Below are 72089 nucleotides of genomic sequence, written 5' to 3'. Positions count from 1 at the left end.
AAACTGGCAACTTTATGGCCTCATAGCCCTCCTGTGAGATACTGGAATTTTTTGGTTATGGTGTCTTTTTTTGCAGATAGCTTTCTCAAGATCATCTTACACATTCATGCTGGAGCAGACAACAAAGGTTTTATTATTCCCACATTCTTCTTTTCACTGTAGGCCCTTGTGCTGGTTTTGGCTGGGATAGAGTTAATTTTCTTCATAGTAGCTAGTATGGGGCTGTGTTTTGGATTTGGGCTGGAAACAGCGTTGATAACACAGGGATGTTTTAGTTACTGCTGAGCAGTGCTTACACAGAATCAAGGCCTTTTCTGCTCCTCACACTGTGCCACCAGTGAGTAGACTGGGGGTGCACAAGAAGTTGGGAGGGGACACAGCCGGGACAGCTGACCCCAACTGACCAAAGGGATATTCCATACCATTTGATGTCATGCTCAGTATATAAAGCTGGGGGAAGAAGAAGGAAGGGGGGGACGTTCGGAGTGATGGCATTTGTCTTCCCAAGTAACCGTTATACATGATGGAGCCCTGCTTTCCTGGAGATGGCTGAACACCTGCCTGCCGACGGGAAGTGGTGAATGAATTCCTTGTTTTGCTTTGATTGCCTGCACGGCTTTTGCTTTACCTATTAAACTGTCTTTATCTCAGCCCACGAGTTTTCTCACTTTTACTCTTCCGAGTCTTTCCCCCATCCCACCCTGAAGGGAGTGAGCGAGCGGCTGTGTGGGGCTTGGTTTTGGCTGGGGTTAAACCACGACAGCCCTGGACACACATTCTTTTGCCTCCCAGTTTAAGGAGGTTAGCTTTATTTCCTAATGTTAATACAATCTTTGCTGTGAGGGAGTGTTGCAACTGGAAATTGATTTCTTTAAAAGAAATAGGACAGGTCATTGCTATTCTTCATGAACCTCAACTTCCCTGTCACTCTGGCAGAGATGGAGGATGGAGGATCTCCTCTTTCTCTGTCTCACCACACTCCATGTTTCTTCTCAGCCTCCTCTTGCGGCAAGTCCTTCGCTTCACTGTGGTCACCTTTATTTTTGTTTTTTGATGGTCTCTTCCCTTTCTGTGGGTGGCAGGTCTATCCCTCTCTGTTCTCTTTTTGTTCCTTTCCTTCCTTCCCTTTTTGAGGCCTTAGAGGATAATTTTGGCTGGAGACTTCTACAAGAAACACAAAGCGATCCTAAAATCACAAGAAAAAAAACCAGGAAGTCTTAAGATTCAAACCTCAAGGTTCAGACTCATTTGAGGCGTGGAAACAGCATGGAAAATTGCAGCCTAATGCCCTGAAATTTAGCAGCATTCCCAGTAATTGGAAAGAAGTGTTTAAAGCCAAAATGCCAGGTCAGTGTGAAAAACCAGAAGTGGTCCCAGCTCAACCCATCACAGCTTCCATGCAGTTTGATGGAAATGCCTGCTCTCCTGGGTGTGATCACCCAGAGCACGAGCTGCCTAGTTTTACTTGGGAAACTGAAGCAGAAGGTGTGATAGTTCATTTCGGCACCTTATCGTTCTCATCCTGTACTTAACATTTGCTTCGATTTTTTTCATATATAACAGTCCTTTCCATCAGACTTTGCTGTTTGTCATGTAGGTACTTATTAACTAGTCAAAGCTAATCATTTGGACATCAATGGCTTGGGTTTTTTATCTTGAACATATAATGTGGTCACATTTCACACGCGTGTACAAATGCATGGACACAGCAGGAAAGCGGATCCTGCTAAGTCTGGAAAAAATGCTTCCATTTACAGGCAACATGCCTGCAGGCCTCCCTACTAATGCACATTTTCACCACAATTTCGCCACAATTTCTCCACAAGAGGAGAAAAAGATCTAAGGCTGCTTCATTTTTAAATGCCCAGATCCTACCAAAGACTCCTCGAGAGCCACAGACCAGTAACTGTCAGTCTAAAAAGCAGCTGTGGTTTGTTAGTAAATGTCTGTGTCCGTGCAAAATACACTGTGTAAAAATAGGACTGTGCACAGGGAGTTTTGTCAGCAGATGCCCTATGCTGTAAAAGCACTTGCATGTTGGTGGTCCTCAAGTCTTTCCCACCCTCTATCAAAATGATCAAATCTCACATCCTGGGCCAAGATTATGGGCTCCTCCCTTACAATGTCCCATATTCCACCATGCATCGCAGCACTGTACCCTGATCCTATCCTTTTATCCCATGTGCCAAGCTAATGGATCCTGTACTCATGTTGTCAGCCACCCCAGGGAGTCATATCCGACTAATCAGGTAGACGGTCACATGCAGGGTGTCTCCTCTTCCAGCTGGGGAGAGACCAGGGCAGTGTGCTGCAGGTGAGACCTACCCCTTCCAGGCAAGCCCATTGCACAAGCCAACCCTTTACACATCTGCCTTCCCACATGGCGCTGTGTCCCCCATGCCACAGTGGGTCCTTTGGCACCCTTCATCAAACCCTTCTGCATGGTAACCGAGGCTGAGAAAAACTGCTGATTACGGGGGACAACTGCAGAAAAAGGGGAAGGGTGTGAGGGCTGATGGATCAGGAGAAAGACGGAGAGGGCACCAGAGAGGGACAGCAAGCAGAGTGCCCCAGACAACATCCACCAATGCTGGAAGGTGTCCGGAGATGCTCTGCTCAAAGACGTGAGTAGAAGCAGACCCGTGGCCACTGCAAACACAGTTCTCCTCCTGATGGCATGGACGGCCACCTCAGCCAGTGCTGGCAGGAGACTGCTGAACAGGTTGTGAGTAAACAGGACAATTCAGACTCTCTAATTCTCTACCAAGCTCCTCTTGCCAAATTGTCGTTAAGAGTGGCAACGCTTTGACTGCCCGTGTGCTGAGGAGAAGGCAGCCAGTGCTCTGAGTGATGGCAAGACCTGTCGGGGCACTGCAAACCTGCCGTCACATGGAAATCTTCCCACTGAGGGAGGGGGGGGTCTGGTTGTGTTCCTGCTCTCTTATTCCATTCTCCCATGAAAAGGGATCACATGTGTTTGGAGGTATTATTATTAGTAAAGCTAACACCATTTTTTCCAATGATAAGGTTCCATAAAACCTCCCTTTTTTCCCCTCCCTCTCCACATGTCCTTGATTTAAAATTTTCAGTGCTTTTGTCTTCTTAAATAGCAAAATGCTTCATTTTCGGTTCTGGTATCCCAAGGAGTAATTTTCATGACATTATTAAAACAAATATAATAGAAAAGACAGATAAATTTGGGGGCCAGATCTGCTTGTCAGGATTATGTTGTATCTGTTGTACAATAGCACATTTAGGATCGGCCTGAGGATATCTCTGAAGATTGAAACTGGCGGTCCACTTAAGCTCTTTCACAGGTGATTACAGCAGTGTTGCTGAAAGCAGGATAGCAAGGTCTAAGCTAACAAAACTCATTTGAGCGAAGAAAAGCATAAAGAGCAATGTGACATGGAGACTGGTGTTTATTACCAGTGCTGTTCAGGCTAGTCAAGAAAACAGGTTGGATTTACGTGATGGATGCAATGAAGACGGTCTGTCCCATCAATCTGTAAACCAGAGCTGCATGGATGGGGCTGGCTGCTGCTGGCAGGTTGAATCTGTACAGTCCTTGGACAATTACCCACCTTCCTACAATGTTCAGAGTGTCAAAGGGGGGCATAAATTAATACAAAATACAGTGTCTACGCAGAACTAATAATAATACAAAGAATACAAATGTTGACCTGAGGTTTCAGGCACCCTGGGGAAAAATACTAGTGTCAATGGGAGATATAATGCCTGATCAATATCGTTTCAATCACTGTACCAGGGGAGTAAAAACAAACCCATAATATTTGCTTACAGCACAGTTAGTCAGGCATCAAATAATAACCACTTTCAACCTAAAAAGGCACATCATCTGTGACTGCAAAGACACATAGCTGCAACTTTAAGGCTCATGCTTTCGAGATACTTGGTAATTTCAAGAGAAAAGCAGGAGGACTAGCTGACGTACATGGACCTGATTCTTTTAGCCAGTGATGACACAGCTCATACTGTCAAAAACACTTGATCAAATCTCCTCCCAGATTGTGTCAGCTATAAAAATGTATATAAATGGGCTCCTATTGCGTGTATATCTTGCCTCTTCATGCAGAGTTTTGCAGTGATGCTGCTATTTTAGTTCTCATTATGATTCTTTCCCACTCTAGAGCAATACAGCGACTTCAGCAAATCTTTGTGTTTTAGATCTGCCCTAACCTGGAAGCTCTGGGGAGCGTGGGGATGTTTCCTGATGTGCTTGGATGCAAGCCACATCTGGTCTGGCCCCAGCTTAGATGTGCTGGCCCTTCACTTCAACCCTTCACTTGCCAAAAGTCAGGGTTTTGGAGGCTGGGCGTAGCTCTCAGCTAACATATTGAAACATTCATGTAGATTTGTGCTGACAGTTTCCGATGGCATTTTGCTGTGCTTCATGGATCCAGGATGCTGCTGGCTGAGGCCTGGCTGGGTGATGCTCAGTGCATCTCAAATGTAGACTTCCTCCTGCACAGAGACTGATGGGCAAGGGGATCCCTGAGCAAGGGATTTCCCTGTTATTTGCTTGTGTTTGGAGGATCAGGTGTTTGTGTATCCATTAAAAATAAACAAGAATAGCCCCAAGAAATATCTGACTCCTGGCAATTTCTCTCCATAACAGAAACAAAAATTGCAAGGCTCCAACAGCCACTAAATAATGTGTGCAACAGAACATGAAGCATTATGAACTCTTTGCTCTTACGTTTTTTAAAGATCTAAATAGTTGAACTTACCTTAATCATCAAAATGTAGCTGGGAGAGGGACAACAGCAGGCCAGACAATGTCCAGCATTGACCAGAAGACCAACTCCTGTGCAGTGATCTCATGACTTGGAAGCTCTCACTCAGATCTATTTGTTACATGAAGCATCAATATGTAATTTTGTTTCTTTTGGATTTTGCTCCTCATACTGTTTATAGTGAAGATTAAGGAAAGAATATTGTTTTAGCCAGGCCACAAGGAATCTGAGATACTTATTTTTATCATAGTCCTCCCTACAGGTTTGCAATTATTTTTGCTGGCAAGATTTGATTTAAATTTTCTTTTTAATGAAAGAAGGAAAAAGCCTATTGCACTTCATATTTTTCTTTGGAAAGTGTCAAAAGCCCATTATTCTGTTCTACCTTCCTGCTACATGCTGAGTGTTCATGACGAAGAAGAGTTGTAGCATATCAGATTTCAGGGAGAAAGTGAACTTCAGGTGCCTTAGACACTTTTTCCTCTTTCAAAGTACAAACCTGTCCTCTGATACATTATTTCTCAAAACAGGATAAAAAAGTTTTGGACATGCTGTTGAAAAACTTCAGCTTTTACCTCATGCTTTTTCATACATCAGTTACTTTGTCGATGGAGAGAAATTCACTTTTTATGCAAAAACTGTGTCTTGCATGGGATGTGGCGGTTTCTCAAACAGGCATGAAAAATCAAGGTCCATTGCTTTGCCTCCTGTCAAGTGACAGGTTCATTTTAAATACAGGAGCAGCACTTGTGGATAGCAACCAAAGAAGTGGCCCTTATCATCTGAGCTGAAATGTGGTGATGATTGTGTCACTGGCCCATATTCAGGTGTGTTTGCTGTGGTTTGCTATGCACTGGCAATGCGAAGCATTGCTTCTTGGGGAGGATGGGTGCTTGCACAGCCTGTGATGTCCCTGATTTTCTCCTTGAGGAACTGATGATGTTGTAACGCTGGCAAACCTTGCCTCTACTCCAGCTGGTCGGCAGCTTAACCACATTGCATATGTCACCTTCTACCGAGATGAGCTCATTTGGCTTCATCAACCACTGAAGACCTTCACAACAGACTTGGTGTGCTGGTAAATGGAGATCTTGGGTGTTAAACTACGTGCTAGTAGCACCAGAATAGAATCCAAGAGTCCTGACACTCTGAACCAGCTTCCCAGAGCGATTTGCTCCATAGACTATAGAAGATAAAATAGCCAAATAGCAGAATAGCAAAATAGCAGAGTACCAAACCAATGAAACACAACGTCAAGCTCTCTCTGTTTTAGTGTTAATTAATTATTGCATGTACATTGTTACTGATTAAACATAATTGGAGCAGTTGTACAAGGGAATATCCTGTAGACTAGTAATTAAAATACTCTCTGGGCTTGGGTGAACTCTTCTGAAGAAAACAGGGACACAAGACACACAGCTTTTTAGGCTGGCATCAAGTCTAAGCAAGCCAAAGGAGAGAGACACTTCAAGGTAATGATCCATGCTTTTTTGAGGAAAGCAAACAGAGCAAAGACATGAAGGGGGAGGGAAGAGCAAAACAGCATAGCAAGAGGTGGCGTGGAGATCAGGAAGGGCGCAGAGACAAACTGCAGGAAGCTGTAATGTTCCAAAAATGTCACAGGGCAAAATAGGAGTATCAACCACAGAAAGGCCAGGGACCCCGCTCAGGCAAGTCCCATTGCAACCTGCCAACGTACGGCGGTCTCCTGCATGGCCAAACCACGCAGCTGAGAACAGCAAAGAGTTGCCCACATTGTGAGTCTTGGTGGGGCTTAGGCTTGAAGTGACACCGAGCCCCTTCTCAGCAGACGCTTAAATGGGACAGCAGGAACACCATGGAAAGCGTCAAGTGCCAGAAGTTCTAGGTGTCTTCAGATGCAGAAAAATTATTTTGAGTGTCTCTTGGCACTTAGACTGTGGTTTCCCCTTGTGTTTATAATCAATAAATTGAAAGGACATCTAAGCTTTAAAAAATATCAGTAACCACCCTAAACTGTAGTTGCACAATCCTGAAGGCAGGCTTTTACTGTAGATGAAATAAACAGCTTTGCTAACTATAAACCCTCCCTTTACAAAACAGTACCAAGAATAAACTGTTTGTGGTAGCCCTCTGGTCAGGCGAATCTATTTAATGAATAACAGCTATAAATATACACTCAGCAAAATTTCACGTAAAGGTAAATGGCTTAGCCCTTCCCTGGGCAGAGGCAGGGGGGAGTAGTAATGTTGACAGCTGACACACAGTCAGATGTTTTTCCCATATATTGCTGAGACAGCTGAGCTGCAGTGCAGAGTTGGGAGAAGCAGGAGTAGCTGGGCATTGTCTTCTTTGAACCTCAACTGTGTGATTTAAAAGTGGAATTCATCTCTGCAAAGAGGCAGGTCAGTCATTTGCAGGCAATGCAGAAGCACCTATGCAAGATAATCCATCCCATCCTTACAAGGAGTGTCTAAGAGGGGTTGAGTTGTCCTCCCATGTGTTTACTTTCTCCACTGATTACAGAGGGAGAGTACAAGATTAGTTTGCATTAGATAGCACACATTTAGGTAGGCAAAATTAGGTGATCCCATCCTTGAGAGTCCTTCTATGAACTACAGGGGGAGATCATCTGAACCCCCTCAGCTCACACCTACATGTGCCTCCAAGTACCACCCTCACGTGCACACCTGAGCTCGTGGCTGCCGCAGGGCCGGGTGTTACATGGGACCTAGGTGTGAAAGGCTGCTAAGAATTTGGTGTGGTGCCTCCTGGGAGGGGTCTGTTAGGGAAATTTCCTGCCAGTCACATTGAGGTAACTGGCTAGAATGAGGCTGCTGAGAGTCCATCCTTCATTTTTGCAGGGAGCACAGAATTCCCTTCCCCTCCTACTCTTTGTCTACGGTATTTGCAAGGATGCTTGAGATGAGGGTTTTGTTAGATGCCACCCCTATAAAAGATCCACCCAACACTATTATAAAGTCAATAAAGTTTAAAAAAGAGAAAAAGTAGTAAGTCTTTACCTGGACAAAATCAGAGTAAGACATTCCTTTATCTTATCTCAGGTTGTAAATAAACAAGGACTTTCTTGACTTAATACTTTTAACAAGGTGAACAAATTTGAGCAAGAAAGAATGGCAGTTCAATAATTTGTGATGTGTAATGGTTTAGGAACAGTGTCCAAATAATTGTTATCAAAAACCAATTGTCTTTTTTTTTAATAATAGATTTAGTCTTTTAAGTACATTTTGTTTTAAGAGCTAATTTGTTTCATTTAAAGTATATTAAAAACAGGATTCTCTAGACCACTAGCAAAAAAAAAAAGTAAAATTAAAGCATGGTAAGAATCAAAATGGCCAAATTAAACTTCAAGATGGACATGAACTGAAATCTTGGATCTGTATGTAATGAACTGTAAGTAATTATTTTGACTCCGTATTTCAATACAGAAATGTCAGAGCAAATATCCTGAAATTTGAATTCCTTGATCTAAATATACTTGAAAAATCCCATACCTCAGACACTTAGACTGAAGAAAATTTGGTTTTGAGCTGGACTTTGAAGCTGGAAAGGTTATTCCCAGAGCAGAACTTCATAAATGAGTACCATTCCTCCCTGTGGTTATTGCTTAAGTGTCAGTCCAGTTTATATAAAAATAAACTGAGAGGTTGCTCTTGATCCAATCCAATCCAATCCAATCCAATCCAATCCAATCCAATCCAATCCAATCCCATCTTATCCAATAAAGGACATGTGGGCTAGAAACAGATAAGGCTCCAAAATCAACCAAAAAGACTTTCTACTTCAGGAGTACTTAAGCTTATTAGACTTTTCAGGCGTGATTTCTTGGTGACTGAAAGCACCCCAGAAAGCATCAGCTGGGGTGGCACGTCTGTTTTGGATCAGGTGTTATGGCTGAAGCCATATCCTTCAGCTTTCCCTTTCTGGCTATGTGTACTCCTGGGTCTTCTTCTGTGACCAAGGTGCCTATCCAGAGGTGTCCAGGCTGAGTCAGTCAGTGCCTACGTCATTTCTAAACCCCTCAGAGTCCAGGAGCTCAGCAGAGGCTTGCTTGCAAGACCCAGTCCTTTAGGCGCTCTCAGAGCACGTAAAATGCAACAAGCCTCCCACCAAATACAATCAGGGATACCCTTCTTGGTGGGGCTGCTCTCTACATTTTGACCAGAACACTGAATAATCCCTTCTGTTGGAGTGCCCTGACCACGCTAGTTAGACGTGCTCCTGGCACCCTGCCCTCTGACACCAAGACTCTGTCTCAAAGTACTATCCCATGTTGTCTTGGCATTTGCTGGTTTGAACCATCCAAGGTCAAGCCTCAGTTGGGACTTGTGAGCTCCTGTTTCTTGGGCAAATGCTTTAACCAATGAGTGTTGTGTAAAAGCTGGACACGAAGAGCATCAGTAATCACTTCTTAAAAGGAGTGGCCATACTTTGGTTTTGAGAGGGGTCTGATTTTTCCAGGATGATGAAGGCCTAGCTTGGCACACAAAATGGAGCAGGACCCTCAGGGAACTGAGCTGGTGCCCAATATAGTTTCAAGATTGAGTGAATATGGGGGAATAGGTACCCGATTGCTTGGGCGGGGCAGCTGAGCACATGTGCAGAAGCTGATCAGTACACTGTTTAACTGGGTGGTGCTCAAGGATTATTGAACATCCACAGTTACTGAAGTCCTGGATTATATGCCTTGATCCTTTTTTGCAAAAGGATCATGCAAAAATTTTAAGTGCAGTGTTTTGAGTTTATCCTTGAAGCAGTCCAAGACTAGAAGGAGAGTATGGCACAACTTAAGGCTAGAACTGACTGACCAGGACATGCAAAAACATTTTATTTGGGTCTCTGAGAGCTGCACAAAAATATAAGGAGTAAACAATTTGCACTGCAAGATTAAGATGACCCAAGGCTCCAATAAATGCCTGACAAGATTAGGTTTGATTTTTCTTGCCTGAGGTCAAGCTGTTCTTTGCTCTGGCAAATTTATTTACCCATATTAACCTCCTCAGTGATATATTTTATGTACAGTTTCCATGCACTACAGCTAAGCCCTGCTCATCCTTTAATATTGCATCGTGGATGGATACCTCCTTGTTTGACCAGTGAATGACCTCCCACTCCACCCCAAATAAGTATGAAGTTTTCATCTCTGTGGCAAGAGCATTTACTATTATTAGTGCCTTAGAAATATTGCTTTTGTTGTATATTTATGTAAGGGTATAGGCAGAAGGGTGTGAGCAGGTATGTGTGTATGCAAGAGAACTGCATGCATCTACAGGCATGTGTGTGCATCCAAGAGAACTCTGTTAAAAGTAATTGCCTTGGCTCACAAAACCTTCTGGATCTGTTTACATTCCTGAGGCAAATTCCTTAATACATCTGTAGTTAAACTGTTCCACAGCCTCTAAATGCACGGCTTTAGTATGCTACCCACCTTCCCTGTGCAGGGAATCGCCGAGAACATTTAGTGCCTGCTGAGAATAAACATGCCCCTGATACAAACACAGCAGCAATGTGTTAATACGCACTGCTAATACTACTTAATCCTGAGGATCATGTATTGGATTTTCTGCATATGATCTCAATATAGCATGGGAAGGGGAAATTATTTGGTTTGGAGAGTGGAGAGTTGTGCAGGAGGAGGAGGTGGTGGAGGAGGGAAGGGAGTGGAAAGTGTTTAAATAGTTTCAGTAATGACCTCGGTGCTGCTGGGGGACTCCCACTCACATGAGGAGTTATGCCGAGTGTTTGAATTGAGCAAGATTTGGCCCAATGTGTCAGATAACGTATAGTGTTATGGGCTGGGCAGTGCTCATTCAAGATAGCAGTAAGAAGCGGTTGTACTCCTACAAAAGAGCAGGTGGGGTGTTCCTTCCCCAGCCCTTGAGGCCAAATCAGTGCCATTCCCGGGGACCTTTCAAGGCCAAAAGTATTAGCTGAAATATAAAGGTTTGGAAAATAACAACCAGCCTTGCTCATGCATTCCCAATTTTCTCCCAGCAACCTGAGAGCTGACCCTTTTCCATATGTGTTTGCAAATCAGGACAGGGCAGTCTCATGAGGGCCATGCTGTTCTATGGCCTTAAGTAACTGAAATGGGGACCTCCATCTGCATGGCTGCTATGTGTGCAGCACACGGCAAAGGTGCTTATGGGTTCTCCTGGCTCCGCTGTATGAGAAAAAAAGAAAGGTCTGGAGAAGACGAAAGAGAAGCAGATCTACAGCTCCAAACACAGTGGCTCAAAGAAAACGTAGGAGACAGGTGCTCTTGGGCAGAGTACTGGGCTGGAAATACAAACACGGGTCTGCACCCCTTCTTTTCTGACTCCTCTTACTTTGATATGTAGGATCACCTCTGAGGACTACCTTGTCCATCATCAATGTGATGGAGCACATCCCCCATTTGGCCAAACCTCTCAGGTAAAGCCAGTAGCAACATGTTACAACCTCTCAACAGAATATATGTATACATCTGTTTTCTTTTCCAAAGTAAAGATCCCATCAAAAGAGTCAGTTACGCAAGAGGTATTTTAAACAGAGTAGCAAGGTACTGCTGCAAATTATCCTATTCAGCCTATCAGGCTTCCTGGTGTTGGAGGCTAGTATTTGGGAATGTGATGTTCATCAAGATGGTGAGTCACTGGAATTTGTGCAACAAGTGCTTTACATAACACCTTGCCTGTTTTTTAATGCAAGGTAAAGTAAAGTAATGAAGAAATCACTTCAGCATTATGGAAGTATGTATTTGTTTTGGGGAGAAAAGGTCACTTATATATGAGGCTCCTTTTATTTTGAGCATTTGTAAGACTAAACACTTTTTTACTTGGTGTTGGTTATTTTTGTACTGGCAGAGCTCAGAAACTCCCATGCTGCTGAGGGCTCCAGGGTGCAGACTGCAGGGAGGGCTCTACAGTATCTCTCCACTCCTTTCTGGTTGCTCCACTCACCATTGCAAATCCACAGTCCCATCTTCACAAGCAGTGGCAGCCACTGGGGCTTTCACATATGGTTACAGCTCCAAGCTGCTTCCAGCAATTCCCCTTGCCTCCTTGATCCCAGCCTGGTGCTCCTTCCACTGCATCATGATGAAAATGGAGACAGATTGAACATTACCTGTTTATGGTGACAGCAGCTTAGAATAACACCATGGGGAGAGTGGTGGGTCATAGAAAAAATACCATAAAAGGAAAAGAAGAAAACAGGCCTTCATTAATGATGAAAGCCCTGACGAGAACTGATGGACCCTAAATGCACCCCATGCACACCTTCTTGTTCACAGGATGTGTGTTTGCAGCCACAACTCAAAGGACCTGTGCAAAAGGAACAGGAGTTGACTGAGATCATGAATAAACCTGTGAAGGAGACAATGCTATTACAGACTTGAGCCTCCTCCTTTTGGGACCAATGTCTGCTGATTTCATCTTGCACATCTCCAAAATTAGAGCTGCCATCCTGATAACAACCAGGAGACAAACTACTGTTCTGCTACTGTTCAGGAGACACTGTTTACTAGCACACTTGGACTCACTTTCTTGCATGTGTTTATTCAGAGCAGTCATGTGCTTGAGCAAAGATCAGTGATGATTTATGATGTCTGCTGAAAGCCCCTTGAAAATCAGTTATTGATTAAATTCTCATTATCGTTTGTAATAGATTACTGTGCTATGGAAGCTCTCGGGCACACTCGATGCTATTTGCCTGGGGATATAGCAAAGCTTGGTCAACACCATCCTGAAGTTAAGTACTGCTTTATTGAACTTTGCTTTCTGCTCAGCAGACGTTTATGAGAGTTCAAAATGTAAACATGAAAATTTGACTTCGGATAAGAAGTTCTATCCAGAAATATGTGGTAACTACTCAGCCGTTTGTGAGCATATGCCATCCAGTTCCTTTGTCGCTTTGAAATATAGGTCTTTATCTCTCCTTTATGTTTTACTAGTGGCCATAATAGTAACCACACAGCTTTCTGCGAAGAGCTATGTGCAGGGAGCACATTGTTCAGTGCTGAAACGCACATGGTTGTGCAACTGCAACACTGAGAGGGATGAACAGGATAGCAGAAAATTTAAAATTGAGGATGGATTTAAAATGCCACAACTCGTTGGGCCAAGACCAATTGTATGCGGTTCAACAAGGCCAACTGCCGAGTCCTTAGGGACATGATTTAGTGTTGGACTTAGCAGGGTTAGGTTTATGGTTGGACTTGATGATCTTAAAGGTCTTTTCCAACCTAAATGATTCTGTGATTCTATTCTATGATTCTAACTCAGCTGCCAGTCCTGCAACTTGTCCCTGTCACCCCAGGACCCGAGCTGGGAAGAGGCAAGGGAGGAAACAAGGTCAGATGGACTCCAATCTCAGCAGAAGCCAGGTTCTCATCGGTCAGTGTCCCTGTCACAATGCAAACAAGTATCAGCCTGTAGTCGAAAGCTCGCACCGCTTACCCAACCAAACTGCTCAACTGCACCGTTTACTGGGACAGTGCTGCTTCCAGGGGCTCCATCGTCCTGTCCAAACTGTCAGGGCCTGACCAAAGATAACCTTTCCCGAAGGACACTAGTATTTTGAAACCTTAGACAGCTGCTCGGTCTGCCCACTGACCTTTGCTGAGAGGCCTGTTGGGAGCAGACACACATTTATTGAGACCTTGCACTGCATTTCTCAGAAGCTGAAATGTCCTGTAACACGATTCACCATTCTTTTAAAAAAGCTGCCTCAGGCTGACTCAGTTAAGGGGAAGTATTACTTCCCCCATGTTATTTTTAACCAAAACAATGAACATTATTGTACCCTTTGTTGGCTCTGGTAAGTGCGAGTGGGAGACAGCAAGTCACAAGTTCTACTTACTAGGCGGATTGTTTGATTGCCTCTTAAAAACACCCCTAAAGCTAGGACAGCAAAGCTGCAGCCACAGCTATCTTTCAGGTTTTGCATTCCTCCAGAAGAGGAATTATCACTTCAACTAATGGACAGATGGATGGGTCATCCCCGGGTCCCAGAGGATTATCCCTTTTGCCTTGTTTCCCACAAAGGCATGAGCCCAGGAGTATGCTTTATGTTTTAAAGTGTGCCTCTGCCATTTGATTTTTCAGGTGTATTTTGGAGTTTAGAAAGACAAAAATAAATAAATAAATAAAGAAAGAAAGAAAGAAAGAAAGAAAGAAAGTCAGACAGACAGACAGACATGCAGAATGTGGGAAGCAAACAAACCAGCTGAAGACTTCATGTGTGGCCATGCCGGAGTGTTCATTGCTAGGTAGGGAATGTGCTCTTAGGAGCTTCTGTGGGTACAAATATTAGAGTGTCATTTCAGAAGTGATGTGACATCCATGCAGGTCTTTGAATATGGGTGAGACAAAGTCTGTATGAAGAGGTAATACTTCCATCTGCTGCACTTGGGTAAACAATGCCAACATGGAGAAGTGCTTGCAATCCAGAAGCACCCTCTGCCTTTTCCAGCTGTGTCAACTAACCTGATAAAGGCCATGTCCCCTTATATTCCTTATCTCATAGTCTAGTTTTGTTGTTCCAGCATCCTTTAAACACAGCTGCAAGGCTGATCTCTGTATACTGATCCCTGTCCTGCCTGCCCACCATCTCTCGTCCCATCTTCACTCTCTGAGGTGTCCTCCTCCACAGGGCAGGGTGGGCTGAGACAGGACCTGGCCATGACACCAGGGCATTCCTGGCTCTGCTCCTCCTCCAGCTCCACAGCAATTGCCTGTTCACTTATGCTTGTTCCACACTAACGGGCTGCAAAACGCTTCCCTTCCTCTCCCTTCTGACACAGTTTCCACCCAGATGTCCCCCAGGTTGGAAAGTCTCTGCTAACGTCTTTGTGCCAAGACATTGGTCAAAATTCAGTAGCGGAAAAGGTCCCTGGATCTCCTGAGACCCGAGTCTCTTGATCTTTGAGGGCTGCTTCCTGCCCAGGTGTTGCACAAAGCAACCCCAGCTCCACCAAACAACTCTGAATTATGAAAGCAAAGGCCATTTGGAACTGGGAATCCTGATTTTTTCATTGGAAAAGTGAACAAAACTTTTCCTTTGAGGTGATGTTTAAGGTTTTTTTTCTTGACACTTCTGTCTGAAATGACAAATCCTTTAATCACCCTTTCCTAGGATACGTTTTGAACTTATTTGCAGCTGCATTTTCCCATGAAAGATGAAGATTTCTCAGAAGATTACCAGCAGGCTGTAATCACAACCACACAGTAACTGAAGCCTGTTGCATGTGCAGGGTATATGCACACTTCCCACAGCGTGGGTACAGACACACACACACTCCCCTCTCCACCACCATCCCCAAAAAAGGATATTTATCCTATAGACTGCAAAGAAAGACATTAATAATATTAATTTATCAATAATTAACAATAATTAATATTTAATGCCATGTTTTTGGTATACTGCTGGTGGCAGGCTGGATTATGAGTCTATGCTAGTGGACACATCCCACCCTAATGGGATTCATGGGGAGCAGACACCGGAGGGAGGCATTACTTGGTAATATGGCACCAACAGCATCTTCCTGGCTGCTCTCAGAGAGTCAGAAATCCCAGATAAGGTATGGGAGGAGAGCATAGGCCAGTATCTTACAGATACCATACCAGATAACACTGGAATCCTTTACATATTCAAGCAGGATGGAACCCAGCATAAGTTTGATCCACCCAACAAGTATTTCAGGAATGCACTTGGGATCCTGCGGGGAATAATCCTTCCCTCAGCAGGTGAGGCCCAACCTGCTTTTAATGGGAAAAATCCTGGGACAGAGTCCCTGGGTGGGAGGCAAAGGCACTGGAGCCTGAAGAAAGCATTGCACTGAATTGCAAAGGATTGCTCTCTGCGAATAAATCCTGTAAGATCTGATGGAAAATTATACACCTGAAAGGAGGTTTTGAAATGTCTTCTAGGAATTTACCTTCTTGCTATATATTTCACAAAAAGCTGGATAAGGTACTGCATTCTTGCCTCACTGCAGAGAACCAAAAGCTCTTGAAGACTCTTGGAGTTTTGTCAGGGAGAGCAAAAAGCCAGGATTTCATATCACAGCATCATTTTTACTGCACTACGCAGTGTCCACAGAAGTGACTTGTTCCATCGCAGCTGGGCTTGGTTGGATGCTCCATGCTAGAAGGGGTGGTAGGACCTGCTTGGCTGTACTCAGCACCCACAGTGCATGGTGCTGAGCTGGATGGGGATGTGCGGGACTCCCAAGAGCCTGGATGGAAGACAAACCTGCAGAGAAGGATAGGGAAGAAGGATTTATTTTTCTCCTGACACAGCTTTTCCATTTCTTTGGGTGGAGCTCTTAGGAGGGATGAAAACAGCATGGCTGCCAGAAAACTTGTGAGAAAGCCTGCTGTAGGCTAGATTTATTTGCTAGATAACATTTAGTGCAGGTAACCTGCAGCCTTCCGTACACTGAAGTTAAACATTTCTCTGTCTGTCACTGAAATTCAATTTACAGAAACGCTAATTAATCCTAGCTGGGACTCTCAATGCAAACTGAGAGACTTGGGGCCGTATTTTATATCTTTTATCCTCCCAGAGATTATTTACATTGCAAAAAGGTCAGGCTTCTAACAACTAACACTGGGGAAGCTTTGCATTTCTGAAGGTTTTGAATAGTGCTATTCTAGCCCATTTGCTGCAGGTTTTGTTTCCACAAAAATGACATAATCATCATAAATAGCATTTTCTGTATGGTATTGTGCATGCCATGGATTCATATGGTAATTCCCTGAAGCATCTGTTCCTCCATATTCATAGGTCCTTTAAAGGATCCCAGTCTGCATGTATAGATCTTTGCATCCTAATGTTTCCTGAATTCTGCTGTACATGAAGAGTATATTTCTCATATGCATGTCAGTGAAATATGGAATATATTAAAGACACCTCAGCTAGACATCCTTTGAAAGATCTTCCTAACTCTGTCCTCTTGAAAGGACTTTTTGGAGGATGAGGTAGAAGGAGTATGTAAAGTACTTTGTTAGGAGCTAGGTGGTATTAAGTCTGCAGCTGTCTTGGGAAAATCTGGCATCCAGAAGCAGGGTTGGCAATGCTGACACAGAGTGATGCTCTCCAAAACCTGGTTAAGTACTTTTCCTCTCCAACAAACCTTTTTCAGGCATAATTTAGACTGAAACTACTTGCATATTTAAAAGACATCAGAATGCTGTGTAACAGTGCCTTGTCTGACACTGGCTTCCAGAGCAACTGCTGATTTACAGCCTTTGGTAGGGTTTGTCCGGTCAGGGAGCCGGTCTGAGCTGGGCCCTGCAGTGCTTTAGCGAAGAAACAAAAGGAAAGAAAACACTTGGCAACTGATAAGCTCCTCAGACATCAGTTGTTAAAACAAAAGTTTTATGCCAATAGCTGAATTAATACAATTCATTGTCCTGGGCTTTACTGAGTTTAGCTCTTCTTCAGTGGAGTTGCTGCTATAGTTATGTGTTTGGGCACTTGTATATCGAAGGGGAAACCTGGGCTTCAGCCTGGGCTCCACTGACTGCTGTTCAGTTTTATATTGTCATTTCTGAATTACAGTAACATCCAGTTACTCAACTAGTCTGATCACAAGGCCAAGACACTGGAACAGGCTGCCCAGGAAGGTGGTGGAGTCACCATCCCTGGAGGTATTTAAAAGACGTGTGGATGAGGCGCTTAGGGACATGGTTTAGTGGTGGACTTAGCAGGGTTAGGTTTACGGTTGGACTTGATGGTCTTAAAGGTCTTTTCCAACCTAAATGAGTCTATGACTCTATGACTTCTCATCCCAACTCACACAGGATTTCTGCTTTTCAGTAAAAAAGATTTTTAGTGCAGGCCAGCAGACAGAGTGGCAATAACATGAGTTTCATCCGGAGAATATCCGTTTTACTTTCAGCATACAAAGATGTAGAGCTGGAGGTGTAAGAACAGACACATTCTCTTGCTCTGTTTCTGGAGCGTCAATCATTTTGTTATGCTCTGTTTGAGGATGGAGCATATTCGAGATTTGGAGAAGCCAAGAAGTTATTTTCTTGGTACAGGAAATCACAGCTGATCCACTCCAAACTGAGAAAGCTCCACTCAATCTAAAATCAAATCTACAATGTGTTACTAATTCCTGAGGCTCTTCAGAAATCCCTTACTCCTCTTCTTTGCCATACTCAGTCTCCCCGCTGCTAAAACAAGTCCCTCCTCCTAGTTATGACCCATCAGGAAGCACTGTGTGAGTGGGGGCTTCATGTCTTCCCTCACCATTATCTTCTTTTTGCTGTTCTGTGAAGAAGGTGCCAAACAGAACATTTCAGCTTATTCCGTTTTGCTCGACTGTTTTTCTACCAAGTGATCAACTGCAATTCTTTCTTTGGTGTGAACCCACAGCAGTGATTTCCCATTCAAATCCTGGGCAGGTCCAAGCTTAGCTTCTAATAGCAAGAAAGTTCAGACGGTTAAAGACAAACTTTTCCTTCATTTTTTGGGTATTACAAATAGTAGCAAAAGATGAGATGGTAGTACTGTGTCTATGTGTGAAGGGTGGTACTCTCTGTTTGCTACTGGAACCTGTACAATCTCCACGTGGCTAAGAGGCCTATATCCTGGTCCACATTCATTTCCTTAAGAAGATCATCACCTCTGTGCCCCTTGGTCATGTGCTCAGACAGATTTTTTTTCTTCTCCTGACCCCAGGCCTGAAGACTTCAAGGAAGGGATTTTCAGAAGTGACTTAAAAGAGTGACTGTCTTGAATAATCCTAACTCTCTTAATCTCTTAGCTCTGATTTGCAGCATGCTGTGCTCTTTTGAGTATCAGTACATGTGCACCACGTAGATTATAGGCATGGTTCTGGTATCAGGAAGCTGATGTGTAAACCAAGATTTTTCTCTGTAGCCACCCTTGATGACAAAAGAGTGTCTCACCTTGGTTAGAGGAGCGAAGTGAGTCATTGAATGTGATGACTTCATTCTACCCACACACGAGGCAGTGTGAATGATCACATGTCTTTTCCTTTCCTTGTGTGCTGGAAGGCAGTTTGGAGGATGAAAGATCTCCCACATGAGTTCAGGAGAGTACAGGGAGTTTTAAAACAGAAGAGAGAAGGAATCTACAGAGATTCATAAGAATCACTTAGCAGGAGGGGGAAGAGATGGACATTGTTTTATCAAGATGAAGAACTAATGTTAAAGAAGGTGAAAGGCACCTGGGAATTCAGAGAACTGTCATGCAGGACATGACCTGAAGACCCCCAATTTTTTATTTCCTTTGGGTCTTAGTTTGTGGTTTTCATCATACTGATACATGAGGAGAAACGACGACTTCAGAAACCTAGTGTGATAGCCCGGTGTGTTGGTGTGCGTGCTTGTGTGTGCGTGTGTGTTGCGTGCTCCCCCTGTGCGCCTGCCGGAATGGCAATGGTGGCAAAAGCTATAGGGATGTACAGGGCAATCTGAGGGCTCCTCACCAGGCACAGGAGGTGGTGTAAATACAAATACCAAGATGATATTAGGCCTTTGCGAGTGTGCCTGGAGTCCAAGGCAAGGCTGATGCTGAATTTCTGCTGAGAATCCACTTTGGCTTAAATCAAACTGAGGCTTGGGGATGCCTTGGATCTTGTGAGTGTCTTATCTGGGGAAGGGGATGAAAACTGGACCTAGAAATGCCCTTCAGGTGGTTATCAGGAGCAGTCATCTCCAGACTCCTGCTCTTGGACTCCTAGTCCTTGTAGGTGTAAATGCACCATTGGGAAGTTCTGTGTCTGGCATTGGCAGGAACTGGAAACTTGTTTCCTGGCTGATCAGTTTTCCCCACTTCTGATTTCAGTGTTCCAGAAATAAAGCAATGATTAGTAGCACAGGAAAGGAAGCAAGGAGAAAAGTGCAGGCAAAGTTGAAGGTTAGCAGATTATAAACCTTGCTAGGCTTGGTGAGGTCCGGGCTGAGCTGTGTAGTGTTAGGAAAGTAAAGTGAAATTTTAACCCAGACAAAAATCCCAGTGGTGAATCAGCAACCGATTCTCTCAAATCACATCCCTGCAAGCACGTCCATCTAAAACGTCCCTGCAAGCACGTCTGTCATGTCTCAGAGGAGTGGGTAATACCCTTTCCTGGGACACACACCTTCCATGTGATGTTCTGAGTTCAGAGCTAAAAGAAGAACAATGCTACCTGGCATGTTTTGACCTGCAGGAGCTCTGAGCACATCATTGCCTCTGATGAACTGTTCTCTTTCATCCTCCCTCTTCCCTTCTTGTTTTTGAGAACTAAGGTCTATGGCCATAAAAGGTCCTTCTGCTCAAATCTGTTGACTACAGGTCGGGGTGTGATCTGTTTCCATGAGAACACATTGATATGTTCCCGGAAGGGAATGCCTTTTCTTGAAATGCACATGAAAAGAGCACCTGTCTTCAGGCAAGGCAAGCTATGAAGCAAAACTTCCCAAACACAGCAGATTAGCTTTCCTGAGTTGCAGGCAATATGTGCCTATAACACCTGGTTCTGCCATGAACACTGTTAATCAGAGGATTTCAGAACATGTTACAGTGTAAGGACATCTGTCTGGGGAAACTTAGTGGGAAATTAATAGGAAACTAAGACACAGGGAACTTACTGTCTTGACCCTTGGCTGTTGCAGCCACCCAGCCATTCTCCTGCCTCCACTGACAGCATACAGTCTGTATGTGCTTATCTCACCTGCAAACACTTGACTGAAGGTACCCACCAGAAATAAGGACATATCAGCGATTGAGGAGACAAGATGAATTGGTTGCACAAGCACTGGCTGAATGTAGATAGAAACATACAAAGTCATTACTAGCCTGTCAACAATCACTAAATAGGGCAACATGTCAGTGGTTTAACCGCTAGCCTTTCCCAGTTGTCAGAAAGGCTGATGCTACATGCTGGGGCTCTGGGCACCTGGATAGTCACCATAGTTACAATCTGGAGTTTCTCTGTGCCTCTGGCCAGGTTCTCCCCTCACTGCTGCTCCTCTCTTTCCTCCTGCAGGTTTTACTATGGGAAAGGAGAATGAGTGATCGGTTCTCCACCATCATTGTACTGAAGTGCAGCCTCCCCCTCTCCGTCCAAGCCCCTGAGGAGCAAGTAAGCTGCAGCACTGTGAGCGTGGCTTGTGCACCATCACCCTCTCTTCAGACGTGCTGTAGATTTCCTTGCAGCGATCTCTAGCTTGGACAAGGAGGACAGACCTGGGAGCCTCCACAGTAAACACACCAGCAGTAGCAGCCGCTTGGGATGTGGGCTGCGAGCAGTTTGCGTTGGGGTGTAGGCAGGCACCAGTGACTTCACGAGAGCCTGTGTTTCTGCTACCAGACAACTTCTGTTGTGGCAGGAATGAAGTGACTGACCCAAACAGGTCAGTGTGCTACCTCCCAGCCTACTGCCAAGAGTGCTTGTTGGCCTTTGGTCCTGTCTTGCAGTCGCCATGCCTCATTTTCCAGGGGCCAGCCCAAAGTTGCAGGCAGTCACTTGCACCACCATGGTAAGGCAAGAGATCTGCCTTTCAGCATGGTTTTGGGCACATGCAAACAATAAGGGAGTTGCCAGTTCAAGCTTGGATGCCTCCGTTCAGTGAGGTGCCACCCAGGTATATAATTAGAAAACACAATGAGCTATATAAGAAACTTTGTGGTACTGTCAATGGCATACAAAATATTGCACTGCAGATAAATGTGCATGCACTCACTGTTGTCTGTTACCACAATAAATTCAAATCTGTTGGTAAATATGTGAAGATAGAGCAAAGTTTTTAAGGTTAACACTTTGGAGAGCCTATGCAGCATTTGACACCTGGGCAATGCCTCAACAGAGAATACAGTATTTTATAGTCAAGCACTTTGCACCTGCAGAAGGCTGGTTCTCTTGGTTGCCGGAAGCCTTATGGAAAATGCTGAAGAAAACTTTGCATCCAGAGATGACTTTGGCTTTCACATGAACCTTGTTTTTTCTAAGACCAAAGCTCTTCAGCCTGACCAATGACTTTGTATGGCATTTGGGTGCTCAACAGGAGACATGCTAAGGAAGACCAGTCAATGCAACACCATTAGCCTCTCACTGCGGTCACAGGTTTTCTTGTCGCGTTCTGTGGAGACTGATTTTTGTTCATGCTGCAGAGCATGGAGCTTTGCTTATTCTTTATTGTTCTGTTGTCTGTGACCAAATTACTACTCTACCTCCAGCAAATGACAAATGGAAAATTACTGACCCCCTTTTTTGGTGGGATCTCTCCCTCTTGATTACTCTTTTCTTTTGCCTCCTTCACCTCACTGCGTATAACTGACAGTTAATAAAAAAATGATAACATGTAAAAATATTGTTCCCTCTTGTCTCACTGAGGAGCTGGGGCTTTTCAAGCAGCTTAATAAATAGTACTATGAACCTAGGGCTGTTTTTGCAATAGGTGGCTTTAATTAGTGTTTCATTTAGGCTGGAAAGAGAGAGGGGAATTTCAGAATCAATGCTAGGAAGCTAATAACATCATTGCCAGGTCAAAAGAGTTTCTTCTCTCAAAAGCAACCACAAAATTTGCCCTGCAGAGTTCCAGATTTGTTGTTTCTGGCTGTCTGTGGTCAGACTTTTTCAGTTTACAGGAAGAATATGTCCTTCGATCCATCCTTCCTTTCCCAATACCACTCCTTTAAACTCTGCCTGGGCTGTTGGCATCCAGCTGTGTGCTTTCAGACTCAGCCAACATCACCAGGAGTAAAGACTGCAGAAGCATTGCTGCCCTCATTTACTTTTATGCCCCTGGCTTTTATTTTGAGTGTGCTCAGGCCCATGTTCGCAGCCTACTTCTCTGCTGGAGGTGATGCGGGTGAGCGGGGGCTTTGGGGCTTTGGGGCAAAGACAGCCCTAACCTGCGAGATCAAAGTTAAGTTAAAGCGAGCAGCTGTAGCACTTCTGCTGGGCAAAAAGGAATTAAACCTGGTAAAGCATCTCATTATCAGTAGTGAGAAAAGTGGATTATGAATACGCACAGAGCTTTGACACCGTGAACTTTTTTAACAGTTGCTTTAAGAGTTGCATTTTGAAAACACACAGAGAAAAGCAGTCAAACACAGTGAGGACTGGGGGAGAAATAAAACACAAGAAAGAGTCAGAGCAATAGGGTGGGAAGGGACATGGAGAGGTCAGCACATCCCTTGTACAGGAAGAATTGCATACAAAGATCGTAATGTTTTATATTGCTTTAATAACACTCTTTTATAGATGTCCAAAACCTTCATACTCAGCTGATTTACCATTGCAATGCTCACAGACCACATTGCTTCAGGTTATGTGAACAGGCAGAATTGTTGACTCACCCACATTCACAGAGGTAGCAATGACAAAACTGGGAACAACAGCCCTGATTCCTCCCCTATACAAAGTACCTAATCCAAAATTCACTCTACAACAAGATTTGTTCACCTCCTTGCTCCTGTCCCAGTAAACGGAAGCACTGGCATAGAGCAGAGGGAAGATATATGAACCAGATAACCTCCAGAGATCCCTCTGCTCCAACTTTTTCTGTGGTTCTATGTGAACAGGGGGGAAGGAAAGGACAACAGGAGCTGTTCAGACTGCATACAAGGGGTAAAGTCATACCAGCGTGTACATGGAGACACACGCTTGCAGAACAGTGCTGAGGCTGGAAACGTGCCGGACCAGGCTGTGGGAGGGACCAGTCTGTACTGAAGGGGCTGAATTCTTTTTCTCTAGAAATACTTGAATAATTTTCATTTCTATGTGTCAATGAATGTGGGATATACAGTTACTTACAGTCAAAATGGCCACCACTGAAAAGTCCCAATATGTTGAGAGACCAGGTGTATTTAATCCCCTTCCCACTAGTTACTCATTAAATGAAGGTAAAAAAAAACCCAAGCACGTATTGCAAGGGAGCAATAAATAGTTAAACATGCAGGGGATAAACATCTGAGTTACTGATTAACTCCTGGCTTTTGTAACCCCAGCAGTTAAGTTGGTTTACTAGGAGACCAAAACACAGAGCTGTGCCCAAAAGGCCTCAACCTTTAATAACAAATATTATGCTTTATCTGTCCTTGCAACACGTGTCCCTAGGCTGTGACAGTGAGGCCAGCACTGCCCTCTATTGATGGGAAGAATTCAGACCTGTTTCAATACCTGCAACATTGAAGTATAGAGTCAAAAAAGCAAGAGAAATCCATGTAGGACAGGACAGATTGAAATATAACCTCTTCCTGTTCCCCACAGTATTCTCCTAGAGAAGCTGGCGGCCTGTGGTTTAGACAGGTACACTCTTCGCTGGGTAAAAAACTGGCTGGATGGCCGAGCCCAGAGGGTTGTGGTGAATGGGGTGAAATCCAGCTGGCGGCCGGTCACAAGCGGAGTCCCCCAGGGCTCAGTTTTGGGACCGGTCTTGTTTAATATCTTCATTGATGATCTGGATGAGGGGATAGAGTGCTCCCTCAGCAAGTTTGCAGATGACACCAAGTTGGGAGGGAGTGTTGATCTGCTTGAGGGTAGGAAGGCTCTGCAGAGGGATCTGGACAGGCTGGATCGATGGGCTGAGGCCAACCGGATGAAGTTCAATAAGGCCAAGTGCCGGGTTCTACACTTCGGCCACAACAACCCCAGGCAACGCTACAGGCTTGGGGATGAGTGGCTGGAAAGTTCCCCTGCAGAAAAGGACCTGGGGGTGTTGATCGACACCCGGCTGAATATGAGCCAGCAGTGTGCCCAGGTGGCCAAGAAGGCCAACGGCATCCTGGCTTGCATCAGAAATGGTGTGGCCAGCAGGAGCAGGGAGGTGATCATGCCTCTGTACTCGGCTCTGGTGAGGCCGCACCTCGAATACTGTGTTCAGTTTTGGGCCCCTCACTACAAGAAGGACATGGAGGTGCTGGAGCGTGTCCAGAGAAGGGCGACGAAGCTGGTGAGGGGTCTGGAACACAAGTCTTATGAGGAGCGGCTGAGGGAGCTGGGGTTGTTTAGCCTGGAGAAGAGGAGGCTGAGGGGAGACCTTATCGCTCTCTACAACTACCTGAAAGGGGGTTGCAGAGAGGTGGGTGTTGGTCTCTTCTCCCAAGTGACTAGTGACAGGACTAGAGGAAATGGCCTCAAGTTGCGACAGGGGAGGTTCAGGCTAGACATTAGGAAAAAGTTCTTCACTGAGAGAGTGGTGAAACACTGGAATAGGCTGCCCAGGGAGGTGGTAGAGTCACCCTCCCTGGAGGTATTCAAGGAGCGTGTGGATGTGGCATTGTGGGATGTAGCTTGATGGACATGGTGCTGTGTGGTGTTGGGTGGGTTGTGGCTTGTTATTGTTGTTGTGTGGCGTGGGTTTTGTGGTTGTGTTGTGTGTTTTGTTTTTTTTTTTTTTTTTTTTTTTTTCTTCCCCCCCCCCCCCCCCCCCCCCCCAGGTTGGACTCGATGATCTTACAGGTCTTTTCCAACCGTACTGATTCTGTGATTCTGTGATTCCTTGGCGTGTCGACTGCCAGAGGTTGAGAGAGAAGAGAAGGAATAACAGACTTGCTGTGTGTGCACATCCTCAAGTATCATCTCCAGGACATTCATTACTGATGGGATGCTGGGGCAGCTGAGCCTTTGGTCCAACACGCTATGGCCAAGCTTATGGTCTCTGGGTAAAATCTAGACTGGAAGGGAAAGGGGAGACTTAGACGTTTCAGGAGCAATCACAGTTAGTGAAAGCAATGCAGCATGCTTGACAGGATGGAAAACAGGCTGATGCTCATCTGTGAGTAAGAAAAGGGTGATTTCAGATGTTGTCTTCTGCTTCTTCCATCTGGAATGGCTTGCTTGCCCTCCTGCACCCAACCAGCTCCATCCAGTCTGGAGTGTCGCCTCAAGCAATATCTCTCCCTCACTGTCTTTCTTGATGTTGTCACTTGTTATTGCAGCCTGTCACTTGGTTTAACTGAGAACATGCTGGTTGCCATCGGCAGGGAAGACTGAGAAGTAAGGTGGCAATAGTCACTGCAATTAGGGGTTCAGCTGAGCCGCCTCAGAAGCTGGTTCTCCCCTATGATAGCTGACTGGAGCATCCTGAGCTCTTGCAGGGATGTGAGGAAACCCTTGAAGATGTGTGTTCCTGAAGAGGGACAGCTCTGCCCTGTGGTGCAAAGGAAATCCTTACAAAGTTTACAAACTGTGTTTTTAACTAATATAGTTTGTGCTTAAGCAAAGTTGCTCTGGCGAGGAACTGATCCTGCAACACCCCAATCTTTGCTTCACTCAGAGGAGGTAAATTTGAAGAAATGAGCAGAAGCACTCAGCACCATCAGCATGGATGGACACAGGCTCACTGGATGAGCAGGATGCCCAGCACTGGTGGGAGCCAGGGGCCCCGCAAACTGGGAGTGGATGATAGACCGTGGTGAGCTGAGCCAAGGAGGGCCTAGCTGTGTCTCTGGGGATGAAGGCTGCCCTGTGAATGGAACCTGAAAGGATGCAAGTCTTGTTTGGGTTTTGTCTTACTTCTGCTCACTCTCTAATAATACCCCTCATTACTAAGCCAAAAACAACAGCAGCCATTAAAAAATACCAACCCTTGTTCATCGCCATCAGCTGTCACAGAAGGCAAAAAATGCCCATTTGCTGGGACCAGCTCATTCTGCTGCTTGACCTGCCTTTGCTATGCTCAGCTTCAATTTTTTTCTTTAACAATTTCACAGTAAGGCTCTATTTTTCAGGTCCCAAACAAACAGCAGGGTGCACGCTGAACAATAGTGAAGAGTTTGGCAGCATGCAGGTTCTTCGCCTGTGCCAGAAAAGCTTCTCTGATGGCCCTGAGTTCCTCTTTACCCCCCTCTGCCAGGGGCTGACATCAGAGAAAGAGAAAATACAATTGAAAGCCATCAAGAGTAATGTCCTGTTTATTTTCCTGCTAACAGAATTATTTTCAGGACATCTCAGAAATCAGAAATGGGAGCAAGGGAAGGGCGCGGGGGGGAAATCAGAACAAGCACACATTGGGATTTCATTAGCTGCTAGCAGAGAAGAGACTAGAATCAGGACCAAAATGCAGGTCAGGAACAGGATAAATGAAGCTGTACGTATGTCATGTGTCCTTGTTTACCCTTCTGGGAGAAGACCATAAAGAGCTGGAGAGGTTTCTGTGCAGGCAGCAGGATGATGTAATCTGTTATTTATGTTTATGACCATACTCCAGTTTAGTTATTGCTGGCCCCTATAGCTGTGTGGGACCCACTCAGAGCAGTGCTAGCACCAGCATAGATTTACTAGGGGAAAAAAAAAGGAGATTTGGGCTCCTTATGAGCTGCTGCTGTTTGCCCTTGTGTCAAATGATGTGGTTGTGCAGCTGCACAGCCTCTTCCTTGCTATTTGGGTGAGGTTACACAAAATGGGAGAGCCAGGCTGGCATCTCTTGGCTGCTGAAAGGGGCAGGTCTCGCTCCCTCTCACCTCTCCTCCTTCCCTGCCCATAGTTACAGCAGTGCAGTCCTGCTCTCTTCCACCAGCTCTGACTCTGCTTGGATGCGAAGGGGAAAAATAATCATCAGTGTGGCCTGGGCTCTACCAGCTTCTGTAAAAAAAATTTCTTTTTTTGTTCAGTAAGACTTCAGGGTTAAAACCTCCTTCTTCAGCTCTTAACAGTGAAGATCCTAGACTGTTCTTGTTCAGTAAAACTGTTCTGACTTAAAACCTTCTTCTTTATCCGTTAAAAGGGAGGATCTTAGGATGTTGAGCTTCCTTATGCAGCACAGAGCAGCAGGACACACAGACTACCCAGCTCAGAGTTAGTGAGGTGTGCTGTGTGACACGGTCTTCTTGTGTTAGCAGAGTCTTCTTGTCCAAATGCTATGTGGCTGTCAGAGATGCTCAGTCCTGCCTTCCAGGCTTTTGGTCGGTCCTCGGGAGTTCAAGGGTTCTCTCTGTTCTGTGCAGGCCAGGAGAAATGAGGTGGGACACCCATGCGATGAGGTGTAGGGTGAGGAAAATGGGGTGGCCTCTGTCCAGGCATGGTTTGCAAAGTGGAAATCAGAGGCCAGGTATCCTGCTCCTGATCATGCGATCTCTGGTCCACCTCTGCCCACTCCTGCATGGGAGATGTGCCTCTTCTGGTAACCACCACCTCAGGGTAACATGTTACGCTGTTCCCACTGCTCTAATTTCAACTCCCATCTCTGCAATACAACTGCTGTAAGTGGCGTGGATTAATAACGAACTGATGAGCAAGAGGCTTTCCTGAGGCTACTACATGGAGCAGGGGATGAGGAAGGGAGCACGGGGCTTTCCAGCTTTCCAGCTTTTCCTCTTATCTAGCCAAGGTCAGTGAAGACCCAAAATCAGGCACAGCCAAGGGTTGACTCAGCAGGGACGTCCCGCTGGGGTTGCTGCCTGCTTCCCTCCGAGCTTGGCAGCAACCCTGCGGGTCTGCCAGGCTGACCTGACCACACCGGAGATGATGGGGAAGAGAAGATATGGGGAGGGGATGGTGGACCTGGCACCTCCTCCCGATGTCAGGCTGATACCGGCCATGGACTTCATTGGGGATGGGGTCATGGGTAGGATGGGGGACTTGACCTCTCTCTCTCCCTTCCCCAGGGCAGTTCAGGGATGTCTTACCACAGCTAAATGTGCTATGAGATGAACAAATGATTTTCCAAGAGAAGTAGTCCTTTCCACAGGAAAGAGTGAAAGAAGCCATGAAATGACATTTCTGTCCTTTAATACAGCATTGAGACCCACACCTCAACTAACCTTTTAACCTGGACCAGCTACTCTACTAATCTGTATACTGTGAACTCCCTTCCCTTCCCCATTCCCCTTTTGGTCGGGACTGCATTCGTGGAATCTGTCTTCAACTATTTTCCAGCATAAATCGCTTTCCATTGTTCCAGTCCAACCACCCAGTGGAAAAGCAAACATGCTTTGATTTTCATCTCTCTTTCTGGTAAAGGAGAAATGCAAAACCTGGTCTCTGAGTCAAAGCTAACAGTACACGGCCGACACCTTCTCTGCAGTGGGGTGAATGGTGATGGTGATGGCAAAGAGCATGGGGATGGCTTTACCTGCCCCTGGCAGAGTGGCCTTTCCCACTGCTCAGGGGGACGTTGGTGGGATTTGGGTTTGAGCAGCCTCAGGCTGGGCCCATACTGATAACACAAAGCACGGACTGAAACCCTGTCCCACAGTTGTCCCTTCTGCTTAGTGGCTTGCACATTTGCTGGCCCGGTTTTGGGGGCCATTCCCACAAAGCAAGGCCTGGTAGGTGGGACTAAAGGCAGCCAGCTGGGTGGATGTGAGCTGCGCTGCCTCGCGGCACCAACACCAGGGCAAGGTCTGTGACTTCTGTTCCCTGGCGTGGACGTCACCTGCAGCGCTAGTCCAAACCCGCTGAAGAAAATGGAAAGATCTCCCAGTGATTTCAGTAGTCTCTATGTCCTGTCCTAAACTGAATTCAGGCCAACACGGGACCAGAGCAGCTTCACATAAGCAGCTTTAGGCTGATGTCAGTGGGGCTGTTGATACGAATTTTCAAGAGCGGGGTTAGCGTTGCGGGGTGAGGGCTTCCTCAAAGCCAAGTCTGCACATCTTGTGTCAGGTCTATGAATTTATAACTGTGAGCATGAGACAGTACAGTCAAGGTAAGTTTTAGAAATGTGGCCTGGATAATGGTTAATGACTGACCTACAGAGCAAGAATAAATTATTGTAGCATGAAATCTGTTAACCCCGTGCTTAAAGAAGTCTTGCTTTACTCTCCCTCCACAGATGAAGATTCTTTCAAAAGAGAATGGGACTTCATGAATCATTAATTTTTCCAAGGAAGATTTTCACTTTGCTCCAGTGCTTTTTGCTACATTGTTAAAGCAGGTGCTTTTTATTTTTATCCAAATTTCAAAATTCTTCCACAACTCCTAAAAGTTTGGAAGGGGGAAAAAAAGATTGGTACAACATCTAAAAAAAAAAATAAAAATTCAAGCCCAAAGGATAGTGGGCATGTAAATACATGTATACATCTATATGTCTCACTCTATATATACATATACATTAGGTGTAAGATAATATCTTGTCATAAATGCCATTTCTTGATTACTCTTGGTAACACAGTGGACATATTAAATACTTACCTAGCCTGTATATCTTGGGGATAGGAATAATTCTTTGTTCTGAGTTTGTACATCTCCTGGTACTGAGGACAGACACTATATTACTGAAGCTCCTGGACACTCGTGCTACAGCAACAAGGACTCACCATGTCACTATCATTTTAATGACAACTTATGACCCTGCTGCATGGCATTAAATGATATGATTTTCAGGAACCTGTTGAGGTGCAGCAAAAAGTTTGTCTGGCAGACAGGTTTTGCTGGGCATTTTATTCGTGGCTACTGAGCAGAATAAAACTCTCTGATCAAGGCCCAGATCCTCCTGTGCTAAGCACTATACAGAGGTGTGACAAAAGACAAGCTCAGAGTTGAAGGGAAAGGATGCCAGGGTGTGGCATATCTATAAATGCCATACGGCATTTCCGTAAATCCAAAACGTCAAAATCACAGTGTTCAGGTGATGACAAAAATGGCAATTTTTTTTTTCTTTTTTTTTTTTCTTCTGGGTTATAATGGAAAATCCTGCTGACTGGTGTAAGTTGATGTAGCTTTGACCTCTGGGAAGTGGAGCTGATCTACATCCACTGAGAACATGGCCAAGTAAGAACATGCTGCCTTGAGCTCTGCACTAAACAGGTTTGCAGAGCTGATGAGTTTGGTTTGTTTAGGGTTGTTTTGGGTGTGCCGTGTGATTGCACAGGAGAGGAGGGTCTGAAGGGCACTGTTACCAACAGAAGAGAATACCTGAAACACAAAGAGCTAAAGCTGTTCTGTACCAGCTGTGAGGCAAACTCTCGCTGTTGTAAGCACAGTAACATTTCTGTCCTTCCTGCAAAATACAGCCTCTCCCAAAACAGCTGGATGCCAGGGAGTCTTTGTTGATGGATTTAAAGACATCTTTCTGTCTTCGTTTCAAAACTCTGCGATTTCAGCTGGTTCACCAGAGCCATTCCACTCCCGGAGAGGCACGCTGCCCAGACATAACACCAGGCTTGCAAATCAATAGAAAAAAATGCTGGAGCTCTGCAGTTCATCAGAGATTCCTAGAAGCTTTGGCTGAAGCGGCTCTCTGAAGGTCTCTAATCCAAGTGGCAAGCCCCAGTGCTGGATCAGATCAGCCACGGCTTTGTCTTCCAAAGACAGAGGTCTCATTTCTTCTCTTGGCTGACCTATTACCTTCTCACCCTCCTAGTGAGAAAGACATTTTTCCTAATGTCCAGTGTGAACCTCCCAAGCTGCAATGCATGGCCATTGTTGCTTCTACTGTCATTTGGCACTACTGAAGTGAGCCTGTCTCAGCCATCTTCACTTCTGCTTGACACAAGGGCAACAACATCAAAGCCAGACGGTACATCTCAGCATCTTTATACATTGCTTGCTCTTACGGTAGAAAAGAAGGCACAGGGTATACATGCAGTCTAGGGACTAACTAGGACCAAGCCGTGTCCTGAGATCATCCATACTGTTTAGTCTGTAGTTTGTTCCCTGGCACTGTTTTAGCCCATGGCTTCTTATCCTCTCCCAGAGAATGCCCAGGCTCAGCCTGGGGCACAGCATGAGCCAAGGACTGTTCCTAAAAGGCAGTATAGATGAAGGCATCCAGTATTTTTAAGACACAGAGGTTTAGCTGTACAGGCATACTCCATCATATATCTGTGCCCTTGGTCACAAGAATGGGACTTGACCTATTTTATTATAACCTATTTTTATGTTTATAGGTCTACATACATAAACATATCCCAAAACATACCTGTTGTTAAATGCCAGCTACCAGCTCACCCTTTGCAGTCTCCAGCACTCCTTTCCTGCCTCCTCTGGGAACACAACAGAAACATTCAGCTTTGTGTCATGGAAGTCCCACTCTGATGGTGCAGCTGCAGCACTCTCACATTATTTCACATACTTTTACTTAAAATGTATATATGTTTTAGTAATAATTCTTTTTTAGGTCACAGGGACAGTACTTGGGGCACACAGGAGATGCAGGGTTAGGTGCTAAGCAGCGCAAGTATGGTCAGTCAGCTGGAGAGAGCTAGTCCTCAGCAATGTGAGGGAGACCACCTCCAGGAGACGATGTATGAGTGGTGCTGATGTAGCCACAGGAATGAATAGTGGGTTATTCATGGAAAGGTGTCTAGAATTGGCAAGTTGAGCCTTACTGTGATTTCCGCTACCACGAAGGAAATGTTGGGCAAACAGCTCATCCTTACTCTTGGCAAATGCAGGTGAGCGTGGCCGCCATAATGCATCCTAGCTGCCCCTAAATGCAGGTGACCCAGGGAAGGATTATTCTTTATGAGGTATACACTCAAGAAGGAACAGTCCCATTACAAACCTTAGCACATCCTTTCCCTACCTGCTCTGGGATTTTGCTATTCATGGGCTATGAGTAAGGATAAGCTACCAAGCCACTGAAAACAACTGAAAGCTGAGCCAAGCAACAGCAGCTAGAGCATCTGCAAACCATGCTGGCTAATTTTGCCCTGGGCTGTAATCCTGCATCACCTGTGGTCAGTTGTGCGGATCTGGCCAATGAAATCAGAGTTACTGGGCTTGCTGGAGGTCCTCACACCCATCTCAGGGATGGGCTAAAATAAGAATAACAAATAAAAACTCTACAGCTTGAAATGATGAGTGGACTATGGAAGTATTCAGAAGAGGTGAAGTAGAACAGTTGTTCACTATACTGATATAACAATATTGAAAACCGGGGGGCCTAATGAAATATTGGGATAGGAAATTTAAAAACTGAAGGCAGTAGCTGTTCAAATAGCACAATTTTAAACTGGAGCTCTTACTGACACAGGCTCCAGGAGGGGTTCAGCATCGCCATGGGAGGTACACCTTTCCCATGCGGGCTGAGTGTGCTACAGCAGGTCAGTCTGTTTCGTGGGTCTCTCGGGCTCAGGACAAGCATCTTCTCCCACGCGGTGGGTCGGAGACAGCTCTGCATCCATGTGGGGGTATGATGGGCAATGCCAGTGCACCCCAGCCAGCACCATGCCTGGGACTGCCCGGGACGGGTGCACTTTCCCCTGCAGCAGACAGGCAATGGGACTTGGTGTGGTCACCCAGCAGAGCTGTCCCAGAGCCCAAGGCAAGAGCCAGGACCCCGGGGTCCCTGCCCAACGCTCTGCCAAGTGGTCCTCACTGCTCCCCATGGGGTGCTCCCCTCTGCCTTGGCTGTGGGGTACGGCTGAGGCATGAGCATATGCACTGCTGGTAGTGAACAGCCAGATAGGGCTTCTGCTTTCATTGAACCCAGCTAATTAATTTGCAGCATTGATTGCTTTTTACAATATATCTACTCCTCATTTAACATCTGGGTGCTAAAACTGAGAACAAACAAATCCAAAACTACACAAGTTGATTATATTGGTAGCATAACTTACAAGTCCTGTTAGAACCAACTGAGTTGCCTTTATGGTCCACAAAGGACCTTTTGATCTGCTATAACTAAAGTCTTTTACATCCCCAACTAAAAGGATCTGAGCATTACTGCATAGCCAGGAGTCCCAAATATTTGTCCCTGGTCAGGGAATTAAGTTTCAAAGGAAGAATAATTTTTTTTTTTTTTTTTCAATTATGAGCGTTTCTAAAGGGACAGTACAAAAGACAACACACGCATAGCTGGGAGTGTCATCCTCTTTCAAAACAGGAAAGGAAAACTGCTCGAATAACAGCACTGAGGTAAACCCTCAGAGCATGAAGCCTTGCAGGGCTTCTTCCATCTTGCACTCCCCCATCCCTTTCATGGCCAGTGGGGTCCTGCATTTACTTCTCATCCAGGGGCCAAAATACATAGATTTAGCAAATAAATCCCAAGCCTTATAGCTATGAAGATGTAGTAGTAGTGTCAGGAGGGAACAAGCTCTGAGCCCGTGATGTGATACACACTGGTATAAGAGAGCTGTACGCTCCAGAAGTCACTGGATAACTCATGGGAACAGGAAAACAGCACGCTCTAGTGGGGAAATTATTAAAATCTATTAGAAAACAGATCACTGCACTGAGTGCTCCATGTGAAAGCAGCTGTTGCTTCATATCTCTATCCAGTGTTTCCTCCCCCTTCCCTGTGCATCTCTGGTCACTTCTTGCCCCTCATACCCATTAGCCCAGGGATGGGGACAGTACCTCCGAGGCTGTCCCACCTACTGTCATCAAGGTTGGGCTGATTTCTTTTTCAGGAGCCAGAACTGGGTCCTCTCCCTCTGGCTTGCTGAGTGTGTCTAGCACATCGAATGTGTGCCCATGCCAAGGTGGCAGGGCCAGTTACAATGGGACAGGGAAGACAATTGGGTCAGTGACGGTGATGGTGAGGTGCCCCATTTGCACAGTAATTAGAGGACTCCTTCCCTCTCTCTCCCTTTCACTATCACCCAGTGGAAAACTCCATCTCCATTAAGAGGGAGAACTCATTACTAGCTAAACAGAGACACTAATCAGATATTAGTTGTAACCATTAATGGAAAAGCTAATGAGGTGCTGAGATCTCCAGCACTGACTGAAATGAGTTAATCACATCTCACTGCTCAGAGACCCATTTATCTGCATGCATGCTGATGTCTCCCATTCCTTTGCTTATTATAGGAAATAAAAACATTGTTCCAGCTTCATTTACTTGTGTCTGCTGGATCTTTCTGCTAAGCTGTGGGCCAGACTTGCAACTGGTGACAAGCAGCGAAGTTCCCTTGGCCACCCAAGACTCCGCCACAGATAGGACTATCACTGGTGGGATGGCACACACCTTCAGGGAAGGAAGCATTGCGCCGACCCAGGGAGGGAAGCAAACACCAGGCACGCAACCATATAAAACAGTGATTTTTCATTGCCCCTGGATGTGGGTTTAGAATATTATTCCAGCTCCTACAGTAACAAGACCTGAACTGCCACCAGTGGCCCTGGCTGCCCTCCTCCTGAAGCAGCTCCTAGTTTTTTTCAGTTTGGATCATGTCATTCCTGCTAGGGGTGAGTAGTAATCTCACCTGATTGCAGTGGGTTGTCTGTGGGATGGGTGAGTAATTGGGAACAACTAGCAACTGAGGTAGTTTGGTGTAAAATTGTCCTAAAGTTTTAACTCAGGTGCTGTTGATATTACCTGCTCTCAGACTTGAGGAAAGGTCTTTGCATCCCTTGAATCCATAGACTTCTTTAAGTCTCTAGTTTATTTTAGTCTGCCTGGAATGGAGTTAACTTTCTTCATGGCAGCCCATATACTGCTGTGTTTTGGATTGGTGGCTAAAACACTGTTGGTAACACACCGGGGTTTTGGCTGTTGCTGAACAGTGTTTGCACAGTGCCAAGGCCTTCTGTTTCTCACTCTGCCCCCCCAGCAACTTGGCTGGGGTGAGCAAGAGGTTGGGAGGGGACACAGCTGGGACAACTGACCCGAATTGCCCAGAGGGTCATTCCATCCCATGTAACGTCAACGGCAACCTCAGCAATAAACTAGGATGGAGAGAGAAGGAGATGGGGGATTGTCTTCCAAGGCAGCAGTTGCTCAGACACTGGCTGGGCATTGGTCTGCTGGTGGGAGGTGGTGAGTGATTGATTGCCTTTACATCGCTTGGTTTTTCTTCTTCCTTTACTGATTAAACTGTATCTCCACCCACGAGTTTTCTTGCTTTTGCTCTTCCTATTCTCTCCCCTGTCCCACGGAGGGGAGGTGGGGGGGAAGTGAGCGAGTGGCTGTGTGGGTGCTTGGCTGCTGGCCAGGGTCAAATCACAACAGCATGTGTTGCCCAAAAGCATCACCAGCCTAATTCACTCCTGTCCAACCTACTCTGATGGACCAAACAAATGGTTAAAACGCCACTTTTTTTCCAAAGGTTTTCTAGAAGCTCTATGGACTTTATTTTTACTTAGCCTGTCTTGACCTTTACTTCTGTTTATTTCTACTTCCTTACCTACCTATTCAAATCAATCCCTCAAATGACAGAGCCTGTCAGCTTGCAGAACTTCTCCCCACAGCCAACTCTTGATGTCTCCAGCGATGAACCATCGATCATCAGTTGCTCCCGTGACTGCCTGTGACTCCACCGCTGCAGGCAGAAGCTTGGTGGCTCATCAGCATCTTGAGGAACTTGCTCACACATACCCACCCTCTGATATCTGAACATGAGGACGTTGTATACAAAATCCTCCAACACTCAGAGGAGAAATAGGAGTGGAAATCACTTTTTCCATTATTTTATACCATATGAAAACCACTCAGGCATGTGTGCAGGCTGAACAGGATGTGGTTGCAGACTGGACATGCTTCAAAGCACAGATGAAGTACGGCCGGTCAGTCCAAACACCCAACCCAAGACTGTGGGTTTGGGCTGGGGCTGGGGAGCAATGTGCAGCTCCCCTCGGTCGTGACAGGTCTTTGGGTCCAGCCCCAGAAAAGCAAGGAGGTGAACACAAAAATCCACATGGGGAGAAACCACTGTAAGGACCTCCTTGATGTTAACACTTGATTTGGAGGCTTGGTTGGGGCATCCTTGGAGGAACATCATGGTGCTGCAGGATGCAGCATTAGTGGCATAGGCCAGGATGCTTTTCTTACTGATTTAGTGTCTGGGTGTACAGGGAGGCAGCTGGTAGTTGCTGTGTAACTCTGGAGTCTCTGATTATGTGGAAAAAGTAACTATTCTGGGAAATGTCCTGTCTTAGTAGGAGTGTTAATGTCACAGGTCCAAACAAATTCCCATATGGATATATTTATGTTCTACCAGTCAAAGGTTACCTTAGAAGCTAAGGAGTAAAGCAACCTGGTGAATTTTCTGTAGGAGAAAAATAAACGGAAATCACAGAGATTTACCCCTGCATAAAAGTACCTAACCTTAGAGAACTTTTAACTGTGTGAACCACATTTTATTTCACATTGCCTGAAGATAACAAAATGTAATGAGATCTGCTCCCTGAAAGTCTGTAGAAAAGGCAAGTGAAAACAGAGGTTTTTAAAGCTGGCAAGGGACTCCCTTGCCTTTTCATTTGTCGGGTTTAATTGCTATCCTGAATGTGAGCCATCAAAGGAACCCGTGCCATGAACTGAGGCCATATTGTTCCTCTGTGGGTATTTTCTTTCTTCATTTCATGGTATAAGCAAAGTCCTTTGTCCAACTCCTGTGGTCGGTCCATCTGTCTGGATGTTGCTATTGTTGCTACTGCATGTCTTAGTAGTCTCAGGGGGTCTTCATATTGTAATTTTATGCAAATTACTTTCCTGACAAAATAATTTCAGACCTGGAAGCTGCATTTCAGTGCTCTTCTTGTGAATGAACATGAAGCAAAATGCAAAATGATTTTCAAGGGCAAGCTGTTCCCCTGTATTATTTTGCTTTGCTGAGGACGACGGAGGAGCAAATGCTTTGCATCTCCTCTGCACAGTGGCAGGTATGAAGATACAGAGCCATTGTGAAGGACAGTCCACTTTGATAGCCATCCCAGGTTAACACTCCTACTTTCTCTGTTTGGAACAACCCTGTGACCAGACTTGTTATAGAAGCTCTGGGCAGAAACCAGGCTTTGGGACCTGAAGTGCTGGGATAGCTCCTCAGACTTCTGTGCCTGTACTTCCCACTCATTTTCAACAAGCGTGATGCTGACTGGGCTGTATCCTGTGGTTAATATCTCACTGATACAGCATGTCTACAGCCTGGGTTGAAAAGCAAAGTGTGAAGCAGCTCCTGAGAACTTGGTCATCTGTAGGTCCCAGTAGAAAGCAGCTCTTACTGTGACCATCAGACCATTGCCTATATCTGAACAGGAGCTTCCTGAGCTGCCCTGTAATGACTTCTTGAGCTTCTCCCACCAAGCAACCAGGTTGGTTGCATTTCAGCGGGCAGCTCGCATCTCTGCTAGGCTGTCTACCCTATTCACTCTCTTAAACAATGAATGGAAATGGTGTACAAGGAAACCGAGCAGCTTATGAGGTCCACAAGTAATAGTTAGGGGGGACTGTCCCCATGTAAAGCCATGGTCGTGCAGATGAGGTGGTGTGACATGCTGAAGTGATACCTGATCAAAGATATCCATCTCCTAGATGGGGTTCTTCTAATGGACAGCCTAGGCTATCTATGACTAAAGTGCTTGTGTGTTCATACCAGCTAAATTAGGCACTTAAAATAGGGACCTGGGGTGGATCCTCAGCATGTCTCCTATGGAGGGAGCCAGGTCTGTCAGCCCCAGAGAACAGGTGAGTTGAATCTCTTCTCAAGTCACTGATCTCTGAGTCTCCCTTAATTTCCCTTATATATAACCTAAATACAACATAGATCCATCAGGAGACCATAGGCACATGAAATTTAAGTTTTGTCTCCAGAGAGGTCTAGAGCTGCCATGAGCTGAGCAGTGTGATGCCCAGGACCACAAGCTTTCTGGCAGCCTGAACATGCATTCCTCTGCCAATGTCATCTGAGGGATGGGTGGGAGGGAAGTGGCATAAGGCTTCATTACACATTATGTGACAGAGGAGGTTCTAGGAGCTAACGGAAATATTGTTGGAAGAAGAAGTGTGCACAGAGAGAAACACCTTTGATTTGATTACAATAAAAAATTTATTTTAATTCATATCATACTGAAAAATTAAATAAATAAAATGTCAAAGAATGATTGACTGAGACTCCCCACCATGAGAGGAAAAAAAATTATTATCATAATTGATTGTGTAGTCAAAGAAAAATAGGAAGAAAATCTGGTCATGGGAGAATAAAAGTGCTCAAGAGATTTGGCTTTGGTAAAAAACATAACACACACTTAAGGAGTGCTTCAGAAACTTTGCAGTGGTGGCAAAAACAGTCCAAGAGTTTGAAGCCTTGACATGTTGCTAAATGCTTTCCTTCGTTGTTCTTTTAAACAAAATAAACCCAGAAAGTTTCTAGCAGGAATACAGGCAGTCTTCAACATTAGCAGTGGGAATTAATTCTTCCCTCAGCATCATCTGTTGCTATCTCTTTATTCTGAAGGCATTTGAAAGAGCAGCAAAATTGTGGAGAAACTGAGACAAAGATCTAACACAACAGTCAGTTGTTTAAAGGACTCAATAAAATGTTCCTCTGGAATAGAAATGTGGTGGCACAGACTATCCCTCATCCTACAGCTAGAAAAGTCCTCTCTCTGCTCTCCTCATACTCTGGAAACTGGACATCAGTGGTGCACAGTTACTGCTTGCTGTCAGCAAGAAAATTAAATGGGAATTGCAGCTTGTTCCATGATAAAGACAAAAAATCTATCCACGATAGTATGAGCCACGATGTTTCATATGTGCTGTCAGAGGCAGAATATTCAGGGGAAAATTGGAAATTTAGTTTGGACAGCAAAAGGAAACTTTCAGAACAATACATTCTAGAAGATAGCTGAATTTTTTTTACTACTTTCTTTGATCTCAAGCTGCCACCTGTGACTAAAAAAATCAACGGGAATTAAATACCAAATCACCATGAGTTTTCTTCCAAGTCTTTCTAAAAATGACTGAAACAGCAATGAAGTGTTTCTGAATTACTGACATCTGTCCATGAGAAAAAAAAAATATATATTTGAAGTTCATGATGAAAAAAGTATCTCCAAAATCCAGCCACATGGTGAAGGCACCATTGGGGTCTTCCATGGAGTCTTCTTCCTCTTAAAGTTGCTCTGCTTGTATTACTGTGACATGTCACCAGAAGCATACTGCTTAGCAACAATTTAAACAGTGGGAATGCTTGAAACAAGCAAACATGGTTCATGTTGAAATGTTTCATACTTTCACAAAGGACATGTAGAAGACAGTAAGCCCATTGAATTTGCTGTACCTATGACATGGAGGTGAGTTCTGCTGGCCACCATGCTAGGAAAGCGCTTCTTGACATGAGGATCATGAACAGGTCTCAGCATGAGGATTTGAAAATCCCACCCTTTCCATATTGCTAAACTGAAGGGTCATGTGTGTACAGCAAAGGGAGCTCAGTTCCCCGCACAGACATTACTGTGAGTCCAGCAATACTCATGCGCGTAAAACAGTTCATGTTGGCGAGTGGTGCTGTGGCCCAAAATGCGTATATTCCAGTTGACCATGCCATTGTGCTGTGAATTACTGCCTTGGAGGGGAGCTCACTGTTAACAACTGGCGTAGAAAGACAAGGGGATAAATCTTGGACTGAAGCACATCGCTGGTCGAAGGGCTAGGCTTTCACTGCGCTCAAACACTCATCCGCTGGGATGTGCTGCCACAATTGGTGCATGAAAGACGAGTCATTTAGACGATTTCTAAACTGCCACAAACCCCAACCATCGTAACCCATTAAAAATTAAATATGCCATTTTTTCCAAGCCTGATCCCTTGAAGTCTGTGGCAAGAACTCCATTGGCTTCATCAGAGCTGAAAATGGGTCAATAATTCATTAATCCTATTTTCATGGTATTGGGAAGAAAAAAAACACTGTTCCCCATTCTTCACTACGTGAACTTTGTTCTTGAATTCATGCTTTATCTGTCCTTGAGGATTAAATGCGTTGACTCCAGCAAAAGTCTGTAGCTATAAAATCTCCACTGTCACTTCCCTCCTCTCACTGCCTAGAGGTACTGACATTAATACACCCATTCATCCAGAGATGCACATAATTTTGAAGTCTGGCTTACACTGTAGGATCAGCTTGTGTAAATTGTGTCCTTGTAGATGCTGCTACAAGGCAAAAGATTCCTCTTGTATTACTAGCTGATATCCCAACCCATGATATTTCTTCCATTTCAAATAGAGACCTTGCAAAGAAATACCACTTTCTAAATTTGTAAAAAAATAAGAGGAAAAGTTTCCTTGGAACTTTTGGATATTTTCCCATAAAAAAGGTAAAAGCTACCTTTAAAAATTACTCTTGTTTGTATTTGCTCAAATACAATATAGGAACTGTTATTATTGGTTTTGACTACAAAAGTATACCACATGGAGGTTAAACTTTGGTTAATTTTTCCCCCTTTTATAAAAAAGTTTAATTTAGGGTTTGTCGTCTTTAAAAAAAAAAAAATCACATCTGTTGCACAATTATAAAAGGCACATATAAACGACTGAAAGAAAAAAGTCCACTTTCCAACCTTAGACTGATTAAATAAAAATGAGCATTCCAGAGTATTTTCCACCAAAAAAAAAAAGAAATAAAACTTATATATAACGTAACAAGACAAACAAACAAGTGGCTAAAAAGGCCATTTTTTTTTGCTGGAGTTTTCAGTATTGTTTTCTCTCTCATTATGGCTGTATAGGAAGCAATATTAAATAACATATGATCAGAGATGATTTGATCCATATTTTCTAGACACTATCAATGCAGAATGAGGCAATGACTGAAAATTTTACTACTCCAGGCAACTTCATCATGTTTTTGCTTAATACAGCGTGAAACCAGAAGTAAAAGAGGAAACAGAAGAGACAGTTCAAAACGAAGATCAACAGCAGAAGTGAATTCATTTCTTTGAGGTAATCCTTACTATGATGTTCACAGCTGCCCTGGCGGGTCTCAAGTCCCAGAAGTCGTTTTCACTCTTCTTCAAGGATCTCTTGCCTTACTCGAGGAAAGAATGGACACACAAACAGCAGTTCAGTTCCTGTGCCCAGTTTTCCCCTAATTGCAACAGGCAGATCTTTCATCAGTAATTCAGAAATCAACTGTAGAGCCTAAGCAGAGATTCATTTATTCCCACAACTGATTGATTGGTAGTTCCCAGCTATCTGTAGATAGGAAATCACGTGCGGCGTGGAAGCCGGTCCTCGGCCAAGCTCCCTGCGGTGAGCATTGCAGCAGGGAGACACTCCGAATCCACCGCAGATTCACGCATTCAAACCTGGCTGGCGCCCTGATCATCTTCACTGGGCTTTGTTCTGCTGCATGTTGGAAATTGCAGCCCCCACTTTTCCCCGTGGCCAGGGTCATCTGCCCTTGAAAAAATTTATTTTTTCAATGGAGGCAAGAGTCAAAGTTACATTGAACTCAAAATCCCCGTCATGGACACCCGTCTTCCGGAAAGCCCCAGCTGAAGCGTTGTTTTCCCAGTAATGATGCCAGTGTCCTTTGCTGTCTGCTCCAAAACCGTATACATTCACCTAAGAAGTAAAAAGAACTACTGTTATGGCCTGGAAAGCAATTGGTCTTCATCTGAAATGTTGAAGAAACTCTCTTGATTCTCTTTATCTATCAGCAGCAGCACCTGAGGGCCTCAGTGGTTTGCCAAGCTATTCTGCTGCATAAGATGATGCAACCACAGAATAACGGTCCAAGGTCTACTCAAGGGACATTACATCCTAAGCTATGCTGAAACCACTGCCATACCTGAACTCAGACAGAAAACAAAATTTCTATCCATGAATTCTTGATTAGCAATATGAAAACCACATTCCTGTCCCCTAAGCATGATGTTTGACCTCAGCAGGTCAGTGGCTCGGGATGGGAATCTCCTCTTTAGCTGATTAAGGCCACAATGAGTGGAAAAATTTTGGTTTTGCTCCTAGTCTTCCAAATGATGACCCATATCGACCCTCACTTATATGCTTAATTATATGACATTTTCAGTCACTTCAGAGGCAGATGGACATTATGTTCTTCGTGTGTATACTCCTATGGCTTTTCCTCTCCCAATGGCTCATTTATCGACGGCTATGCCTGTCTTCTCTGTTGGTAAAAGTCTAAACACCACAGCTGACATTTAAACTGAGAGTGGCAATACGGCTGGGTTTGAAGGGGTCATAGCCCACAAAACAAATGCCCTAACCTACCCACACCTGGACCCACCCAAATAGGAGCTTGTTTTATTTTAAATTATTTTTGCTTATTGCCCGCTTACCAGAAAACAGGCTCCACCCAAGCTGCCTGTCCTACCTGCCTCGACTATGGTACAGTTTCTGCTGGCATCATCAGGAGCAGTTCCATCACTTCTCCGAGCAACACAGGCCTAGGTGACAAAAGCTCTCTTTCATCAGCACACCTGTGTCCAGGCCAGGGATTTTGCCAGCGTAGTGATTTTTATCACCCATGCTGACAAGCCCATGCTTGCAGGATTTGGTAGAGCTGACCTGGCCTTACACTAACTAGCTAAGTCTCTTGTCACCTAGGAGCACCTCACATCACTCAAGCCAGGGAATTTCCTCAAGTAACTGCTGGAGCAGAGGCATTTACCATAACCTACTGTATAAACCCACAAGCTTGGGTTGGAAAATAGACTGTCCACACTCCCCAAATTGGCTTATGTAAGAGCTGATCATCAAAGCTCTTCAGGTGGGATTATGTTTAAGATTTAGATATCCAAATGGAGGTGCTTGAGCATCCGTTACAGTCCGTGGCGATTCAGGCAGCACAGTCACTAAAAACCAGGGAGCAATCCTGCTCCCTTAATGTCTTCCCAGAAGGTTGGTTTGCTGAATCAGCCTCTTGGCTCCACTGATTAGACAGATAAGACCTCAATGCAGTTGCCTGAATAACTCAAGGCAGGCAGATGTCACACAAAGCCAAGAAATTTGTACTTTTCTGGCCTGCCGGCTGGAGGCAGAGGGCATGCCCAGGGCAACACCAATGTCTCTAGGAGCCTAAACAGTGAGATAAAATATAATTTGGACTTCCACTAATAAAATGGGCACAGACACCATCCATATTTAGATGCCTTTTAATGCCAAGTGGAATCTCACTATTTATGTTTCATTATATTCCCCTGGAATGCATGTTAAACCCTACCACTTGCTGATGTTAAAAAAATCAGTCACTGTCAGTTGAGCATATCTGCATGTTACTGAGGACTCTGCATCTGTCTGAAGAAGCAAATGTCAGAGAAAACAGAAAGGGGGAAATAAAGGCTGAGTGAGTGGACAGGGCATGTTCCTGGCACTTCAGTGTGAAATGTCCTGATTTTTTATCCATATATACAAACACAGCCAGACCTCATCGCATACGTGGAGTGCAAATATCAAAGTCAGAAGGCCTGTGGAGGGGTATCTCCCATGATGCTGGAGCCAGTTTTCATAGACGTATTTCATAAAAGCTGGATTATAAACCAGGATCTAGGCAAAATTGGAGAGAAAGACTCATTAGTAAAATACCCTGGGAAAAGAACAACAGTAGCAGGTCATCCCTAAAGGACACTGGGGTAGGGGAGTGGGTGAGAAAAGAATAATAGTTATTCCCTGAGGACAGGTGAAAGGGAAAAATAAAGTCCCATAGTTAAGTGCATTCAAAAATATTTCCCATGTGCAATTACACATGAATATTCCTTCCTTGAGCTTGATACCCCACCTGCTTACACTGATGTAAATCCTGGGTGATTCCTGCTGAAACCAATGGGTATGAAATGGCAGAAGTGAAAAGAAAATTAGGCGTTCAGCTCTCCCTGCAGCGTCCTGCTGTAATGCAGGTGAGCTCTGTGGAGTTGGAGGCCTGAGCAAGGCAAGTGTAAGATGCCATGCCAGATTTCACAGAATCATAGAATCATTTAGGGCAGAAAAGACCCTTAAGATCATTGAGTCCAACCGTGGGAATGTAGGAGCAACCGCATCTTCTGTACAATATACCAACCATGTCTTGGTATCTCTATAGGTGCAGATCTAAGGAAACCAGGGATCAGGTGTAAACTGTCAGGAAGACTATCAGGTTGCACCAGCTGCATTTCTCCTGTTTCTCAAACATCCTATTTTTCTATGCTTTTTTTTTTGAAAGACATAAATTGCACTTGGTTATGTCCTGGGGAAATTATGAAGCCATCTAATGGAGACAGAGCACTTAAGATCAGACCTGAGTGTACAGTAATTCCAAGGACTGGTGGGAGCCCTTGGTTTCAACCCCATTCCCTGAATCAGGCAAAGAGAGGCTTTTCCCTCCATGCTGCTTTTGTAATTAGAGTAACAGCGTTTCAGTGCTATCTGGTTAGCTGCAGGGCTTTTCCTTTTACAAAGTCAGAGGTTAATTGCTGATATTTATCTGTGTGTAATCGCTTTTCACAGGGTGTTTTGCATTGCGCGGTCTGGGAAGAAATACAAGCTTCTCTGCTCGGGAAGCGGCTGCATATCGCCAGCCGTACCCTGGGCTGGTGCTACTCAACTCTGACGTGAGTTTAACAACCTGCTGTAGTGCATCTCACAAGGGGTTTGCAGAGGTTAATGTGTTCCTTACAACAGGTAGGGATGAGCTAGGCGATTATTTAATACTCCCAGAGGTTCACAGTTTGAAGCACAGGGATATAAACTGATACTGGTTAAAGGTCTCATCTGAAGCCTTTGGCAAAACCTGGCCTCCTGAATGAAGGACTGGTGCTTTAATCTGTAATTTTAATGCTCTGGGGCTAACATCATACTTTAACAGCCCTTAAGACATTAGGAGCCTGAGCTCCTCTGAAATCAGCCTCTCCAAAGGCTGAGAGAATGAGACGCTTATTTTGCTGGAAGGTCTGTGGAAAAGGAAACAACTTTTACCTCTCCCTACATAGCCTGCCTTGGTTATGTCCTCAAACTATGCAGCTGCAACAAGAAAAGTCTTTGCACGGTGGCTAAAGGTGTGACATGGGAATGACCATCGTGCCCCATGGGAAATCCTGCCTCCAGCAGTAGGGCAGGTCTATTAAACCACAGCATACTTGGGCAATGAGTCAGTATGTATGGGATGGACTCTCCTCTGGCTGTAGCGTGGTCATCAGGTTAGTCGTCTTTCTTTGACCTTCACAGAGAAGTGAGGTCCCCTGACCGATTGCGTTCTACACATCCACAGTATAAAACAGAATGGGTCAGAGGTGTTTTGTTAGCCTTGAAGGAAGTGGCATGGCATAGATTGTGTCCGCATTGCTCAATTCTGTCCCTGTGCAAAACAGGGAATGTTCCCTGGTCTGCGCTATCTTCCAAACCTTGCTCGAACATTGCCTGGGAGAGTATTAGTACAGCTGGGAGAAAACCAGCATGGACTTGGCCTGGGTCCAGTCTCCAGGCTTGTTTAATTGGTTATGGGCAGTTATTACAGCTGTGGGCTAAGAGCCTTTCCCAAGAGCCATTGATACCATCTTGAATACTCCACTGACTTGAAAATACACAGCTTTATTTATTCAGAGTTCACTTAGTTCTTCGTTACAAGGAACTGACCCGGGAGTGAGAAACATCCTTGATGTTCAAGTAGTCAAATTATTTTTAAAAAACTCCAAAGGCTCTCCACAGATCAAAGTGCCATTACATCCAAATGACTGCAATGGGTGGGAACAGAGCAACTGCTGTGGAGGGTGAGCATAGTTGGCCAATGGTGCACATTAAATCTCCCTGAGCAGTACCAGAGGAAGCAATGCAACCTTCAGAACAGCGGTAATGCAATGCCATAGTCACAAGAGCAGTCCCTCTCTAACCTCAGTTATTTAGTGGTTGATCTATGGCCTGAATGGCACACAGGAGCTAAACCTTTAGCTTAGCTGAGCCATGTAAAATGTGTGTATTCTGGTTGCAGTTTTTATGAATGTCAAGGGGTTCCCTGGATTCTTGCAATCTCCCAAAGAGGCAAAAGACTTACAAGCAGATTATCAGAACATCTTCACAAATCAGCATTGCTCACCTTTTCTTTCTTGACTTTGATTTTCCGTGGAACTGGAACGTATGTGCTGTTCGAATTAAAAAAACAACACCAAGATTAGTAAAAGCACAACCTATTAATATTTTCCTGTATTTCCAAAGAAAGAAAGACTATTCTTCATGTACAGGAATAAATTCAAATTATTTTAAAGCAATAAATTCAAGAAATTGTTGGAAAATGAGGCTTCAATTAAGTAATACAGCATGAAAAGAACTGAGGTGTTACTGAAGCAAGTCTATAGGAAGCCATTACATTTTAAATTTTTAAGTTAATTATTGACAGTAAGACACCAAAGATGTAGTTGACAATATATTGTGAAGTCAATATTATGTGGCGCCCATGACTTCTAATTCTTGGCCCATGACTGTTGCAGTCTTTGTACTTTGATGACGGGAAGGGCTTTCCATTTAATTTCATGGCAGAAAAACCTTTTCCCACCAGGGGGAGACTTTTCCCCTACTAATACTTGTAGCTACTGCATGATTTTCAGAGTAGGTGGTAGTAGAGTTCATCATTTCTGTGGCGATGTCCAACTCTGGCATTCCCAGTACACAGCCCCTCATGAGCGAACTATTCCCCTCATCCCCAGCGGAATGCTGAAGGCTTCTTGCAGTTCCCAGCATAAAACTTCCAATTCATACCTTATGACTTGGTTGAAATCACGAGTCATGTCTTGAAAACAAAAAAATCTTTTCTTCCCTATATCTCATGTGCAGTGCATGCTGGCATTGCACAGCTCATCAGGAGTGCTGTAAAAAAAGTCTCCCTGAGTTTGTTTCAAGTGAGGAAATTCTGAACTGGCCTTGTAACCGGACTATATCCCAAAATATACCCTGCATACGTTTTAGAAGGGTTGTGATAAATCACCAAAAACTTCCATTAGTTCAATCTAAAAGTTTTTACTTGATTTTTGGTATCAACAAGGTTCCTGTGATTAATACTTTATTTCTCTTTGAACCATGGATCATCAGCACTTTGAAACATTAGTCTAAGTCTTCCTAAACAAGTGGTGACCTGGCAATGTCCTCATCTCCTTAGGTACTTCTGGGCATCCCTGACTTTAGATCCCTGACCCAGGCTGGATGCAGTGGAAGACATGACGGGTGGGTACCAGCCCCTCAAGATGTGACACAAGATGCTAACACGGAAAGGGACACCCATGCAGACTTCTTAATCTGCCCTCAGCAAATCTGCCCTTGCATCTGCTTCCCATGCCTGACCTTGGGTAGCAAAGTCGGTTGAAGTAGGCTTGGTGATCCCATGTCCTTTTTGTGGTTATGAAGACATGAAGGGCTTCTTTGCTGGTAAAATCTCCTCATTATTATATCAATAAACAGCCAGTCCTTTCTGAAAAGGTGATGTGGAGGAAACAAGAGGGATGTATTTCATGGACATCTAGCCAGGTACAGTACAAGACCAAAGTGAATGGTATGCAATATTCAAGACAGTATTTGCAGACATCTCTAATCCAACCAGGAGACTACTGTAGCTCTTGTCAGATGACATGCTAGTCATTTTAATCATGGGATATTTCATTTTTTCAGAAGCAATACCCAAGTCCTGCTGTCACTTGGCTGCAGAACTTCATACAACTGCACGGAAAATATTGGCACGCTGATTAAGGCCAAATGGAGATCTATGCCATTATGATCATGTAAAAACTGGGCTGCATAGCAACCAGGGAGTTAGTGACCCAGTAAACACCACACAGGAGCAGGACAAAGAGCGAAGCCTGTGATGAAGCTGGCTACAGGTGGAATTCATATAATCTGGAAAACATCTTCTATGAGCCACTTGGTAGGGCTCTAGAGAAGTCTGCTGGCATCACTGGCCAACTTGTATGGGACATTTACTGTACTGTTGACATAAGTGGAAGATGTTGAACATTTTAAGGAATACAAAAATTGCTCTTTGCAAAACCAAGTGGAGATACATGAAGCTTTTTTCACTATGGAGATTCCTATAAGGCTTCCAGAAGGCAAGTTAAGGCAACTAGGCTAAATATATGACTGATGAGGGCCTGAAGGTTTTCTGTCCCAGAAGGCTTTTCTTGGTCTTTCCTAGGACAATGCTCAGTCTTAGAGAGCCACTTTAAAACGGGACATCCATCAGTCAAATGGGACATGTCTGAGACAATCACTCAGCTACCAATTCAACCTAATTATTAAGGCCATCTGCAGTTTGGCTTTTCTTTTAAAACATAACACAGGATGCTTATCTTTTTTAACTATAAGTGCATTAAGGTGAGTATTTCTTCTCTTCTAAAATACCAAATTTTGGATGGGTTTTATTTTTATTTGATGCCTGCTGCCCTTTACAAATGTACGGTCAACAATTTACTTCTACACTGTATCTGACATTTTGTGTTTAATGCATGCTCATAGGTTTATTCTGCTAGCTTAAAATTATGTTAAATGTATTGTTATGATTTCTGTGCTTATGATTTTCTGGCTTTATTGCTGCAGCTTGTGCCACCTTATTAATTTCCCTGCTTTGAGTATGGCAAAAATCTTAAAATACTGGTATTTCTTCCATGGGGTTAAATACTCACACACTAATTTGTACCAGATGCTTACCAATCCCATGTACACAAGCTAATTATAAATATATAATATATCCTGCAATTTATTAAGAAAAGATGTTTTTCCTTTCATGTGCTGTGACTGCCTTGTAGTCAACCAGTAATATCTTCCTGACAGGCTAAATGCTCACTCAACTTTACTGCTGCAACCCACTTGCTGTCACTTCTGAAGACAAAAAATAGTAAATGGCTTTGCAGTGTGGGCACAGAGCAGTGACAGTGGTGGAAGCACGGATGGGTGACGATGGCAGCAACTGGCCCTCTGTGGGATTCTCTTCCAAGCGCAGGCATGGATTTGACAAAGATGCAGCAAGGGGCTTAATTCAAAGGCCATTGAAGGCAGCTGGGAGCTTTCCTTTGCTTCTGATAGGATTTGGATCCAGGCTTAAGGTGGAGGTTCTCAACCTTTTTTATCAATACAGTTTCTGAAAAAAACCCAAACCCTAAGCCTTTAATGAAATGTCATTGATATGTTTTAGCCGATTTTCTAAGTGGGCTGATTTTTCTGAGTTACGAGTGTGTCCTGAAGATGGACTTTTCAAGACACCTTACAATTGTATATACTAAGTTCTGGTGGGAAAAAAAGGTAAAAAGAGACTAAAACACATTTGTTACAAGTTAAGAGAATCTTAATAAGAAGTGAAAAAAATCTAAATCGCATCTGCAAAGAGAGAAAAGAAAAGAAGAAACAAAATTCCATTTGTTGTCCCATCAAAAAGTTTCCTTAAAAATGAGAAGTGGCTCTTATCACCAGTCAACAGGGACATACTTTTCCAAGCTTTTAATCTTCTGAGACTCTGAAATTGGGAAAAAAGTTGAAATGTCTTGAAATACTTCTCTTTGGAATAAAGTAATCTGATCTGCTGTTGCTGTCTATGTGTAGCAGGGTGCCACCGAGCAATCCCACCAGGCTGTGGCTCTACATACAGCAGATAACCTCACAGACAGTACAAATGTCACATATTTCATTCTCTGGATTAGGAAAAGCCAGTTTATAGGAAGGGAGAGAATCTGCTAGCAGGTGTCCAGAAGAAGCATGCGGTTTTGTTCACAATTCTAATTCTAGTGCTTCCATAAGTGTATTAAGCAGGACAACATTTACTTCTGAAAGCACAAAGACGAAATGGAGAATAAATACCAGCATGGCACATTATTGCCAGGTAAAACATGTTAATTTAAAGCTAAGGCACACAGGTGACACACGAAACAATGGTGTCTCCTTTGCACAGCTCTCAATCACCTTCCACCAGGAAAGACGGACAGAACTCCTGACCGACCTATCCAGGGGAGGATGCTGTGGACGGGGGACTAAGTGTCCCAGTCTGCTTCTGCTCTCGCTGCCTTCCGTGAGCAGCCTGCATATCCCTCTCTTCCTCCTTGTCCTCTTCTGCAAGTGGGATAATATATGTTGGAGGACCACTTGGCCACCCAAGTGTCTCAGGTGGGATAATCCAGGTATCTGGGACCACTGCTGAATGAATAACCTGCCAAACACCTGATTCTGCAGATGGCTTTCTGATGGGTACGACAGTACGGGCATGCTGGCTGCACCCACTGTACTCCCAAGGGACTGGAGAGGAGGAAGGATCAGCAGAAGCCCAAAATGAGGCACTGAACCTTGAAGCCCAGGAAACCCCTGCTCAAACTGGCCACGTCCAGCAGCAAGAAATCCCCCTTTCATTTCTCTGAGACCACTGTGTGGGGCTGCAAAGAGCTGGATCTGGATCTTCGCCTCAAAGACTGCACCGTAACATTAGGCTTTTCCTAGAAAGCAAGTGTTCAGGACTGAAACCTAACCTGAGAGGGTCTGTAAAGCTCCCCTAGGCCTTATCGTTAGCAGGTATTTGCCCAGCATGGGCTTTTCTGTCCTACAGCAACATGCAGGGGCTCCCACCCCTTCAGCCTGCCCACTCAGGGCTGCCCTTACTCACAAGTTGATGGTGCCTGTGGTGAGAGCGGTGACAACCCAGCGCAGGTCCAGGGTTTTGAAGGGGATCAGGATCATGCTCACGTTTTCTGCCAACTCTTTGTAGCTCTCGGGGTAAACAAAGTGGTGAGTGGTCTTGCTCCCAACATCTGATTCGTAGCCAGTGGTAGGGGCACGGTTCATTCTGCAGCCCAAAAGTAAGAAGTGAGAGAGTGAGGAAGCAGGAGAGGAATTAGGTAGGTACAAACATGTGTGATTCTTCCCCAAATCATTTGCTTGAGGTGGCAGGAAAATGCTCCCGTGGCTAAGGAGAGTGCTGTATGACAGCCTTGACAGGGTGTAGTGGTCCTCAAGCAGGCTGAAATGAACATCATCCATAGTGGATAAATTAAAAGTAAATGAAAGCTCAGCTTTAGTGTGGGATACCTTAGCCTGAATGGGAGTTTCTGCAAAGCAAGTGTATCTCTGAGCACATCCCTGGGTTCCCTTTACAGTTAGCGGAGAGCTGGTCAAAAAAGCAGTGAGTCCATGAGGACACATCTCTTTTCATCCTAAAGCTGAAGCCTCCAGTAGGTGAGAAAAATATTGCCCTGAATTCCGTCAGCTTGATGTCTTGCAGTTTCATTCGCCCCATCTGTGCAGCGGTATTTGGATGTCTAGGGTCAAGGTAACAAACCGTGTTATGTGTGATAAGAAGCAGCAAATATTTCTTATGGTCCTCCCGTGAAAAGGCACTAAAGCCACAGCGACAAATCCAGGACCTATTGCTGACACTTCATTTACTCAAACCTTACTTTCTAGCATGTCCCCCAACTTCGATACATCTACTTAGGGTCGCCCCGGACACACGTGGTGTGCTTTCAGTAATCCTGGGGTCAGTGCATGGAGACCTGCCCTGGGCCCACCAGGGCTCAGTCAAAACACGTTGGCCAAACAGGGCTACCTTATGTTGGGTGTATCAGGGAACAGAGGGGGTTCTGAATGCAGGACTGCAGAAACACCTCTACATGTGTTCCCTCCTGAAAGCAAATCTGGGGACACATCACCAATTCCCTCCCTGATGCATTAGCTCACTGCTAGTAGAGATTTGCACATTTCTGTGGTGTAGATAATGCAGATTAGAGCTCCCCGAAGTGGCTCTGACTGACCTTGCATGAATCCATGGTGCTGTGCAACACCATAGAGAAACCCCCAAGCTGGCTCTGAGCAGAATGGGGTTTCTCTGCAGCCCAGTGGAGTCTCCTGCAGAGACATTAGCTCAGCTCCTGGCAGAAGTGCAGGGAGGACAAGGAAGGATGTAGCTGACGAGACGATAAGGAGCATTGTACATTGCCAGACAACATGTTGCCCTGGTCACTGATAACGGGGGAGGTAAAATCTGTTTATGAAGTCTATGCCAGGCTGTGTTATTGCAGTGCTCTCCCAGGTGAATTAGTTAAGTTTAACTCCCTCAAAGGGAGTTACTAGCATAGGCAGACTATCCTGCCAGCCTGTGAGGACTTGTTATGGAGTTAGCTTCTTCCCTGACATCGTACTGTGTAGAAATGCTCAGTAAAGCACGAGACTTACTACGTTTTATCTTGAGATTAGTCAGTCTGAGGTACAAAATCTGGAGTTTTCTTTCCATCAGGAGAAAGCCAAGGTTAGCATCTTAGTTATCTTACTCACACCCTGCCCTCAGGTCCAGGTACCTTCCCCACCATCCATGGTGCAGTTGCTTGCGTGGCATGGCAGAAGGCAGCGTTCACACCCAGTCTGAGCAGGAAGGACCAAGCAGGAATGTCATTCCGTCATGAAAGTAAAAGTGGGTTGGAACACAGTGTTTGGAAGGAAAGGTGTACCCTCAGACTCCTTGGCTCTTTCCTGCGCTTGGCTGTCTTGCCAGATCACGTGCAAGTGAATACCGGGTCACCAGTGATATTGTTTGTTGGATTAACACATAAAGGAGTCACCTTCTCTGCACAAGTTTCCACAGTGAATCCTAAAACCTTGTGCCATTGCTTCAGATCTGGCTTGAGATCCCTAAAATAGAAATCAGGGCCTGGAAGGTTCAATCTCAAATCACTGAGAGTTTCTCCCTTGCCAGGGATGCATGGCTATGGTAAGGGTTAGGCCTCAGAGCAGAAACCCGCATCTGAGTGCGTTACTTTTTAGTTAACTAGTCAAAAAAATAGCCTTTGAGTCTAGCAGAGCCTTTTCTGCATGAATCTGGAAGCATAGGCCAGGCATGATAAGAAAGTCCACACAGGAACGGGGCTGTCTCCACAGCGAGGGACAAGGAGTTAAGCATAAATGCACCTCAGCTGCCTCACATTTGCAACCTGCAGGATTAATGTCGAGGGCTCTTCACTTTCCTTCATGGATCTGAAGACCAGATCAGCTGCCTCTGCCTTTAGGAAGGTACTTTGGGCAGAGGGCAAGGCATGCAGGAAGGAGCAACTCCTGAAGTGATTTATCGTGAACATTTAGATGTCATCTAAAGAGTCTACTTGGAAGCCAAGCAGCCTAAGGCGGCTTAACAGTTCAAATAGTGCTGATCTTCTGCTGATTCACTCTTGACTTCAGTGCACAGCTTCCTGCTAAAGGTTATGTTGTTTCTGAGAGTACAACCCCACATACGGTATTTTCAATAGCAATCCCTCCCTTCCAGGCCCTCTGACCTGCCCTGCGTTACTCCCCAAATTGTGCTGTACTGGCAGCTGTGGTGGGAAAGCTGGACAATGTGTTGGAGATGAACTTAGCCCAGATATCTTGGATGCCCTCTGGGTGATTAGCTCTGCGTAACGGGTTCCCGCTTGCATTTCGGTGGGACAGAATAGCCAGCCTTCATTGCCTTGAAAGGAAGAGGCGATGCGACCCTTTACAGAGTAGCTGCAGCCAACCAGTTGTCTCCTGTTCATCGCAAAGTGACGTTGGCTTTCCCACCCCACCATTGCTTAAGAATGAAGCAGTGCAAGAAAGTCAAGTCTGATTCTGCCAATTAAGTGTGTAAAAGATCACTTGTGAGTACTAGCTGCAGAAATAACTTTTACTCAAAACTGCAGGTTTTTTCAGCTTTATTTTTTAACACAGGCAATTATGGACAGTGCAGAACAAGCTACAGTATCAACACCTATTCATGGTTTCTTTCCAAGCTAAAACATGAGGTCATATCTCCAACACACATAGTTTTAGAATTTACCTAAGTACCAGATTTCACCAGATAGCCCCTGAAATCTTGTCTGCTCACTTGTCCCCAAAAATACCAGTGAATCTTAAGCAACAGAGACATCTGGAGTGAGGCGGTGCCTACTCACCTGAGCACAAAGTCATGGGAGTCAATATCTTGGCCATATTGAGACTGCAGAAGGTTCCCAGAGTTGCCCACGACGGCGCACCGTTTGCACATGTAAGTGCCTCGGTCTTGCAGCGGATCCCCATCCCCGGGAATGATCCCAAAAAATTCCTTGAGAGTAGCATTAATATTCTTCGGAGTTTTCTCTCCTTGCAGTTTCTGTTAGGGAGAAAAATCACTCCAGGTTACCAATATAGCTAGCTTTTCCCCTCCTTCTCCTCGGATTCCCACACCTCCTCAGTCTCTATCTAGCCATGGTGAACAGATCATGCGTTCTCCCCAAGGCTGACATTAGCAGAATATATGTTCCTCTGTTGTTTATAGACATAATCCCACCTTGGGCCAGATATCTTCTGTTAGGACATGTATAAGATTTCTTTTAACCCTCCTAGGAAGAACAGAAGAGCCTCAGGGAACCTGATGGAGCACAGAAGTGGCTGACACCCCTTCCACAAATTTTGGCACATGCCAGAAGTGGGAATGGGAGATCTTATTGCTGCTGTTCTGGACTGTGGAGGAACCAGCTGCTAGTGCAATAGGAAACTACGGTAAAGTAGAGTTAGCCCTGAGGTTTGGAGATGTAAAATCATCTGAAAAATTCTCCAGGATGAAGAAAACCACCTGGACCTTGGTCATTGTGTGTGTTGCCATGGAGGGAAATTCTTTTGTAGCAGCTCTGTGGTGCATGGTGGAAACAATGGCTGGATTGGGAAGGTACAGGCAAGGTGCAGGGCAGGTGATGGTCAGACACTCCCTTTCTGGGGCTCTGCTCGCTGAGGGCTACTAAAGAGGTTGGGAGTGCTGGCAGGCTCACAAAAAGCATTGCCACACTCGTGGTGCCACTTGCTTGCAAGTTCACAAAGGGAGAACAGCTCCTAACACAAAATCTGCCAATAGACTTTGCCCTTGCTCTGCCAGCCCAGGGCAAGGAGAGACAGGGAGAGAGGGAAAACACCTTTTCCCACGACTCCCAGCAATGGCCTGGGGTAATTTGGCTTTAGTTGCCGATGCGATGCGTTTCCCTTGACTGCACCAGGAACTGTTAATTTGTCCAGCTATCTCTCTCTCTCTCATACACAAACACAAACAGATGTATAACAGATGTATCACTGTCATTTTTGTTTAATTTTCTTGCTGTCTCTTTGCAGACCTATGTAAAGCAACCTTATTTGCACTGAATTGAACAACAGGTCTGTGGGGCTCAGAGCTACAAGACAACACTGGGGCCAAGAACTTGAAACAAAGACGACAAAAAAATGTTGCATACATTGACTTAATCTTCCTGCTAATCCTTGCTAGCCTATATACTCATATATGGACTGCACAATGTGATTAGGATGCAAGGTAATTAGGATGCCCAAACAAGCACAGTCATTATTACCACTTATGTCACTATTCAGGGGATGGCTCAATTATTTAAGTGAAAAAGGTTATCTTCTACATTTGTGTGCGATGCTACAAACACTCTTGTGTATTCTTTATGAATCCAATCATCTAACCTGTTTTTACTTTGAATATATGAAAAACACTTAATGTTAGAAAGCCTGCAGCCTTCAAACTAAATGGAGACTTCATAGAAGTCTTAGAGTGTAGTATCAGGTGTATAATGGAGAAAAATCCAGCCTTTTTTTAAAAAGGAACTTATTTTGAATTATTTGAACACATACGCACGTACACCCGTGTATAGTTTCTCTCTGTAAAGGTGAACTGACTTTAACTGTCTTTAAGAAATGAAAGGGAAAACCACCACACATGCACTAAAACATTTTTAAAAACATAGTTATTCTGGAGAAAAAACACCCAAAAACCTATTCTTGAACTGATTTTGTCTGAGAAAATTCAGAGGAGGAAGTTAATTTTCAGAAAATTCTAAGTACCTGAGCCCATCAGTAAAGGAAAGGACCTGGAGTATTGACTTCTGTTTGATGCATTAAAATGGTAAGAAACATTATCGTGGATAGGCACCTCCATTTACACAGAACAGGGATCTGCCTTTTCTTTCTCTTATGCCACTATCGGTCTAGAGTAACTCTATTGAAACCAAGTTAAAACATGGGCACCAACACCAGCCAGAAAGCAGGACACCATCGTCCGGCGATCCCTCGGTTGTACACAGTTTCCACAGCAGCGATTACTACTTACGTTAGAGATTCCTTCAATGACCTTAAATAGGATGATGCCATTATTGCACCATGTGCTGAACATCCATATAATAAGACATCCATCCTTAACTCATTAAACTGCTCTGTTTTAATTTCCTCAGAGATTATCTGATTGGACTACACTTTTCAGGCCTAATCTTCAATCAGCACTGGTTAGTCTTTGACATTTCAGCAAACACAGCAGAGCAGACAATAAAGCTGGGTAACTCCAAGGCAGATAGTTTTTAAGAGTTCAGACTTAATATGCAGCCAGTTCCTTGTTGCACAATGTTTACTTGACTTCTTGAAAAAGACCATTATAATAGCATTACAATTACAAGCCAATGATAGCTCACTTTCCCACACCAAATTTTTGTCTTTTTTTTTGAGTAATGTTGTCTTTTGTTTTTTTTTAACAAGCTCCTACCAGTCTGGCCTTTCCCATAAATCAACAAAAGCACTGGGTGAAAGTCTGTCCATGCCGTGCAGGGCAGAGCCATGTCAGTGCCACGTGGCTCTGCTGGGACAGCATCCTCCTTCCAAGTGCCGTAGATGTGTGCCAGGGAGATGGATATGGATATAGCTGTTAGAAGTGGGCTTCATGACACTGAAATACCTGACCCCCTGGGTCCTGAGTGAAGTGGCTGCTTTTCTCAGAAGTCTGTGCAAGCAACAGCCATGTCTAATGATGCAGCTTAACCTCTTGCCCAAGTCCAAAAAGCATCTTAACCCACCTTGTGTCCACATATAAAATATCACAAGGTCACTTTACACTCCAGCTCCCCTCCATAAAATATTTGTCCAGTACCTGAGAGTCAACTCTTCACTGTAGGTTGTTAAAAACTATAATTGGAAGTCCAGATTGAGAAGTTTTGTAATCATCCTCAAAGGGAAGACAAACTACCCTGTCCTCCCAGCCTTAGAAACTCCCCATTTCACATCATACAGAAGTTTACTAGCTGGTTTTGCATCTTCTTATTTAAAAAAGCAAGGAAAAAAAAAAAGCAAGAAAAAAGAACCCTCAAAGTTTATGCACTTCCTTTCTTTACCCATGAATGGCTTTCCGAGGAAGACCCTGTTGCTCCTTCTCGCACCACGGTGTGCAGACCTCCATTAAGGATGACAAGGGACTTTGCTGCTTTCATAAACTTCTTGGAAGGCTTCCCTGGGCTCCCCGGTACCATCACATCACCAGCAATTGCCAAGAAGCAATACCCGAAACTCAGCTAAGGGGATGCAAGGGGAGGATATGAATTCAGCCAAGGCTGTTCAGAGCTAATAGCCTGGAGTGGTGAGGACACAGTTACAGTCAGGGGAGCCTCAGAGGAAAGCTCTCCTGGTGCCTGTGCATCCCGCATCCATGGACAAGTTTGGCAGTGTATTAGACACACATTCAAAACCCCAACTTATTAGCAGGAAGAAAATATCCGGCTTAACCTGTAATCACTGGTGTGATGTGGATGCAGATGGAGCATGGATCGAGATACAACCCTTGTGGTGGACAGGCAGGTATAGGCATGGGTCTGGCAGCAGCCAGCCCTGCTGGGGCAGCCCTCCTGCAAGCACACGGCCAGGCAGCCTGGGGAAGCTGGTGTAGCAATACTGGTTTTCATGGCTTTTCTAATTTTTTTAACTGTTTTTAAAAGATAAAGAGGGAATAAAGCCCCATGAGAATCTCTTTTGCACAGCTACTAATTGCCTCACTGCAGCAGTTTGGAGGCATTAATACTCACACAGCACTTCCCAGCTATAAGACATTGTACAAAGATTAATCCTGGCGACAGCCTGGTGGGGCAAATCCAGGTAATCTCCATTTTGCAGACTGAAGGAGAGGATAAAAGGAAACTATCAATTTTCAAAATGCCTCCTTGGTCTGAAAAATATGGCATTATTATTGTTATATTTAATGTCCTGCAATTACTATGCATCAAAGAGATTAAGGGGAAGAATATAGGCGCTTTCAAGAGTTCGGGCTTTGTTTAATGATTTGTGTCTGTCAAAAAATATGCATTCTCAAATATGAATGTAATGTGCGTATATTATGTAAATAACACAGAATAATATGCATATGCCAAATTGTATGATTTCTGACTTCCATGGCTGGTGCAGGTCACCTCCACACTACTCTAAGGAGCAAAGACCCTGCCTCCACTAGCTCTGTGTGCCCTCGTTTCTGGCTGCAGGATGCCTTGTGCTTGGCAGAGCGCATCACAGTGCTTAGAGGGACCCATGAGCTTGGACCACCTTCAGATCCATCTGTCCTCACTGTAGGAGACCCTGGACCTGCAGCCCAGCTGGACGAACACAGGGGCTGCCAGCAGGGATAAAGGATAGCCAGGGCCAGGTTCTCTCTCCTAATATGTCCACGGCTGGTCTAAATGTCACGCTTGCACCCAAGCAGCACCCAAGCAGGTGGGACTGGGCACGTAGCAGGCACTGGGACTAGAGCCTGAGACCTGGGCTGGATTTGGTACCACCTTCTGCTGCTGTCTGGTAGCTACATGCTACCTGAGTGCACCGAGCCCTTTGTATTGCTTTCAAAGTATCACAGACCGCGTCCCAGTTTCAAAGACGACTTCTGGTGATCAAAGTATTTGGGCAAATTTTCTACAAAGAGCATTCAAAATGCATGACTCAGGTGCCAAGCAGCTCTGCTGCTGTCTTAAAAATAAGTGCAGATTCCATGACTTCGCCAGCACATGTGCTGAGGATGCCCTTTTGTTCGCCGTCTGGTTAGCAAATCTTTAAGCCATATATTACATTTTTTCCTACAAACATAACGACTAAAAGCTAACATTTTCTTTTAGATACGCTAATCACATGGCCCCAAGAGCTGAGCTTTCTTCCAAAAAAAAAGAAAACAAAACCCTCAAATATCATAAGACTCGAGATAAAAATTGTTATAACATGGTAGTTTATGAACAATGCGCTACAGATAAGATTGCCAGGGAACTCGAGCCTGATTTTACTTATCACAGCTTTAATCCATCAACCTCAACAGGGTTATTTTGGATTTAGAACAGCAAGTTCTGATCTCATATTTTTTATACTTTCTGACCACAAAAAACAATGCCAAAAAACCCCTGAGAATAAAACAAGAAAACTATAAATTAATGCTATGCTGTCATACAGCATTTAATTCTTGCCCTGTTTCCTTATATACAGGTTACTAAATTTAGTGGAAATGTCCACAGCATTTGTGTCATGGAACAACAATGAAAAACTTGCAGATGAACCAGCTCAGGGAGGTGGGAAAGAAAGTATAAACAGAAAGAAATGCATCATGTAACATAAAGTGCCAACTTCCAAAACACTGGGATTTTTCACAGTCCTTGAGCGTAAGATGAGGGAAGAGAGATGGATGGACAGAGAGAGAGACAGACAGGTAGAGGAGGAGAGAAAGAGGGAGAGGAGGAGAGAAAGAAGGAGAGGAGAAAATGGAGAAAGAGGAAGGAGGAAGGCAGGAAGGCAGGAAGGCAGGAAGGAAGGAAGGAGGGAAGGAAGGAATTTCTAACAAACTGGTTACAGTCCGCGGTATTATTAATACCCAGATCATCTCCGAGCCGAGGACTCCAATTCAACTTTAAGTCACAAAAAGCACAGAGCAGCCACAGGGATGTACCCAGGAGGAGAATCTGGGCATTATTTGTCACCCAACTAAAGTAACCATGGGAGAGTTTATCAGCTGGGTATGTTTAAGCAAATGAAAAGCAAGTAACAGCCCTGACAAGAGCCCCCTTGTTTCTGTGAACACAGAAACAGCCAAGTACACTTTCAGGTGCCTTCTCCAGAAGCAGCCCTGCCCCGTGCAGCAGGACGAGCCACTGCACGGATGGTGGCACTGCCCTTCTCTTTCCTGCTCCTCCCCACCTGCACGGGTGGCACTGCTAACTGCCGTATGGACAACGCAATTTTATTCATAGCAGCCAAGAATATTTCCTTCCAAAAGGCCACATCCTACCACGCTGGAAGAGCTTAAACAATATACTCTCCAAATAAACCATGAAGCAGCCTGGCAGCCATGTGAAGAGCTGTAAGCAAGTGAAACCACCCCATCCTTTGGCCCCAAACATCATTTCATCTCAAATGGTCATGCGGTCATGAGGCTCTGAAATCAGTCCTCGCTTTCCTGGAAGCAGAGGCATACTAATGCTACAGGACTATTTGGATGAATAATCCTTATTCATACATACAGCAACAGGGTTAATGGGAAGGGAGGGCAGACTGAGCTTGGTAGACAGACAGCTCTCCAGCAAGGGCTCTGCCTGCGTTTAGTCCAAGCACATCACATGGGTCTCCCCGTGACAGGGAAGTCACAGCCTTATAATAAATAGCTCCAGTACAGTCACGGTCGTCTCAGTTACAGCATAACAAAACCACCACACTGTCTGAAGTCAGTTCCTGAGAGCGAACGCACAGTCATTTCTCCCCTGAAATGAGGTTCAACCATTCTCAGGTCTCCTCATATCCAATCTTTTAAGTGCAAATATGGTAAAAAATCACAAATTATTGAGTTGGCAAAGTAAGTGACAGTAAAACATGGCCGTGAATAATGTTTTCTTTAAGACTGGCAGAAATCTCAGAAGCACTTTGAAGACGAGCCTAAAAATGAATAGCGAAAAGGGAGCGCAGTCAGGATGCACCTGGGAGTTACTTGCTGTAGAAATGGCACTGACTGTCTCGGAAAGGCTTACTCAAAGCAACATGTGTATAGTAAATTGGTTGCAATGAACACTTGAGGCCACATCGTGCCTGGGTTTGCCCAGAAGCATCTTTCAGAGGAGTCAGGGCACTTTCTTCATCTACTACAGATTAGGGTAAGTATTTTCAGTAAGCAACTGATTTCCAATACACAATGCAGTTGTGCAGGACACCAAACTATTTCACATGTTCTAGTTGAAGATAAGTTCTTGCTGGAAAAAAATACGGTGAAAAAAATGTAGAAATCTTACAAGATTTATTTTTACCATCTAAGAAAAAACTGCTTTGATTTCAGGTTCTGAAGTAGTGTACTCCCTTTGAACTTGACCTGAATTCAAAAAATGAATGAAAACACTAAAAATAGGGTTAGACATCCCTAAAAATGGATAGCTTTTATTTGGGGGGTGTGGGGGTGTGGTGGGAATTAAAAAAAAGACTTTTGGCTGTCCTGAAAGTCACTATTTTTTAATTTAGCTGAAAAAGAAACAACCCTCCCACAAAAAAATCTGTTTCAGGTTGAGCTGAAGTGAGATATTTGTGCTTTTTTTTTGTTTTCGGTTTGACTACAAGAAGGGAGAATCAGAAATTCAGACTTCTGTACTGAAAGTCCCAAGCTTTTTCTTCCTTTTTTTTTTTTTTTTAAAGACAATGCATTAAAACCTCATGTTTAAATCGGAGTAGGGTCTGAGCGCAGAATGCAGCGTGGCTTTGCTCGAAGGTGATGCATAAGCCCCTGGGGGCAAAGCCCCCTTAGCAGAGGCACCCCGCCCACCCAGTCATGTCTCACAGGACTCCTCCTCAGCCTGGGTGCTGCAGGAGCGCAGCCGCCACACCGATGCCAGGATTTAGGACTGATCATCCCACCCTCTCCTTGGCACCTCCTTGAGGTGCTGAGTGCTCCTGGTTTCTGTATTCACAGGCTATCGGGAGGCACTTCACAACCAGCCTCAGCACTCATGGTGTCCATGAACAACCTCATCCTCTCATCTACTGAGCTCTATTTGGGGTATCCCCCCTCTTCTGAAAACTGCCAGTTGTTAGATCAGCTCAGCCCCCTAGTGAAACCTCACCCCAAGGCAAGGGGACCCAGGACCTGAGCTTGCCATCTTCCCTTCTCACGGCTCCAGCAAAGCCCAGCTAGGAAATGTGGGCACCAGAAGGAAGTGCCTGGGGACTGCAAGAGAAAACACAAGCAAAGGGAAATCTGAGTCATGGCCAAGGGGCAGGTGGAAGGATGCAGTGCCTAGAATATGTGAGACGTAGCAGAAAGGAGGGTTTCATGATAAAATGAGGATATCATTTATGCAACAGTTAAAGACATCAGAGTTCAGTGGCATCTCTTTTTCACCAGTAAATGCAACAGCCAGCAGAGTGAGAAGTGATAAAATCAGATACAGCCTCATTCCCCCAGCACTTGACGCCTCCTCTGAAACCTGAATGTCCCCACCGCAAAAGCGGGCACCTGCCAGAGGGGCCTCCCCAGGGTGCCACGGAAAGGCTGAAAGCCCCAAAGTCAACAGCAAGGGTTGGGCTCACTGCAGGACACCAAGTTGCAGGAGGTTTTGCGTTCAAAGAAAGGCACAGGGAGACTATTTTTTCTGAAGAGGGGGAAAGCAACTCATAACGAAACTGCGATTTGACTGGGGTCACTGCAGGCAGAACCTGCGCTTTGGCAGCTCGGCGGTACAGGCCACGAGCAATTCATTTAATCAATGTCTTGTTTCAAGAGAACATAAAAGGGGCTTTAATTATGCAAAACATCAGGGTACGCCTTCTTCCCTTCTACACTTTTTGAACAAGGTATTGCTAGCTTTCATGATGCTTGGATGGGGCTCTTTGGACCACCCTACTCAGAGGATACGCAGAGGCTGCTCCTTCCCAGTGACCCGCAGCCGCCTGTGCGCTTTACAGACCCGTTTTACATCACCGGCCACAATGGAGACTGTTCTCGTACACAAGGAATTAATCATTTTCCATTTAATCCTGCTAATTATTTACATGTCTTAGGGTAGGGAGAGCCCCAGGGGAATTACACACTTCACAATGAGTTTTCTTCAGTACCTCGATAGATGGCAAAAGCCATTTTTACCATCTGAAGTGAAACAAATCAGCTTATTAAGTCTAGTCTTTCAAAGATAAGGGAGAAAAAGACAATATTGACATTTGCAAATTCTGGATTCACTGCCTAACTCTGCCAGGCACTTTTCTAGCTCGGAGCAAGTGAACGTGCGCTCCGAGTGCCTGCGAGCTAAACAGCAGCACGAACACCCACTTTCTTCCAGCCCTGCCTGCCTTGTCAGCTGAGACGGCAAATGCTTTTGGCAGCAACCGTCTCTCGCTATCTGCTCGGCATCGCTCGAAGCCTGACACCGCAACCGTCGCACGAACACCGGGCCGTATCCACACCTCCCACTTACCAGCCACCACCTGTAGCTGTCTTCTGGGATCAAGGCATTTTGTGAGGTCAGGAAAGGTTGCATAGTTGAATTAAATCTCTGATCAAACCAGAGGGAATGTCCCAGCTCAGAAATGCACGTGCGACAGCTGCATGGTCTCCTGGGGTACTTGAAGAGTTTTTGGACTTGCTCTGAAAACTGCATGATGAGATGTCTCAGATCCCAGGTGGTCGTGGTCACCTGGTTCGTGTAGTTCAGCAGAAATGACGTTACCGTGATGAGCAAAAAGGCGAAGGTAAACACTTTCACGTTCTTCCTCCTTACGACGACCATCTTTCCCGCTCGGGTTCTGCCGTCGCCGCTGACCAAGTATGAAGTAGGGTCCAACGTAAGGCAAAAAGGAAAGAGTGTTGCAGGCACCTGCCAGTTACCACCCCGGGCTTAGGCCAAACATACCGACTCCACTACCTCCATCCATAAGGGAAGAAGCTTCCTTTCCCCCAAATGGGCTCAAAAAAAAAGCAAAGCTGGGTATTTCTTTTCACCTTCTCACAGTGCTTCCAAGTCTCTTCCACCTCTCCGTGACCTGCCGCTAATCTCTCCACCAAGGATTCAATGAAGACGGACCCTTGCCCTTCCACGTACCAGAAGATTTAGAGGGGACCAATATCAGCATTAAAATTTAGGTTTGCTGTATGGGAGCAAGCCACAAATTAAAGCAAGCAAATTGTAGAAAGAAGAGGGTGGGTATATTTTTTTCTTGGAAGTTAGTTCACGAAGGATCAGATCATGCGGGGATGTACTTTCCAGCAGATGGACGTGTTTTGATGTCCATTTAAGCCATTGAGACCTCTTTGCAGCCTGGAGACACACATAAAAAAAGAAAGAAAAATTATTGTCAGAAAGTTTTTTGCATTCCTCCCAACCTAATTTCTCTTCTTTTCTCTGCCCATCTCAAAACTTCTGATCAGCTCAGAGCTGACACAGCGACACCACCTGCAATTTCTGCTGTCGTATTTGCATACTGAGAAGTTTCAGGGTGCAATTTCTGAAAGGGCAGAACATCGACCTGTGGACGTAGAGTCCCTTTGTATTGAATCAGCCCCGGCGCTCTGGCCTTATTTGATTACAGTTTGTAGCCATTTGAATGGCAATGACTCACCTCCTTCCCTTAGGCTGACCTTCATAGCCACAAGATACGCAGCAAAGTAGTCGTAACTCAAAGCAGCTGAACAAAAAGCACTCGGCAAAGGAGGGAGGAGCAGGACAGGGAGGAAAAGGAATCAGTTCCTTTCTCTTCCTCCCCCCAACCAGCTTAATTTCTTAAGGATCGAGGCTGGACTCGTGATTCAGAGAAAGCCAAACAAGAACAGCTCATACGTCCTGGGACAGATTGGGGAAATCAAAGTATAAATGGCCTTTGTTTCGTATGGATTATTGCTATTTTTCCTGCCAAGGAAGGGTAGGTGAGAGCAGCCTGTGATGTCAGAGAGTTCCTCTGAGACCCAGAGCCAGGCAGAGAGGCAGGGAGCTGCTTCACCTCTGCGAGTCGGGGGATACAGAGGGACCCGGGGCTGCTCTCCGTTCCCCTCCTGGTGTCCCCTGCCTGGCAGAAGTGATTTAAACGAGCTTTTAAAAGTCGAAAAATGGATTCCTTCCTCCCTTGATGCCATTGTTTTGTGGGAAGAAAAAAGTGTTGTGGTTTTTAAAACTTCGGATGTTTGCAAAAAGCCCCAAAAGTGCCATTGCTTAAATAACACTCTTTTGATTTAAAAAAAAAAAAAAGAAGGAAAAAAATTGGAGAAGCAACTGTGTCAGAATACGTGCAATTTATGAACAAGCAAAAGCTTAGCAAGAGAAGTCTCGTTCGCTGCTCAGCTGCAGGCTTCGGGCCAGCAAACAAAGGGCAAAACTGCAACTGTTACCTGTTAAAAACCATCATTTTAACCCATTCTGTCTGCCACATAGATGCAGGATCCCCCTCATTTCATCACCCAACCCCGATGCTTATCCAGACATGGGGGAAGTGCATCTGGTGGCCGCAGGTCTGGGCTGGGCGCAGCATCCCCAGCTTTGCTGCTGGCTTTTCTCCGGGGGATCCGCCAGGAGCTGCCCAAGGCCAAACCGCTTTTCCGAGGGGTTTAACATGGTGTCCTACAGACAACACAGGCCTGGTGTTTAGAGGTGGTGTGTAAATGTTTACCAAGCCCTATAAAACCAAATCTGAAGGCAGGAGCCTCAGACTGTGGTCTTAAGCCTTTGCTCTGCGTCAGGTTTCTCATCTGCAGCACGTGATGGGTAGTGTGTGCTGTTCAATTAGCTGCTGTTTGCCAAATGCCTCGAGATTTATTTTAAGTCTGGCCCCTACAAATGCATTTACAGGAGCTCAAGGGCTGACAAGTGGGTCAGGCTGGATAACAAAAGGCTTTATTAACCCCGGCTGCTCGGGCTCTTTTGCACCAGTAAATTAAACAGCACCAGGGAACAATCCTGCGCTCGCTTTAACTTTTTAGAGGGAAGTTTTGGGGCTAACCAGAAATCTTCCAAACTATTCCCGGGTACAATTCAGGAATCATAACCCAAAAGGCAGTGGAGATGCTGCCGCTGTGCCTTGGAGAGTTAGAAAGAGAGCTTAAGAGCACAGCGCCCATGCACGCCCCGTCCACGCCAGCTGGCCTCTGTGCTGGAGAGCAGCCCCAAACACATTTTCTTTACTAGCCTGGATGCAGTTGTTAGTCTAAACAAAAACACAGCCTCTAAACCCCCCAAAAATGTGCCAGATCCCAGAACCAGATTGATTCTCCATTTATGGACTGGATAATACAAGCGCTGCGACGCTGGTGGGTTGAACCCCTACTGCTGTTAGCGCTCGGCCAACTCGGTATTTGTAAACACAGTTCCTGCTCTTCTGTTATTTTTTTAAGTGGAGGAGTGAGGGGGATTATCCAGCCTTTCCTGTAAAAGCCTATAAAATAGAGTATTGTTCATAAAAGAAATACTTCTGGCCTCCAAAGCAAACACCCATTTCACCAGATTTATTTTTTTTGTGATGGAGCTTAGGTTAAACTTATATTTAGAATTTGAAAAAAAACAAAACATGCAGTGTTTATGCAGTGGTCTGTAATGTCTCCAAACTCCTAATCATCCTGTCTTTTATAGCACATGATGGGAAGGTGAGAAACCAGAACTCCCAAGGCCCTTTTCCAGTGTGGAAATAAACACCGGATACTCTATTTTAATTCTTGCTACTTACAGTTTCCTCTGAATGCTCATGTCTCCTATGGATACTCATGATAGAAAAAAAAATATATATATAACCTGACAGAAAGGCTCTGGGGACTATAAATGTGATTTAGGGCCTGAGGAAAATGAAGGCTGAAATGAATGGAAAATGCTTTCATCGAGTTCACTGTGACTTGGACCTGGCCCATTTTTTTCCTTTCTTGAAACACAAGTTAGATCCAACCCAGACATCAGTACTTTCACTCTTCCCAGCATCTTGCACCGCATCTCAGACCATCCCTGTGTCTCCCTCTGCTCACATACATTCATAAATCTTCGCAAAAGGGTTTCCATAGGATTCGCCAAGATGCTGGGAGGCGGGAAGGGCAGGGATGATGCCGAAGCAGCAGCTGGTGTGGGAAACCAGGCAGGGCTGCCAGCCCCAGCTGTTGGGAATGTGCTTTACCTCCTGATACTATTTGCGATAGTTAATGTAAGTCATTACAAGTAAGTAGCGTGATACCAGCCACTGTCTTTATCAACATATCTCAGCGTGACCTTGGCATTAGTACATCTGTTAACAAGCTATTTTGGCCTCAGACCCAGAAACGATTTCTGGAGACCTCAGGTATGGAGGTTTAAATTACGTGCCCAGCCCTACTCCCAGCTACCGTCCCGGAGTGTTAAACAGAGTTTAAGTACAGCGTGAGTTGGGCTGTGCCTGTGGGCAGTTATCCCAGCTCAGCTCATGCAAGCAGCAGGTTAAGCTACCTTAAGTGACGGGGGGGCTTAAGGTCTTATTTGTGGTCTGGAATTCTCCTGCTACCTTCCCACCTCCTCTCCCTTCCTACATATACCCTTGCCCCCGGGTAAGACACCCCTATACACCCCAGGATAACTTACTTATGCTGCCAACACCCAGTGACACGCAATGCAGGGAAAATGTGAAATGACGTGTCCCAGGCAAGAGCAGAGAGGGGAGGTTCAGAAGGGGCAGGTTCCTCCAAGCTCTGTCCTGAGTGTAGGAGTGGGTCCAGTGTGATTAAATGGTCATAAAGGAGAGCAGAGCTTAATCTTTTGTCTGCATTTTATGTTATAAAATATACTGGGATCAATCCATTGAGATTGTTTGTCTTCATTGTCTTCTCACATTTTAGAAAGAAGAAGGAACAGAAAGAGCTTTTTTTTTTTTCTTTTTTCCCCAGGGTAGATCTTTTTTGTAATGTAAACTCACAGTCTGAAGAATGTCCCTGGTCTCTTGCAGATTTGGCAATTAATGGACAAGGATAAAAACACATAAGTTCAATGAACTAATATAAAGCAATTCTTAACACCATCAGGAAATTTTTTTTTGACAAATCCACCTACAAATGCAATGTATTCTCACTGCACTTGTTAGGTTATGTGATAAAAGCTTATCTGCACACCCACAAAGGAGCACAGAGAGACAACAGCAGGAGGGGGAGCCCAAATAATACCCTGCCCCAAAGGCTCCCAGGCCCATCCCAGGAGCCATCAGCCCATCAAAGGCCCTTCTGCACCAGCCCGGAGGAGTACAGGGGCACAATGGCGGGTGGGAACCCAAATTAAGGACTCAGAAGAAGGGACACCCTGTCTGGGTCCCTCCCCAGGCTGTCCCAGAGGAGCCTCAGCCCCAGGCGTGAAACTCACCCAGATGAGTCAACATCAGAGCACCTTTGGGACTGAGATGGGTTGCCATCTGGGGGCATGGGACACATGGGGGCATGGGACACGTAACTGGGTGCAGGGAAAGGGCATCTGGGGGTTGCACAAGATCTGTGTGGTCGGCCACACAATATCAGCAGAATGCTTCATTACTTGATTTTTTTTTAAAAAGATGGGTCTTAAACAAAAAGCATGTAGAAGATAATAATGAAAAAACATTGAAAAGAAAAACACTGGACTTCTTCTCATTCCCCCCAAAGTTATGAGGTAGAGTTTGACCCCTTTTTGATGCCTACTTTGCTAGCAAAGAAGTAGTTAGTACCAGCAGCACTTTGAGGAGATCTTTGTTAGCTCACGTTAGATGCTGACAGTTCAGGATCCAGCTTTTGCCTTCTGGTCTGTAACTCACATTAAAACCCCAGTGTGAAACACACTTCTCTAGTTTGAAGTTGCAGCATTTTCCAGACACAGCATGTCGGGCAGAACAGCACAAAGGCAGCAGGGAACAGCATCCCTGTACAGAGATATTTCCAGCTTTGCATTCACCGCTTGAATAGTTCAAAGGTCCTGAAGTCCTTTAGACTCAAAGCCCACATACGCACCCACCCCAGCGAAAGACGGGTAAGGACAACGCGACCTGCTGCGGCTCTCTCATGACTGATGGTGGCCATCGTACACCCCTTCTACAACCCACAGTATTTTACAGCCGGAAAATGTATACTTCAAGGAGCAGAGATTTGCTGCAATTCGACTTCAAGAGACTGTGCTGTGCTAGAAAGGTCTCGGCAGCAGAACTGCAAGTGCCCGTTTTCAGAAGCACAGCTCAGATCCCCCCCCTGCAAAACCTCCAAAGATGAATTTGTTTCCCAGCTAAGTCACTGACAGCTATATTGTTATAAAGCCTTTTGGCAACACAAACACTATGTCCTTAAGCATCCTTCCTGCTGTTTTGGGACTTTCTTCCCATCCGCACTCCTTGTGAGTAACTACTTGAGCAACCCTTGGTCTCAAAGCCCTGGCCTGGGAGGGGATGGAATGTTAAATCTTGCTTTACTGCACCCACAAAGGCCCAGAGCAGCCTTGGAAGACGTCATCCCCAGGCAGCAAAAAGCCTGTCCCTGGAAAAATACACATAAATTTCCACCCCAGGTCTGTGCTTAGGCCTGGAGAGGAACAATGGAGGAGACTGTTTCACTCCAAACCACAGGCTTGTCTGCCCTGCCCCAGCTCATCGTTGGCTACCTCCCACTGCCCGGAGCTGGCTGACATTTAGAAAGAAACACTTCATTGGTCTGACACCTTGCTAGAGACCTCTGAGTACGAGGCTTTTGCTACGTGAGGTAGTGCAATTACAAGTCAGCCTGGCAGCCCGGCAGAGTCAAACACAGGGCAGAAACCTGAATCTCCCTTAGCCAAATAATGCTGGGAGCCCGTGCAAGACCTGTGGTCCATCTCCTCCAGCACCAGGAGGTCAGCTTCACCAGGTACCAAAGGCCACACGAGGGCTGGAGAGACGAGAGGGTGCTGCCTGCGCCCCAGCACAGCCTCTGCGACTTCAGCCTGTTCGTGGTGTGACTTCCCATGTGCCGCTGGCCCCACGGCGCTGGCAAGCAAAGGTAAGCCCCATCCTTCTCAGACACCAGAAATCACCACAGGATGCAATTTTGGAAAAGCACTAGCTGCCACATGACTTTCCCCTTTTCCGTCCCTAACTTCACTAAAATCAGACTGTTTTTTTTTTTCTCAGAGCTAACTGGCTCCTCTCTCCTGTCCATCGTTACATCCTCACAGGAATGACATAGCTGCTGCTGTCTTGTGTGCCTACAGCCATGGAAAAGCAGCCTCAAGTCCCAGCTGCCTTTTAATCAGGGAGAAAATCATAGAATCATTTAGGTTGGAAAAGACTAAGATCACCGAGTGCAACCGTAAACCTAACACTGATGGACTCCTTGATCTGTATGATGATCTGTAACTCTTCTGCCCCATCCCTGACCATGCTGTGAAGCACAGATCTGTTTGACTGCCACTGTCAAACAAGGTCACAGCATCCAAGTCAGGCAAGCTGGTTTGTATATCGCTCTCGGATTTATTAAAATGCTCACCCTAAGCAACTCCAACTAATCATATCAACACTGCCTAGAAAACAAAACCATTCAGGAGCATTTAAGCCAGGAGAAAAAGTAGCTTTACACAAATTTGAAGGCAGCAGATCCTCCATGCTTCTTGAATTTGGAGACAGCTATTGGGCAGTGTTTCATCCATCACAGTGAATAGAAGAAAAAACGGAGGTGGTTTATGGAGCGCAACTGCATGGCATTTTAGGTGCCAGCGGCCTGAAAAAAAATCATTACATACTTGTGTCTCATCAGTGAGCAGGTTTGCTGGCAGGCTCGGGCTGGCCAGGTAGACAGGAGATCTCCCTGGTACTGTAACACAGCCTGCCCTGCCTACGTGCGTAACAGGTCTGTGCAGTCAGGGTAAGCAAACAGCTTTTTGTCCAAGATGTGTGTAAGATTAACAGAAACTTGGGTGGGGAAGTTGCATTCTGTTGCCTCAAAATAAATCTTTCTCTTGGCAGACTTTATCAGGCATGTTGCTGAGCGGTCTGGAAGTGAAAACTCCCCCGCAATGCTTGAGGAAAGGCTGGAGGCTCTGTCTCAGAAAGGGTCACGATCCTGCCCGAACCTTTGGGCACTGAGAGCTGCCATCCCTGCCTCCTCCCACCGGGGTGAAGATGTTTTGTCCTGTACTGCTGCGGAGGGGTTTGCAGCAGCAGAAGCTTTCTCCTCCCTCGCATACAGAGAGTTGATTCCTGCAAGGGGTGTTTGGTGTAGAGAAATTGCAGTGTTGATATCCAGGATTAACTGTGCTGTCCTCCATGGGCTACAGTTCCTACTCATATCTACAGGCCACGTGGGAATTTTTGCTTTGAATGGGGCTGGAAGTGCCATGAAAGATGGTCTGGCTCCAAAATCTCTGCCCTTGCCTGTACACCATGTCTACGACAGAAGTCGTCTTAGGAGCTGAGCATGGAGAAGCGTGGATGCTCCAACCACCTCACCTGTGAAGCTACAGGACAACTTCACTCCACTCCTGGGGAGATGGTGCAGCCACAAATGGATTTGAAACAAAGTTTGCTCCGACCGACAAAGCTTGCATCACACTCTAAATGAAGAACTGCCCAGGAAAAAGTGACAACCTGGGCTTAAGTCTTTGCTTTCCTGGTTGATCCCAAAGCTCTCCTTGATGAATTGTCCAGAGGGAGATCCATGATGAGTGGTGTCCCTCAGGTGTCTGCATTGGGACCAGTACTGTTTAACATCTTCATCAACAACATAGACAGTGGGATCGAATGCACCCTCAGCAAGTTTGCAGATGACACCAAGCTGAGTGCTGCAGTTGACAGGCCTAAGAGACAGGATGCTATTCTGAGGGACCTAGACAAGCTCAAGAAGTGGGCCCATGTGAACCTCATGAGGCTCAACAAGGCCAAGCGCAAGGTCCTGCACCTGGGCTGGGGCAAATCCCAGTACGAATACAGGCTGGGTGATGAGTGGATTAAGAGCAGCCCTGTGGAGAAGGACTTGGGGGTACTGGTGGAAAAGCTGGACATAAGCCGGCAATGTGCGCTCACAGCCCAGAAAGCCAACCGTATCCGGGGCTATATCAAAAGAAGTGTGACCAGCAGGTCGAGGGAGGTGATTTTCCCCCTCTACTTGGCACTGGTGTGACCCCACCTGCAGTAC

General features: G+C 45.1%; 1 protein-coding gene across 1 annotated transcript; it reads right to left on the bottom strand.

The window, feature by feature from the left end:
- Positions 1-39983: 39983 nt before the first annotated feature.
- ST3GAL1 (ST3 beta-galactoside alpha-2,3-sialyltransferase 1) lies at positions 39984-63860 on the bottom strand. The gene is made up of 6 exons (XM_009819751.2): positions 63457-63860; positions 54160-54356; positions 50868-51047; positions 46338-46383; positions 43700-43819; positions 39984-41875 (listed from the first exon to the last, which is right to left on the bottom strand). The coding sequence occupies exons 1-6, from the start codon at positions 63766-63768 to the stop codon at positions 41702-41704; spliced, it is 1029 nt and encodes a 342-aa protein (XP_009818053.1). The 5' UTR covers positions 63769-63860; the 3' UTR covers positions 39984-41701.
- Positions 63861-72089: the final 8229 nt, after the last annotated feature.

This window comes from Gavia stellata, chromosome 3 (assembly GCF_030936135.1).
Source record: "Gavia stellata isolate bGavSte3 chromosome 3, bGavSte3.hap2, whole genome shotgun sequence".
Lineage (NCBI taxonomy): Eukaryota > Metazoa > Chordata > Aves > Gaviiformes > Gaviidae > Gavia > Gavia stellata.
This window is presented reverse-complemented; position numbering and strand designations above follow the sequence as displayed.

Coding starts and splice junctions, on each gene's coding strand:
- ST3GAL1 (XM_009819751.2), bottom strand. CDS start 63,768: ATGGTCGTCGTAAGGAGGAAGAACGTGAAAGTGTTTACCTTCGCCTTT. Junction 51,048..54,159: donor TCCCATGACTTTGTGCTCAG/GTGAGTAGGCAC, acceptor TTTGGGCTGCAG/AATGAACCGTGCCCCTACCA. Junction 41,876..43,699: donor CACTCCACGTATGCGATGAG/GTCTGGCTGTGT, acceptor TTTACTTCTTAG/GTGAATGTATACGGTTTTGG.